Source organism: Colossoma macropomum, unplaced genomic scaffold (assembly GCF_904425465.1).
Source record: "Colossoma macropomum unplaced genomic scaffold, Colossoma_macropomum, whole genome shotgun sequence".
Classification (NCBI taxonomy): Eukaryota; Metazoa; Chordata; class Actinopteri; order Characiformes; family Serrasalmidae; genus Colossoma; species Colossoma macropomum.
This window is the reverse complement of record NW_023495386.1, coordinates 1,268,265-1,332,962: the sequence shown is the minus strand read 5'-3', so window position 1 is coordinate 1,332,962 and position 64,698 is coordinate 1,268,265. Positions and strand designations below refer to the sequence as shown.

Here is a 64,698-nt window from a genome sequence, read left to right as displayed (position 1 = left end):
CATTTTTTGAATCGATGTTCTTGTTGTTCAATAAAGTCCATTTTTATTATTTGGCCTTTTTTAAAACTCTGATTACTCAAATAATCACAAAAATATTGGTAAATTACTAGTTTAAGTTCTTAATATACACACTCACATTCATGCACATATACGCACACATACACAAATATACACCCCGCTGTCACCAGCTAGGTTTCCATCCACATACTTTTATGCCTGTTTTGACATTTGAATTAAAAAGCCTTGATGGAAATGGAAAATACATATATATATTGCCAAAACCTGCAGAAAAGTTTGTACACTCACGTCAAGTGAATAGAGAAATGCAATTACTTACAATGAAAATGTATTTACCAAATAAATAATGTATATGCAAATAAAATAAAGTAAGTTGACTGCTCACGAATTTCTGTTTTTGCAGAATCAGTATCAATACTGCAAAAGGAAAAATGCTATCATTCCATCTCCAAAGTGCACGTTTTTTGTTGTACATGCTCTCCTTACTCGTGCAGACTCACCCGTCTCGTGCACTCTGTCACAGCTGCCAACATTTCTGTTACTCTGGACTCCAAACAGCTCTAAGGGCCTGGGAAAATCCATCACCATGGAGACCAAGAACCAGGTAACTGACCATTCCCACGGCAACTCTGCTCCCTGATTGCCCTCTGAAACTATCCCACTATTCATATTGTCCATACACTAATGATGCCAGCAATACTGTTTACTAAGTACACATTCCACAGCCAAAATACTCAACCTTTTAGACACAAAAGCTTCACATTTTTCAGAGGACAGTGTTATGGACAGTGCCTTGAGAAAATATTCAACCCACTTTGAAAATTATAAATATTTTCAAAATGATAATTTACTGGAGAAGGACAAAACCTGTATAACGATTAAACTCATTTTGGACCATTTCTGTTGCTCCATTCATCATGAAATTTTCACATAATATAAAGGACAGCTTGCAAGTTATATACATTTTTTTAAACGACAAAAATAGGAATATAAGATTTTGTCCCACAGCAATGGCATTTTATTGTGAGAGCGTGCTGTAACACTGCATTTCATTATAAGTTACTCTTTGTCTCGAGATATTTTAACCCCTTAAAATCCCAGGCTTATTACATACTAAGGCTTATTATTTAGTAACTACAGAGACTTCAATGTAAACTGGTTGAACTATTCTTAGGTAATAGATGTGTAATAAAATGTTAGCCATTTGGCCATTTAAGAGGTTAAAGAAAATAAAATATGCTGTTTGCATAAGAATTCAAACCCCATACATTAATGCTTGAGTTACATATCTATATGTCTATGATAGTATAAAAGTACATTTAAGGTAGTATTAAAGTTCTAATTTACATCTTGGCTGTCAATAATTAGAACATTTGAATTTGTTGTTTAAAGATCCTGAGTAGAACTATTAACATTTTGTAGAAATTATATCGTAGGAATATAATTGTATCTTATCTTGCGGTTATAGTCTCACGCCAGGCTTTTTATTTTATTTTCTGTTTTAAAATGAATAAATATGCACATTGCCTCTGGGAAAGTGAATATTATGTATCTTTAAAACTTATTTAAGTTAAAAATTTACTTTGTATGTATACAGGACACCGATTTATCATATAACCCCTTAAATAGTGGAATAGCAAGAGTTATGCCCATGTCTTGTATTTGTTTGATTAATTTTGATTTTGCCATCAACACAGAGGGCATTTAACCACTGCACCTCTTTGCGCTGTTTTTTTTACCTGCTGTCATTCTTTTCCTGTGGTGCTTGACAGTACAGTGCTAACGTTAGTAGTTAGCTCATCTATGTGTCTGTAGTGTAGGAGTGAAGTAAACAAATCAAATCAAGTAAGACAAAGTAGTCCCTGAAGTACTTATTTTTTTAAGATTTATAACTACACCATGATCAATGTTATATCTAAAAAGTGGTGGTTTTGGAGAGTGATTAAAATGGCTATATTTGCATTATAAACAGCACAACCCCTGTTTCCTATACCCAGCAGTGTAAGAAGTCTGAGTTAGTGCAGTTCTCTTGAATGGAGCATTTTACATCAAATTATTCTGAGTCACTTTCATCTCAGTGAGTTTCTAAGAATTATTTAAGCTTTTCAAGCAGGGCATACACAGCATGAAGCATGGCCACTCTTCTGTTTACATTTAAAATCTGTCATCAGGGCAGTTACCAACCAGTTGTATTAGTCTAATCCTGCTGGATTCAATAATCAGTATGATACAGCTGGCTGTACTAAACTACTTTGCTGAACAGACAGGCAAGAATGCTAGTCAAAACCTTAATGCTAGTCTTGTTCATTTTGCCTAATGAGGTAGCAAACATTAGTTTTTTACATAACAAGGTAACACAGTCACCAATGGAGAGTACCTACCGACAGGTGTCCAAGGAGGGACACATCACAAAATGTGGCAGGATGTTGGGCACCAAAGGTTTATCAATGTCTGAAGGCAACAAAGGCTATTCATCTGTTCAATTAACAGAAGGGCTACTGTGACACAAGACACAGAAATTTTTGATAATGGTTATGAGCGGAATGTCCCACAACACACAGCACATTGCACTCTGCTGTGTTTGGGGCTGAGTAGCCACAGACAGGTGAGAGTGCCCATGCCCTGTCCACCATCGAAAGCACTTACAGTAGGCATGTAATTGCCAGAACTGGACTGTAGAGCAATGGAAGAAGGCTGCCTGGTCCACTGAGTCTCGTTTTCTTTTACATCGTATGGACGGCCTAGTACATGTGCACTGTTTACCTGGGGAAGTGATGGCACCAGGATGCCCTGGGGGAAGAAGACAAGCTGGTGGAGGGAGTGTGGCTAACAAAATAAAATTTAAAAAGTGGCACATGATAAGAAGAGCTTCATAAAACTTCAATAAACAGTTTAAAGTTGTTTTTATGCAATTTTCTATCTTAACTCTAACCTGTGAGAATACAAGAGTAGATGTATCCTATGATGCATGCTATGAATTTCCCGTGTCAGATTTGTATGGGACATAGCAGTGTATAGTACACACAGTACATAGCATTTAATATTAATGGATGCAACAACTGCTTTACATCTTTGTATATATGCAAATTTGCATATAACACTTATATTACACTTGACATTTGACATATTATACTTGACGTTACTGTACATCCCACTCCATGTGCATCCTATTTAACTGCACATAGTATTCATACAAACATGTGCATACGTGTATCCTTAATGACTTCATAATTCAGAGGATCCAGTGGCATTCAGAGAAAATCTATACAGGACAAAACATTGGAACACTACTGTTTACTTTAGAGTGGGATAGTGGTGACTTATAAAAACGCTGCTCTAGGACAGGCAATGTTTTTTTGTTATTGTGATCAATATACATGGTTGTGCAGTTTATTTCCACCTTTATTCCTCAAAGTGCTGCTCTTTAAGAAAATCATTTTGACCACAGAGATCATTTAATGTATCTTTATTAGTAACTGGTGCAATTTAACATAAAAAATTAACATTTGCATATTTCAGTAAATCAAACTATTAAAACTGGTCTAGACCAGGATATAAATAAAAAGTTTATTATTCAAAAAACTAAACTGGAATGAATTATATATATATATATATATATATATATATATATATATATATATATACATAATACATATACATACATATATATATATATATATATATATAATATATATATATATATATATATATATATATATATATATATATAATGATACAGAGCTCAGAAGGCCACTAGTGTGAAATCATCTAGTCTGAAATGAAAAGGAGGAACTGAAATGCGATTAGATGCGTCCTATTAAAGCAAAAACATGACTGGTAGATTAGCCAGAGAGCAAATGGATGACTGGCCAGTTTAATCACAAGCCAAACATGTGAGTAAGAGGAAGCTGTACTTCAAAATGACAAGGCACAAATAATGAATAGCAGTCATTAGTCAGTGATGGCAGGTTGTTTGTGAGTTTTACAGTACATGAGTGCGGTCAGTCTACGTGCTTTAATGTCATGCCTCGCACAAACACACACACGTTATACACGCTAACCTACACAACCATTAAATGACCTGTCCTTATGCCAAAAAGTGCTCCTTAAGATAGAAAGAAGACGGAGGGGGCTGTAGGAGGGGGAGGAATTAGAAGTCACAGTTTACTTACATTACTGGGCATAAACGCATTATGGCTTCTGTTTCTTTTTGTCTTTATGACTCACTAGAAATGTTTGATTAGAAGTGAAGATAAATTACAGAGGGAAGTCATATGACTTCTGAAAGCACTGAATAAATTTGATTTATATTTTCTATCATCTATGTAGATCTGTATTAGAAGATAACAGTTCTAAGACAATGCGCTTGTCCAGATTCTTAATAATAAACCAGTCCGTCACAGACTGGTGATTTCACTGCTCCAGCACTCCAACTAAACCCGGCAATTAACTTTAATCCAGTACTTCTGACCTGAAAAATCACCACATTCTGCAGGAATCTGGTTCCCCACCTCTGGATACATTAAAGAGCCTGGTGAAAATCCTGCAAATGATAAGTTGAAAACATATGTCCGGAGCTATAAATGGAAACAATTTTGAATTTTTTTCTGAAATTCTCCTGTCGGGATAGTTTGCACTATTGTTTTGATAACAGTAGCAGAAACATTCAAATGTTCATGCAAACCTTTTGCAGCATGCTAATCAACATGAGCCTTTGTCTTTCAACGTATTCTTAGGTTTTGGACACCAGTTAGTTTTTCACCCAAACACTGCAAAAGTAATACATTGGCTTATATATCAACTTTGGCTCAGAGGTGTACATCATTTCCACATAAAGAATACAGTTCGGTACAAAAGAGACCACCCTTCAATTATGTAATTCAATGGCTGTTTTCAGTCAAAACAGCCATTAAGTGCAAGTTATTTTTCAGGAGATCAGATGCAAGATAATCCAGCTGACTATTATTTTTTAAGTCAAAAACATGAGTTAAAGGATATAGAGAAAATGTGGCTCCTAACAATCGTGCAAGATCAAGTGAAAATCCACTCTTGCTTTAGATCTCAAATAATGCACAGGTGTTTCTGTCCATCCTTCTACTGTGAGAAAAGTCTTAAAGGATGTGCAACTGTCGGGAAGCCATTACTGAGAAAAGAAAATAGACAAAAATTTAATTTGCAAATTAAATAAAAAAATCTGCTAGTGTTCTCAGAACAATGGACTGGCTGCCCCAGAGTCTAGACCTCAGTATCATTCAGTGTATTTGTGATGACTTGGTTCACGAGAAGCAGAAAATACAACCAACTTCTAGGACTGAACTTTGAAAGTGTGGAAAAATATCCCTGCACATTTCTTTGAAAAACTAAAAGCAAGTCAACCGTTTTCTGTTTTTTTCTGAAACATAAATAACTTGTACTTAATGGCTGCCTTGCTGGGAAATTAAATAAAAGAAGTGGCCTCTGATTTTTGCATAGTACTGAATTACATCAGTACCTTATTTTACAGTTTTTGGCAAAAATTGTATGGATGAACACTACAGTTTAAAAAGTTTGGAATCAATCTTAATAATAAACCAGTTTTACTGCAGATACATGTATGAAATGGGTCTAATATTATGCTGGTATTCTATGGATGCACAGGTTTCAAATCATTTGAAGGAAAAAGGGTTAATTAGTATTATCAATATGATTCCAAACGAATTGTTAAGCTGTTGCGTGATATATTTCATTCCTGTGAAAATGATGCGCATGTTTAAATTCAATGCATTACTTTTTCAGTGTTTAAGCTCATCAGTCAGCTTATTGCAAGGGGGTCATGATTTAGTCCTAGAGGGCTGTGTGTTTTTCTCTGTTCTGACACAGATGACTCAGTGTTTTAGCTAACTACCCAGCTCTTCATGAGTTAACCTAAACTAAGCGGTGATGTGGCTCTGCAGGATTGGATTTGACCCTTCTGGGTTTTTTGTGCCCAGACCTTTAGCCCTGATCCAGTTAATGCACACTCATGCACATTAGCCCTGTCTGAAATGCCATAAATGCTTTTCTCCATTAATGTCTTAAGAAAACCACATAATCTACTCAACTTGAGTTCTAGAGCTGGCTGATATCCATGCTCCGCCCACACATATGACACATCTGATGCTAAACCCTGCTTGTTTTCTCTTTCTTATTTTTTCCACTACTTCCAGAACATTTTCCATGATTGATTTTGGATTTTTCAATACTTTTGTACTCTTTCTCACAGACATTTTGTTAACAAGACAATATATTTTAGACAGAATTATTTCAACTCAATATTCGTTTTCTAAAGTAATATCTTTCAAAATGTTAATGAAATGTGTGAGGTGTGCTGGATGGTGGCTTTCCAGGAGTAGCACTGGAGATCTCTGCTTTGAACATAAGTGTGTGCACTTCGTACCTAAGTAAATTTAAAGTGTTCCAGTCGGCTACTGTTACGCTGAACCCAAAGTATTGATTGATAAGTTATAAACAGGCATGGATCATCATGGGTTTTATGGGTGTATGCCCAGCAGCCTGAGCCACTAGGGGGCCCCATGAGAAATAATGAGAAAATCTAAACAGCTGTTCTGATTCACGGTAGGACCTTTATTAGTATCACATTGGGAAAAATGAACTTATTTGTCATTGTGTCTCTACTTAGCAACTGTTCTGCTTTTTCAATTACTTCAGTCGAGGTTTCAGGCTTTTTAGCATTGAATTAGAGTTTCTTTGAATGTACTTTGAATTTGAAGCTCCAGATTTTAAAAAGATGTGCCTGAGGGAGCTGTAAAAGTGAGACCTCTAACTTCAACAGAGTGGAGAATCCCCATTTCCAAAGCCAAATATAAAATGTCAGCCACCCGAGTTTAAAGAAAACAAAAGTTCCATCATCCTTGTTGTGATCTGCAAACTGTCATCAGAGGTAAGATATAAATGTAAGAAATATATTTTCCACACCCACTGTGGCAGTAGCTAGAATGCTTGACAGTTTGGATATTTAAGTTTGCTGATTTTTTCTGTCTTTATGTATATTTCAGCTTTCCATTTTTTTTCATCTTCATTTGGGTAAATGTTTTGCTTGTGAAGATCTAATGCATGCTTCATAGGGAAGTTTTGCACTGGTTGTTGGGTCTATGTTAACCTGTATTCTCATTAATGTGTGGGTAATCTTTCTGTTGTTTAGTCTTGATTGGAAAAAAAATATGCACTTATAGCGGTGACATGCTCAACACTGCAGTTAGTGTGCTGCCATTGTGGTGCTGAATAGGCCTCGTGTAACCTGCTGTGGCATCATAAAAAAAAATCACCACCCCAAAAAGGTAGCTAGGTAGGGGCCCACCAAATATTTGTGCCCAGGGCCTGCTAACTTGATGAACCAGGCCTGGTTATAACATAGCTGGAATGATGTAATTCTCAATATGTGAAAGCACTTTCCATGATACTTTAAAAAACAAAACAAAACAAATGATACACGTGTCCCAAGACTGCTTTTGAGCACTGTATGTATTTTCTATGCATGTGGAAGGACACAGTGTTAGGATAGAGCAGACGTAACACATTTGTAGACAGAGCATGGATAGATCAGTCAACTCTAACTGTAACTTCACTAACTGACTTTACCAAAATAAAGACAAACTAAGTGCAGATTAATGCTGTTGGAATATGGATAGCATTTGTTCTTGATTCAGGGACATACTGTTGTTTGAACAACTAATAATCACCAAAACAGTGAGAAAATTGTCAAATATTGTAAGTAACTTTTCTTTATATATGCAATTTTGAAAACATGCTGTTGTTTTGATCATTCCAAACTTTTAAATGCCAGTATATTAATAAATATTGCACCTGAAATATTTGTACCCTTTCTTGGGCAGAATTTCTTGTTTTTCGCTCATCTAACATTAAGTGGATTTTACCAAGACTCATTTTTTTCTCCTCTGTATGTCAGTACAAACTACAAGAGACGCACAAACAAATAATAATTAGTTATTGATTATTAATTATTAATGATTAACATTTTGGGGTTTAACCCCTTGAGCCCTAGGTTTATTATTCAGTTACTGAACTTGAGACTTATTATTGAGTGACTACACTGAAGAAGGCAATGCATTGAATTATCCTGTTTCAAATGTGTACATTATTTCCACATAGATAAAATTATGTTACGTTAACTAATATTGCCAAAAGTAAGTAAACTGAAAGACAAAATTGTGTTAGTATAATGTAGTTCATTTGTGCAGAAATAGTGCACACAATTGAATCAGGTAAGTTCAATACTTTTACTTTTTTTCAGTTAGATTATGTTGTAACTTATATTTGGTAACTACTATGAAACTAATATGTAGTTATAGGAGTGGGGAACTGAAATATAGGCCCACATACAGGCCCTTCTAAAGGTCTAAGGGGTTAATATTTGTGAACTGAGCAATGCTGCCCTAAAATAATCGGTTAAAAGTAACATTTCTAGGAAGACCTCTATATATACACCAATCTACAGCTCATTCTTTACAGTAATTAGTTTAATCATGGACAGATGTTATGCTGTAAACCTGCTGAGTACAAAAATACACTAACTAGTGTTAAAAGCCTAAAACTACAACCACACTCAGTGTCAACAACCTCTGTGCTGGACTGCAATGACTCTGTGAGGCATATGGATGGTTACCATGGAGAAGACAGTTCCATGGTGCTCTTACAAGAAGCAACATTCTTTAAGCTGGCAGTTTAGAAGCTGTGAAAGCCAATCACGGTAAGAGACACCGAGAAGATCTCCATGGTGATTGGCTGGGCTGAAGCCATGTGGTGATGTCATAGAATAGTTCCTGATTGGTCAGAGCAGCATTGGTGGCCTGGTTTGTTTGGTCCCGTACGTCTGTGTCACCCCTGTGTCCACACTCCGCCTTACAAGCGTACTCTGCGATGTCCAATAAAGTGCACTTGGTAATGATCAAGCTGTGATTTGGGACATGCTCTCTGTATCAGTCAGAAACTCTCTACTCGTTAAAGCAAAAACCAAAGCCAGAAATCAAATGCCTGATAACCAGGCTGCCACAAATCATAGAGAAACAAATACAGCAATAAATCCTGTAAACAAGAGAAACAGCCAATTCGGTTACCACAAAGAAAGCTCTCTACCGCAATGAAAAAATTACCCGGAACACAAACTAAGTGCAAAAAAAAAAGATCCAGAAGACATAATAACAATCTTAAAAATAAAGGTGCCATTAAGTGTTTTTTGCGTGATGCCATAGAAGAACCACCTTTGGTTTTCTAAAGAACATCTGAGTTAGGGGTGGACAATGTGCCGATAAATTATGTCACATCACGATATGTTTTTCTGAGTATATTGTCGATATTTTTAGTACTTAAAGAACACTGCATGTTTGATTACAAAGACTGCACACAATATTGTCGCTCCAAATGCTTATGGAAGTTGTAGTCAATTATTGAGCTGTTCTGACGGCGTGGCATGTGTAATATTGAACAGCATATCCCAACTGCCCAAACCATCTGCTCTGCACAGTTGAGTGAGCTGTGATGCAGATTAAGTTCTGAACTTTATGGCAATTGTAGTCTATTGAGCAAATGAAATAGTAAAGAGCACAACCACGTGTTAACAAGGATAAGCACAAAATGCCCAGAAGTTGTTCAGTTTAGAGCTGTGTTGTCATATATAAAGCTAGCAATTTAAGCTTTTACCATTTGCTTGCTGAAGAAAGTAAGTCTTCCCAAAGAAAGAAGTCTGTGAAATTGGAAGCTAAGGCACCCCCTGCTGTTCCTACTGCCTTTGCTATCTTTAAACTATATACTATCTTTAGCCTGTTTCTCAAGAATAAGCTGACAAAATTACAAATCATATATATTTAAATAATATTGAGCCTTACTTTTAGAACTATTTCACTTCATGTTTTAAGATTTGTGACTCTAAATCTAACATGCATAACCATGCATACCTGCTGCTGTGGGTTTCCTCTCACGCAGATGCAGAAAAAATGCGACTTAAGTACTAGTAGTGCCTTTGTTGGGAATGAGAATTAATCAGGAGAAAATTATGAAATTTTATTCACACTTAAAATGATATTGTTCCATTTAATTTTATGTCATTTTTTATGTCATTGCTTAAAAATGTTCATTTGTGCTACTACACTTGCAACTTTCATAGCACCAGTGATACATGTTCAAAAATTTATGTATAGCCCTGATTAGGCCTGAATAACTGGATTTAGAGCAGTGCAGTATGTAAAAGGTTGAACTGAAATCACTGTATTCATAGTGTTGGGCACCACTGGGGATTTTATTGTCTATTCCAATTGATCAAACCTTAGAAAACCTAAATATTGTCATCCACATCATGTATTATGAAAATTTCTGGAAGTATCATGATGTTTTGCTTTTGCCCGCCCTACTTTCAGTGGATGGTCTTTTCAAGAACCGTTTTTGTAAATGAGATGTGCGAGTGTGAAGAGCCTTTTCAAAATTTAAAAAAATCTTCACATAATGGAACAGTTCTAAGAGAATTGAAACTTTTACACAGTACGAAGTTTCTTTAAACCTTCAAAAAGGTTCTTCTTACTCACAAATCTCCAAAAGTGGTTCTTCTATGGCATTGCTCAAAGAACCCTTTGTGCAGTCTTTTTTATTCATTAAAGAGTGAAGTGCAAAGCAGAAGAGACGTTGTTACCATTAGCTGCTTTATAGGTGAACGTCATGCAGTCCATGCATATGAAAAAAGCTAGATGGTCGTAAATATAAAAATAAGTGTACAAAAATGGCATAGCATTTCATTTTGCCCCCCCCCCCGCCAACATACAACTTCTTGGTCTGCCCCTGTGCAGTGTCTACCACTAAAGACGAAAAAGATAAAACGCATGCATTCCATGCAGTGCTCCTTGCTTTGCAGCGGTAAAGCATGATGTTGATATATATTTATATATTTTCTGAAGAATATTATGTCTGTATATGTGAGCATATGCGTGTGTTTGTGAGTGCTGTACAGAGTCTGTAGTTTTTTTAAAAAGTGTTTGTTTGTTATCTTTGTGTGTGTATGTGTGTATTTGTGCGCGTATGCGTGCGTTTTTCAAGGTGGGGTGGTCCACGCTCCCTCAGTGGCAAATCCGTCTCCAGTAGAAGACAGTGGAACGGGTCCACTCGGAGTGAAAGGGTCAGTGTCCGTATCTGTCTCTCCCTCGGCCAGATAGCGGCGATCACGTCCCCAACTTGACCCTGCTGTGACTCCCGAACCTTTGCCCATGACCTCTTCTCTCTCGGCGGAGATGCTGAAGCCGCTGGGTGACCGTTCCAGCTCCTCATGGGTGACGGACAGCAACGACAGCGGAGTGCCTGCCCCCTGACCCACGCAAACGTGTTCTGATAGGTCCAGGTGGTCAGAAGGGGAATGGCTGGGCAGTGGACTGATCGGCAAGACGGTGGGCCTTGCCGGGTTCAAGTGAGAATGTGTATTGGACATTGTGTGTGAGAGTGTGTAGAAGGGTGTATAGTGTAGGGGTGGAGCGTAGCTGCAGTACACTCGGTCTCCGGCGACGCTGACGGTGACTGAAGGGTCATGGCGCTCCATGGTAACATGAGTGGGGCCTGTGAGATCATGCTGCATGTGCATATCCACCAGGAAGTCAAGCTTCTTCTCCATGTCCGTCACCTTTGACAAAAGCAAGATAACACAAAGAAAACAGGAACAGTAAGAGCTAGTGCTGGATGCTATATCATTTATATCAGTATACCAGTATTAGTGTAACAGAACAGTACTGATTTTTAGGCCTTGTCCACACTTATATGGATTTTTAAAAACATTTTCATCCACACTAACAGTATTTAAAAAAATCTCCCCAACCACATGAGAACACAAAAACGACTTAAAACACTCACATTAGCATGCAAGTAGAGGGCAATAATACACCATAAAATTTCATGTCACATACCTCAAGAAGAACATTTTGAGCATGTGTATTGCACAAAATATAGAGTGCACTAAAAAGCAGAGGCAGAGATTTACTTGGTGGTGTGTTACAAATGCAGTGGGCTTTGACTTGCAGCTGTCAGAACTCAGTAATTCAATATTTCACACAAATTCAAAGTTTGAATTACGCCAAAAAATAAAAGCTAAAATGCCACGATGTTATTTATGTTGCCATAGCTGCCCCACCGTCTCAGAAACATCCACACAGACAGAGGAGGTAATGAGGTGACAAGGTGATGCCTTATTTAAAAGAACTGAGCGCAGTACATTCTGACGCCTCCATATTAGAGTTTAAAAGTAACTGTTGTCAGTCCCCCTAAACTGCCGAGCACACAGAAACAACCCAGTCATTAGATATATTTGAGAGGGAGTTCTGCATATGAAAATAGCTACACGCTACATAACTACAGGCTACATTGTTATGCCTAAACGAAAAAAACAACTAATTTTGGGAGTGTAACGACAAACTTTCTTTTTTCCATCTTTATGTGTTTTTCTCAAGCTCTTGGATAACATTCATAGATTTTCCATCTCCACACCCAAAAACATCACAATGAAGAACCTCCTCTCCAAAATGTAGATTATTGCTTACTGCCCTCTTCATACCAGTCTGTCTTTACACAGTGTTATTATGTGACAACATGGAAAAGTCCTTTATAACCATGACCAGAGGGAGGTGCTGCATTGAAATGACTCAAAATAATCCCTACAATCACAAATAACTGCTATTTTTAATATGCATAGGATTAGCTTATTATAATCAAAATATACAGGAACAGGGACCCTGGGTGCCTGCCTACCTTTATCAAGTGCAAAGACCACCTCTGGTTCCAGGACCTTATCATTTACAAATTAATCCCTGCCTAATTATATGTGACTACTATGAATTATTTTAATAAATATTATTTTTAAATATATTTGTTATGTAATTTTTTATACTAATATAAAAGTTATGTTGTTATGTGTAAGGAACTGAAGCATGGAGCCATACCCTTGCCATGGCCCCTTGGGGTTTAAGGGGTTAACATTCCGACAGAAACCAGAAAAAGATCATCATGAATCACCTCTTCACAAAAATAAAACAGCTCCGTAAAAACTGCATTTATGTAAGAAGGGCTGAGCGTAAAAGGCTAAAAGGAGTGGGAGACTGAAGGTGTTAGTACCTGTCTCTCCACACGCACAAATCTACTCATCATGCTTTGGTCCTCGGCATCCGGCAGGCCTGTTTTAGCCAGATAAGCCTCATGTCTGAGAGAGAGAGAGAGAGAGAGAGAGGGAGAGAGAGAAAGAGAGAGAGAGAAAAAGGGGGTGGGGAGGATGGAGGGAGAGAAAGAGAGGCGGAGAGGCAGAGGGAAGGTAGAAAGGGAAGGAGAGAGAGAGAGAGAGAAAGAAAGAGAGAGACTTAAAACCCTCTGAAAGGCAGTAAGCCTGAGAGAGCAGGAGGAGCATCAGGGTTAATGTAGCGTGACAGCCATTTCAGGATTACAATCACAATCTAAAGCTGTTTTAGGATGACGCTTTTACTTAATTTAGACTCACATCAAGACTTATTAAGATCCGCACTTATGATTAGTTTTGTATTATGAGTAGAATTATTTTAGGTTTATTGAGCATGTAATTATTGTAGGATTATGGTAATGGGTTAACTATGGTAATGATTTGGCAAGATTTAGACGTTCGTGATTAATTCAGTGCTCTAGCAGAGCCTATGGACCGTGAACACCCCATATGTTGGGGGGATTTCTGAATTTGGTGAAATTTTCTTAAACGTGCTGCACGTACAAATAAACGAGTAACTGGTCTTTTAAGTAACACTTCATTAGTCATTAAGGCTACTTCAGCTAACTTTTACCAATACTAGCAAATGTATTCTTCATAGCAAATGACACCTATTGGAATAGGCATTTATAAACATTTATGTAGGGTTATGTCAGTTGTCATGACAAGCTTAGGTAGGTGTCATGTAGCCTAATGAACATATCATACAGTAAAGTGTTACTGCCAAATGTGCGTTATACTTCAGTGTTCACAAATAGTGCTGGTTGCTGTGTGTTATAAACTGGAATAGATCAAAATCCTGGATTTGTATGTGGACCCTAAGGATTAAACTGACAACCTGATATAAATATCTATACAAAGAACATGTATACCAGGTCCAAACAAGTCATTTATTGCAGCTATTTGTATATTTTCGGAGGTGAACATGTTAACAAGTTTTTCCTTTGTTGTTTTTCGTTGTCACTTTGTTCTAGGGTTGTTGATTTTATAAGTTCATGTTTTATGTGTGGCTATTCTCACCAGGTGGAGGAGAAATAATGTGTCACAATTTCATCTAGGTATCTTAACATAATTATTTCTTATGTTGAAATAATCCATCTAAACCTCTTATCCTTCTGGGTCACAGTGGGGTGCTGGAGCCTATCCCAGCTGTCATTGGGCAGAAGGCAGGATACACCCTGGACAGGTCGCCAGTCCGTCGCAGGGCAGACAGACAGACACATTCACACCTAGGGGCAATTTCGCACGTCCAATCAGCCTGGCTGCATGTTTTTGAACTGTGGGAGGAAACCCACGCAGACACGGGGAGAACATACAAACTCCACACAGAAACAACCCTGGTCACCCGGCCGGGAATCGAACCCAGGATCTTCTTGCTGTGAAGCAACAGCGCTACCCACTGCGCCACCGTGCCACCCCCATGTTGAAATAATGACTTACTAAAATTCAAGAAAGTAATTATTTTGGAATGAGTATTATTAGTTTAAAGGAAATCAGTAATTATTTGTAATTTGTGGAATGCTGCAGAAAAAGGGAAGTAGGAAAAAAACAAGGTGATTTTTTTCTCCTCTACCTGGCCAGAATAGGCTTCCTTACAAACATGGTCATATTTTCCCCCCATTTTTTTGTAAATTTCACAAAAATATGTTTTTATATATTTTTACAGCCAATGTGATTTTTTGCTATCAAAACAGACTGGCTTTAGGTACAACAGGAACTGATAAAAAGCTAAAAAAGTTATATTTTTTAATATTGGATACATTTATTACATGTAATGATCCTATATCTTGAAGCAGTAGATTTTGAGCATATACTGTTTAGGATTATGGAATATCTGTTCAAATTAGATTTGAGTTAGTTATCCAGTCTTATATAGCTTAGAATGTTCAGGAGCAGGCACAAGTAGTAATCGCTTGAGGTTTCTTTACAGTAAGTCTATGTTGGTTATTTAGAGGTTAGTAAACTTGGCTGTTAAGGTTTCTTTTCAGTCAGTGTATGTCGGTTAGTAAGAGATTCTCACTTGGGGGACTGCTGAGATGGATAGGGGAAAGGTGTTTTCTGGGTCTTCTTGTGTTTTGGAGTAAGCGGTGGTCCAGGAGCAAGAATCAAATCTATTCTGGAGAGACAGAAACATAAAGCACAGATTTATTTCTTTTAAATATCTAACACACTGTTCAGTAAGATACAGATGGATGGAAGACCCCATAAAAATGAGGTAATACCTGTGTGTTTGTGTGTGTTTTACCGTGTCTGGAGGTATTTGATTCTGCAGAGCATGTCCAGGTGTCCTGCAGAGTACTGCTCTATCACATCCTTCACATCATATGGCCTCAGAGTCTCCTTAAAATGCTTTTTATTCAGCAGGAACATCATAATCCTAAAACACACACACAAATCAACCTCAGACAACAACAGAAAAGACAAAGAAGTGAAAGCGGACCACTATTTTGTAGGTCAAGTTAAATGTAGAGAATTTGGCTGAACTTGCTGCAGCTGACTCAAAACATCTTAAGCGCAGGGGTGGATAGTAACTTGTTCCTTTTACTAAGTTATGTATTTAGAGGCAAATTCCACCAAAGTCATTCACAGTGTTTTCGACTGAAAAGGTACATTGTAGTTAGATATCTTTAAAATGGTGGTGATAGGAACCAGGGGTCATGGTGTCTACTATGCAAATATAGCCATTTCATTTATAGGGGTCTTCTGTCTTCAACCCACATTAGAAAATGTTGTGTGTAATTACACATTTCCACCAGAGCGGTCTCCAAACCTCTAAATCTTACATAGTGCAGCTTTTATTAAGTTATTTTTAAGTTTTTTTTTTTAGTTTTTGAAAGAAATGCAAGCAAATCTGTTTTAAAACATCACGTTTGTATGACCTTAAACATGATCTGAATGTATGCGTGTGACTGTTAATCTGCTGAGTGCTATTGCTCTCAGCTAGTAGTTAAAGGTTAATGACCTTGCCCCTTTAATAGAAACCCATTTCACTCGATGGATGAGGGGCTTTATAAGGGATATTTTAGGCAGACTGCACTTTCCTGTCATTAATCAGTGGGAGTATGTGAGAACTTAGGGGATTATTAGTGTGAGTGGTGTGTGTGTGTGTGTGTGTGTGTGTGTGTGTGTGTGAGAAAGAGAGAGAGAGTGTGATGGGGGAGAGAGAGGTGAGGAGTAATGGGGATGTGTGAATGTGTGGGTGTAGTTGGGGGCAGTAGTGTGTGAGAGAGAGAGAAAAGTGAGGACGTTGTGTAAATGTGAATGCGGCTGCATATGAGAGATGGTGAGGACATTGTGAGTGTGTGGATGATGTGTGAGCTGAATGATGTGTGTCCTAAATGGCTTGTCAGTACAATGATGTATAATAGTGGATGGAGGAGGTGCTATATTCATGGAGTTAAATCATGAGACAGAGTGTTCTTTATCACAGCAGAGGACGCACAGCTGGTCACCTGCATTACCTCTGCGGGGCTTGACCGTGTGAAAAAAAGGGCACTCAGCTCCAAATAAGACATAATGTCAGACAGGGCTGGGCCTGTCATTTCTGGGGACCAATTGACCCATCTGTGCTCCACTCACAAAGAGGTTCCTTTGTAGCAGCTGTTATATGGTTGCATAAGCTTTACAGAACACTGGCAAAAATCCCATTTCATCTAAGTTTAAAAGGGTACGCTACACTCATAAAGTAATGGTTCAGAATGACTATTTTTCATTCACCTCAGATATAGTCAACCAGCCAAGACACGTTTTTGTTTCAAGAGGCTAATGTTGTTAGCAAACACTAGAAGTCTCATTAAGCTTCATTAAGGTCATACAGACAGTGTAGTCTGTTAATCTTCCATTTCTTTAACTGAAGATACACGTTTAAAATTAGAAAAAACAGAAAGCACAAATGCAATCTAGAGCCCATGCATGACATGCATGAACGTGAGGGAGAGTCAGATTGGGCACACCACTTGTTGTCTGTATTTATGTAAAAAACATTGTGTGACTATTGCTTCTAGTGCAGTTTTAAACTAAAGAAGCAAAATTTGGACACCAAATGTCTTTGTCTGATTTTTCACTTTTTGCAGACTCTGGATGAAGATTCTGCAGTGGTTGGACGTATGCTTCTAGGAAGAAATTGTCATTGGTATAGAAACTTAACATTATGTGGAGATTCTTCATACTTATATACCTCATTTACAAAAAAAGCTCTTTAGAGAACCATTCACTGAAAGGTTCTTTAGGAAACCAAAAGTGGATCTTCTGTAGCATCTCTTCCTTTTTGGTTAGATTTGGCATCTTTATCATTGTCAGGTGGCTATTCACTGTTGGCAATATTAGCTTTTGCAGGCTTGACATTAAGCTTTTTTGAGGACTAGTCCAATGGATAAGTAAATCCTCAAGGCCAAAATCACTTGTTCACACAAAAACATTCGCAAATGACTGCTGTAATGCTAAGTTTATATAAATTTTACAATGAACAAGAGAGAGAGAGAGAGAGAGAGAGAGAGAAAGATTATATATATATATATATATATATATATATATATATATATATATATATATATATATATAGAGAGAGAGAGAGAGAGAGAGAGAAGGACAGAAAATAATTCAGTTTTGATTTTGAATCAGAGGTTTGCATATGTGGAAGTAAAGTAAAAAGGTTTGCTGGCTAGCTATGGTATCTTTGAAGAAATATGAAACAAAACTGTTTACAGAGCTAACTACCTGTGGCCACCAAGCATTTGTGTGATGACAAAGGCCGCTACTGATCCTAGTTCATCTAAGAGTGAAGAGCAGCACTGGGAGCATTCACCAGCAAACATGTGTTTGTTCACCTTTTCCTGTGCCTTTTTAAGTATGTTTTGAAGTTGCACATGTATGTTTGAGATTTACCGTACTGCTCTGATGACTAGTTTGAGAGTAGGAATCATTTCCTCCATCAGGATGTCAGGGGGGAAGCCCTTTTCCTCAGGTGTGGGGTCTGTCAGACCACCTGCATCTAAGAGGAACAACCACAAGATTACTGTCAATAACAGACATTGTGCAATCAGCAATAACAAATAAACATTAAATTTTTTGAATGTATGTTTACATTAAAGAAATACTGCAGATGCATCTATGCATCTATATTGTACTGATGATTGCCAGGGACAATAATTTTGACTTTTGTATGTGTTTAGAAAAGAACAGAAATATGATTTTTTTTTGTAAGTCACTCTGGATAAGAGCGTCTGCTAAATGCTGTAAATGTAAATGTAAATGAAATTTGACTATATAACAGAAATTCAAAACACTCTAACAATACAGATCTTAGGGTGAGTCAGACATGAGAGAATGTCTCACCAGTTTGTCTTATATAGTTTTATTCAGATTTCAAACACCAGACTCGAGTTAATGTTAACTTTGACACCACTAAAAGTGTGTGATCATTTAGGCCTGTGGTTTTATGATGCTAAATGGTGGTGTATAAGCTTCCATTACTCTTTAGCTACATCAACCAAAAGGGAAACCCCAGGCCTTTGTAGACCTTCAGAGAAGGCCTAATGATTTCTGGGAACTCATAAATACATGTCTAATTTTTAGTTAATTTTTATTCACACTGTAAAAAATGAGAGGTCAGCTCAACTTAAAATGATATAGTAACTGATTACATGGCTTTTCTTGAGTTCACACAACTTGAACTTATAGTTGAGTCAAAAATTCTCCCAGCTACTGTTTTTAGGTCTGTATCTCAGGTAGATAAACAAAACTGAATTTGTATATTTTTACTCAACCTCCCCACTAGCTGGCACTCCTTCTATCACAGAGTACCATCCGGCATATTTTCCTCTTGGGCTTCTGGATATGGACAGCTGTGGTATTCCTGGGATTCAAACTCCCAATCTTGGGATGAATCATTAGACAACTGCACCACATGAGACTACATCATGCCTTAAAGTTAAAACAACAAATATTTTCTCCAGTGTATTAAACATTTGTAGACACAAAATCTGACATGCTTCATGTGTCCCTGAGTGGTGTAGTGGACTAAGCCATCACTCCAACATAAGGTTGTGAGTTTGAGCCCCAGCAATAGCCATCCATAAGTACATACACAGGAGGAAAGCTGTCTAGCAGGACTGTGTGATGAAAAAAGTCCTGGCTAGTGGGGATGTTGAGGGGTAAAAAAAAACAGTTCACTTTATTTAACCAACAGAGACGCAGAACTAAAAAATTAAGAGAACTTTTGATTCAACTAAGAAGTTTGAGTTGTGTAAACTCTGGTGTTATCAAGTTGAGTCAACTCAAGAAAAGCCATGCAATCAGTTACTGCAGCATTTTGAGTTGAGCTGACCTCTCATTACAGTGCAATAAACTCATGCTAGTATGTAAATTCTGCAAGTATTACAGTACTACTCTTGCTACATTATTAAGGTCTGGATGAAAACAAAAGGGTTAATTTCTTGAACTGCTGGGTGGTGGGGCTGGGGGGATTGGCCAATCAGGATTTAAGAGAATTGTTTTTCTCCATGGTATCTAGGTAGAACTCTACCATTGGTTCAGACTCCAAATGCTGAAGAGAAATCCTAACATCACCATCAGTATAATAACAAAGTGACAAAGGAATCAACCAATCATGTTTTGATTTACAATAGCTGGGACCAATTTTGTGCTAAAAAAGGCCTTCTCAAAGTTTTAGATACACCACTGGTGGTCAGTATGAGCAGCAGCCAAATCAATGTGTTGTTTGAACTGGAAAACAGTGGTAGCTCTATGCCAGGGCTCTTTACTGACTTTTAGAAGCGTCAAATGGTTATTATCAATTAGCATTATTGTGGAGATGGGCTTTTTTCTCATGTTTAGACATGCATGGCTTGAATTGAAGGCCTAACTCTAATAGTCACAGTTCGCCACTAACATCAGTTACAGTCGTATGCAAAAGGTTGGACACCCCTGGTCAAAGTAAATGCTCTTCTACTATGAACAAACTTAAATATGTCATTTTTTTTGCAAACTTCAGTGCAGAATTTCTATTTATTTGCCAAGCTTAACATACTGGAAAAAAGAAGCATAAAATATAAAATGTGCCATATGTTTCACACACATTTTATGTTAAATTTTTTCCCAATATGTTATAGAACATTTAGTAAACAAGCAGTAGTTGTGTATTAAATGTGCAGAAGTGTAGAGGATGTGTACTTATTTTTATATAGAAAATCAACAAAGCATGTCATTTGACTAGGGAGCCCCAAACTTTTGCTTGAGATTGTGTGTCCTGTTACTGTCTTTCAAGTAAAACTAAAGATGCAAACTTCAGATGCTAAACACAGCTTAGTTTATCAACTATATTTGAGGATAACATTAGATTTATTTGTAGGCACGGCAGTATTAGCTAAAGTAACGTACAAGTCAATGGTAAAGCCTGGTGCAGTCATGTGTGTGTGTTCATACCTTCTGAACTCTGTCTCAGAGCGTAGGCCTTCATTCTGAACGCAGTCCTGAATCTCTCTCTGTTGGTGAAGCCGGCAGGTTTTGCCTCTTTAGACGGACTGTCGACCTCTGCCGGCCCACAGTTCCCTGCTCCACTCCCAGGGTTCCCTGCAGGCATCATGAAGCGCCCTCTCACCGAGGATGGGCGTGGAGTGGGCAGACGCACGCGGTCCAGCAGAGTCAGCTTCTGACTGAGACACATACAGAGAAACACACAGCAATGTTAAACTCTCTACCGCAGAGCACAAGGAGCATGCCACCACTCCAAAGGGAAGGAGACGTTAAAATGTTAAAAATGAAGAAGCATTACACAGTCAGTAGAGAAAATAATATGCAGACATGGCAGCCTTCGCTGCTGTGAGTCACTCTGTTAAGTCTGAAATATACATTCAAAAGTCAGAGCTCTTGGGTCAGATTAGCAGGGCTGGTAGGGTTACTTTAAAAATGTGTTTCAGTACAGATTACTGTCAAAAAATGTAATATGTAACTAATCCAAAGGACTACTATATCTTAAACTAACATAATCTGATTATTACAATGTCTTCAAACAAGGCAAACAGTTTTAACTAGGTGACATATAATTGCCAAGACTGTTCCAGCTAGAAGCATTATGTCCCAGAGTATAACGTTATAGTGAGGATGATGACTGGCAACTTGCTAACTAGCTTACAGTAGCTTCCATAATCATAGAGAAACAAAATGTAACACAATTAACAACCACTGCCCTCGCATTTAACTGCCTAGTTAACTCAAGTAGCAGCTGACAGCACACAAAAGGTGAACGATAATTAACTCTCCTGTTATCCTCAAATTTACTTTTTAATGATGAGGAAAGCAAGAGAGAAGCCAGCAGTCACTTGTGAAGAGTAGCAGGACGACCTGAAAGCAGCAGGAACAACAGTTATTTAGAGAACAGTAAGCACTGTACCGCAAGCATCTCCATTCCTACACCCCACGCAAAACTCCTCTACTAAAAAGCAACATTTGCACACAAGCATTTAAATAAACCAGAACCTTTTCAGAACAACGGCCTGACCAGATGAAACTAAAATAGAACCCTGTCGCAATAATTCAGCTCGTGATGTTTGGAAAAAAATGGGTTTTCCTAAGGAAACCATACCCACAACACCACACCCACAGTGAAGTATACAGGTGGGAGCATCATGATATGGGACATATTATTTGATCTCATCAACAAGAAAAGGTAAGAAAATTGATTTTTCAACAAGATAATGACCCCAAACATACAGCCAAAATAAATCAAGACTGGTGAAGATGCAGGCATCTTCTGACTCAGATCCCATTGAAATTTTAAAATGCTGAAACCTAGTAACACTGGGGGACTGAAAACTATTTAAGAGGAAAGCTGAAAACGGCTAATTACCCACTGACATTGCCAACAACAGTGTTGTGAAAAAGTATTTTTGACTTTTTTAATGCTATTAATGTGTGGTGTTTGAATACCTTTTTTACCTAACAACTTCATTTTTTAAACATATATCCATTTATGCTTATGAAGGCACAGTTTTTTGTTTATTTTTACCTGTACAAAGTCAAAAGACATTATAAATTTGAAGTGGATATATGCATAGAAAGCATATTAAATAATAAAAACAAAAGCATCTGAATACTTGTTTCTCCTCACTGTAAATTAGGGGAGTGCGCCTAATACTGAGCCTAATTATTCTTCCCCAGTACTAAAAAAGCACTGAGTGTTGTTTTTTGTCCTCCTAAAACACTGACAAAAATGCAGTACTTCTGTTTCTGAAGTCCAGGATTAGAGATTAGCAAGTGCAGTTCACCATGACTGTTTCATAGACCTTTTAAAAAGTCAACTTTATTCCTTCACACACACACATACACACACACACACACACACACACACACACACACTCTGCCTACAAGCGAAACCAGACCCTCTTCTCGTAAACAATACCCTAAAACAACACAGGGCATTCTGTAGTGGCCAATCCCTTAGGATGGACCCTCAGAGACACACACACACGCGCAGACACACACTCTCACACACACAGTGGACTGAGGCTCTCTCCTGAGTGCAGTGAAAAGCAGGAGATTGCGCTGGTGAGAGAAGCTTTAAGGAGACGGAGACAATCCGCTCAGACAGAACAGACAGAATTACAACTGATTACCATGCAGTTACAGACAACACTTTCCCACACACACACAAACATACACACACACACACACACACACACACACACAAATACACACACACACACACACACAACCACTTCTCACGGTACTTGGATCGTCTATAGACAAATGGTGGACTTTGATGCCCCTGTTTGTGAGTGTGTGGGTAGGGGTGTGTGTGGGGAGCTTATAGGCCATACAGTGAGTGAACTGGCACTGAAAGAAAAGAGAGAACAGACAGGAAAAGAACATCACCTGACTGTAACTCATTCACACAAATGAATGAATGAATGAATGAAAGACAGGACAAAAATGAGGACTTTGCAGTCCAGAGTAATACAGGACTAACCTACAATATCAGCACCAGAAAAATGCTCCTGACTTTTTAAAGTGCCTTTTACAAAAGCTAGAGTACTGTGCAAAGGTCTGAGACCACCATTCTTTTATTTAATGTCCATTAAGTACAGGTTATTCATTGAGATAAACAGTATGTAAAGCTTGCTTCACATCTGAACACATCTACAGGTGTTTCTGTCCATCCTTCCACTGTGAGAAGACACTCAACACTATGAGTCTGAAAGGATGTGTAGCTGTCAAAAAGCCGGTACGGAGAAAAGAACATAGAAGAAATTTGTCTAATCAAATAAAGAATCTGCTTGTGTTCTCAGAGCAATGGCCTGGCCACCCCAGAATCCAGACCTTTACCTGAGAAGCAGAAAATAAACCAACTTCTAAGACTGAACTTTGGAGGTGTGAAAAAACATCCCTGCAGATTTCTTTGAAAAATTGGAAGCAAGTCTCCCCAAAAAAGAATGAAAGCAATAAGAAAGGAAAAAAGTTGGACACACTTACTGAAACATTTGACATATTTAATTGTGATACGTGTTACTTAATGGCCAATGTATAAAAATACAAGTCATTTAGACTGTATATTGAATTGAAAATAGTACAAAGACAACATATCAAATGTGAAATTTTGTTTTTTGAAAAATATATGCCCATTTTGAATTTGATGCCAGCAACACATTTCAAGTTGGGACAGGGGCATGTTTACCACTGTGTTGCATCACCTCTTCTTTTAACAACACTCTGTAAGCATTTGGAATCTGAGCAGACCAATTGCTGTAGTTTTAAAACTGAAATATTTTCCCATTTGTGCTTGATATAGGATTTCAGCTGCTCAGCAGTTCAGTCTCCTTTTTCGTATTTTATGTTTCAGAATGTGCTGCAGGCAGGCCACTTTAACACCTGGACTCTTTAATTACAGAGCCTTGCTGTTGTAATGTGGTTTGATATTGTCTTGCTGAAATAAGCAAGGCCTTCCCTGAAAAAGACATTGTCTGGATGGCAGCATATGTTGCTCCAAAACATGTATGTACCATTCAGCATTAATGGTGCCTTCACAGATGTGCAAGTCACCCATGCCATGTGCACTAATGCACCCTCATACCATCACAGATGCTAGCCTTTGAACTGTGTACAATTTCTCATTTTCAACATTTGATATGTTGTCTTTGTACTATTTGAAAGTGAATACACAGTTTAAATGATTTGCACATCATCGTGTTCAGTTTTTATTTACATTTTGCACAGCGTCTCAACTTTTTTGGAAACAGGGTTGGACATTTATAACACTATATACAGTATATATATAACTCATAAAAGTAATACATGTGACTGCACATTCTGACAAAAACAAATGTTTATGTGTGTGTGTGTGTTCTAGTTTCTCTGTTCGTGGGTAGTGATAATGTCAAACTACAAGTTCTCAGACTTCCCAGACTGCATGTGTGTGTGTGTGTGTGTGTGTCTGTGAGCAAAAGAGAACAGTAACTTGATCTTTGAGTGAACATGGATTACAGGGTGAGGCAATTCAGCCATGCAGAACTCAACACACTCTCTCTCTACTACTCTTTCTCTCTCTGCTTCTCTCTCTCCCTCTCTCTGTCTCTCAGTCTCTTTGTCTCTCTCTCTCTCTTTACTCTCTGTCTGTCTTTTACTCCTTCTACCACCCTCTCTGTATCTTTACCTCCCTCCCTATTCTCTGTATCATCCTCTGTATTTGTCCCTTTTGGTTTCTCTTCTCCTCTCTTTCTATCTTCTTCTGTCTCTCTATACATCCTTTCTCTCTCTCCTTATTTATCTCTCTCTACGTCTTTTTCTCTCTTCCCTTTGTCCCCATTTCTCTTTTCCTCCTCATCTCTCCCCTTTTCTTCCCCTCACTATTCTACTGTCTCTTCTCTCTCCCTCCCTCCCTTTCTCTACCTCTTTTCTCTTTCTCCTCTTCTGTCTCTCCCCCTTTTTTCTCTTTTCTCTCCCTCTTCTATTGTGTCTCTTCTCTCTTTCTCTTTTTTCTCCTTTTTCTTCCTCCAACTACCTCCCTCTTCCCCTACCTCTTCTCTCTTTTTCTCTCTCCTCCTCTCTCATTTCTCTTTCACTCCTATTTTCTGTCTCTCCCTTTTGCAACCTCTTTTCTCTGTCTCTCTCATCCCATTTCTCTTTCTCCCGTCTCTTCTTTCTCATCTCTCCATCTGTCTGTCTCTCTCCCTCTCTCTTTTCTCTCACGTTCTCTGTATTTTTCCCCTTTTTCCCTCTATATTTCTATCTCTCCCTCTACTTCTTTCTCTCCCCCTCTCTTTTCTATTTGATTCTTTCCCTTTCTTTCACTGTTTCTCACCCAATTGCACTCTTTCTCACTATTTGCCTCTATATCTGTCTTTCCCTCTCTACCACCTCTCTCTATCTCTCTCTCTCTCTCTCTCTCTCTCTCTCTCTCTCTCTCTCTCTCTCCGCTTGGCCACTCAATCTACTGCTCTTAATATATGGAGTGTGGGGTCAGTGTTCATGTCAAGGACGTCTGCAGAATGAAATCTCCTTCATAGTCATTTCTCGCTGGACCCTGTTAGTGATGCTAGCCCCCTCATATCATCTTTCATACTCCTTATACTATCACTGACATCTCACAGCGATCCATTACCAACACACACACACATACACACACACACACACACCCTCGCTCACCCTCTCTGACTCTCTGACTCTCTCCACTGACACCATCGTTTTTCAGTGGTCCATAACTCTGTCTCTTTCCTAATGGTTTCGGTAATTTCTCATACAGAACCACTGTCTGCATGTCAGAATGACTCTGCTCATTACACACACACACCCACACACACAACCACACACACTCACATCAGTGCTGCTTATTACGCCTGCAGTGGTAGAATAATGGCAGCAGTTATTGGGAGTTATTTAAAGAAACACATTACACAGAGCCATTAATCTCATGCTTAATTTCAGCTCTAAAGAGAAAGAGAGAGAGAGAGAGAGAGAAGCTTACCTAGCAATTGCTTCCAGATTTTCCTTCCTACAGGTGAAAGAATGCTCAGAATTATAAAGCAAATAGGTTACATTCACAATTCAACATATACACATACACAAACATTCACTCGCATCGCCAGGGCCAGTTAAGTATAAAAAGTACTGTATAAAAAGTGCTGTATAAAAAGTAATGACAACACTTTCTTTTACAGTCCCTTACATTCTAGGTATTAACCAGGTAAACACTTCATAGTACTAGGTAATTATTGCGAATATAGTGAGTTGCATTGCATTCATGAAACTACCCTGCTAGCTGTTAACTGTTCACTGGCACAATATCCAAAATATTGTGCAAAATGGGGAAGTACCACAACTAAATCACACTGAAAATCTAGCAAATAAGCTGATAAAGAACATAGTAAATAAATCCATAATCAGCAGCAATTGGGGGTTGAACGGTGGTGCAGTGGGTAATGCTGTCGTCTGGGTTCAACTCCCTGGCCGGGCAACCAGGGTTCTTGTCTATGTGGAGTTTGCATGTTCTCCCTGTGTCTGCGTGGGTTTCCCCCAGGTGCTCTGGTTTCCTTCCACAGTCCAAAGACATGCTGTCAGGCGAATTGGAGATTTTACACTGGCTCTAGGTGTGAATCTGTATGTCTGTGTGTCTGATGGGTGATGGACTGGTGGCCTGTCCAGGGTGTTCCTTGCCTTCCACCCAATGAGTGCTGGGATAGGCTCCAGCACCCCCCATGACCCAAGAGGATAAGCAGCTTAGAAAATATGCAATAAAGCAAGAGAGTAAATCAGAAAACTCTCTATATAAATGGTGAGGGGCCAGTAAAACCATAGTGAGAATCACTGCTTTCTTTAACAGCCCAGATTTGGTTTCATTTCTAGGTAATAGACAAGAACATACCATACACATGCTATATAAATAAGACTCTTGTGCCATCAAGTGTCTTTGAACCACCTTATTAACCCATATAACTGCATGCTACTTAGTAATTATTCTCATTTACCTTCCAATTTTAACGTGACATTACTGACATTACAGTAAAATTTAATGTGAGTTTGTCTGTACTTACCACCTTGTTACTCCAAATAATTATCCAATAATGAGATATTTTACTATGTCCTTCATCAGCGTAAAATCTAGAACCTGTCATTCCAGTGTAATTAAGATATGGTCTGGTTACTATCATTTTACCCAAAATAATTACACAGCACTTTGGAGTTTGTACCTCACCCTTACCTATAACTGGCCAGAAGGTTTAGCACATTAAAGGCTCAGACTTACTTTTTTTAACCCATATTCAAAAAATACAGTTGTATGGTTAATCTGGCCAAGCGCATAGCACATGTATTAATATACGGACAAAGTACATCATGCTAAACGTACACACACATGCACACACACACAGTACCTCATTCTAAACTCCTGGCAGATCTGCAGATGGAACTTCGCATGCAAAATGAACTATAACACAAATAAGTGAATTTGGCGTAAATCACAACAACGACTAATGAAAATTAACAAAAATGAAAGGAATGATTCTTTACATACATACTTTCAAAATATAAAGTGAAACACAAACAGAACTGCGATACATGATTAAAAACAGTGCTGGGTGATATTGATCAAATTTAATATTATAATATTTCCCACGGTATCAGATGATATTGAGGTTAGCATTGAAACTCATGTCTGCTGAGTTCTGATACTTATAAATCTGGTATAGCTTGTTCTGACTGGACTGTTTTTTGTTCTGTTGTGCTTCTATAAAAATGACACAATATTGTAAATCGCTCATTTGTTACATGAGTGTTACAAATATACACAGAAAGCACATTTCCAGAAAGGTAAAACATGCTATTCATTGATTTTTATTTATTTTACACTGTCCACCCTTCATTTATCTAATTTCCAGTCAAAATAGCCATTAGGTAACCTTATGCACCATTCAGCATCAGAAAAAAAGCATAAAAAACATCTATTTAACATATTACACGTATTTAACATTTTAAAATTACGCAGCTAACATATTGTATTGTTCAGTGTACAAAAGAGAATTAAAAAAAAAAACTTGGCTATTTTATGGACAGTATATGAATATAATACATTATATAGATAAAATATTGTATGGATATCACAAATTATAAGAATATAGTGTTAATTATCTATCAAATACATCTCTTAAAATATAGCTAAAAACTAAAAAACAATATTACTGTGTTAGTATCACCGAATACCAGTATAGATAACATATCAACCAGCACTAATTGCAAATGAGCAAGAAACTAAGGGAAAATTGGAAAAATGCATGTATGTTTGTAACGTGTGTGGGGTGTAGAGATAACACACCTGAAGCATGGCAGAGATATCACTGTTTCGTAGAATCTCCATGTTGCAATAAGGTCTTCTCTCATAGGATTTGTGGCATAATATCGCCATGCCGCCTGGTACAAAACAGCAGTGTCAACAGTGCATGTACAGATAAGCTCCATAAATCTGAACCTCTTCTGAGAAGAGTTATAACTCCTTGTCTTATGATTGTTATTTAATCTAAGGATATTAGTATAGGTTTCGGTGGCTATTTCTTACTGATCCCTGTATGGTGGATGACAGGTTCACAGGGTCTGTGGTGAGATGTGATGTGATGTGACTGGCCAATAGATTGTGAGGTGTATGATTGGCTGAGATAATAACAGTGTAGAGAATGATTGGTTGAGAGTTTACCTGTATGAGTCCGGCTGCAGGGTGTCTGCGTTTCTCAAAGTGTTTCTGCCTGTGCTGTTCCTGAACTTTAAGAGCCAAACCAGAACCCAGGATCCCCTACAGACACAACCAATCAAACACAGAGCCATCCGAAATCAGGATCAGCTATCAGTCAAACACAGAGAGGCCTGCACTCAACATGCCCGACAGACACAAACAAACACAGAGCTAAACCTAAAATATCTTATAGACACAACCAATCAAAGACGGCACAAGCCTTTTTCGGCAGTTTCAGATGCGTATCGGACACGTTCTGCCCATGTGTTATGTACAAAACTGGTGCACCAGCCTAAATGTGCAGTTTTTAAATGCACTTCTCTAATTGAATCTTTTCAAAACTAGACATACATTTGTGTTACAATCTTAAATGCATGTGTTGTGCCAGCAGTCATAGCGACTAGATGGAGGCACAAGCCATGAAAACATGCTGAAAGAATATTTAACATCAAAATAACATAACGTAACATAACATACTAACATTTCAACTCTCAGGAGTAGATACACATAAACTCAGGTCCATAAATTGAGTAATGAATATGTGCTCAAAGTGCAGACTTTCAGCTTTAGTTTGAAGGCATTTACATCCAAATTGGGTGAATGGTGTAGGAATTACATAGCCCTCTATTTTTAGGGCCTCAAAAGTAATTAGACAAATTAACAATCATGAATTAAATTGTCATTTTTAATACTTGATTGCAAATCCTTTGCAGTTAATGACTGCCTGAAGTCCAGAATCCATTGACATCACTAGACGCTGGCTTTCTTCCCTGGTGATGTTCTGCTAGGCCTTTACTGCAGCTTTCTTCAGTTCCTGCTTGTATTTGAAGTGTTTTACCTTGTTTTTTGTTTTACCTAAAAAGGTCTTGGGTTGCTTTCACAGTATGCTTTGGGTCATTGTCGATCTACACTGTGAAATGCTGTCTGATGAGTTTTGAAGCATTTGGTTGAAGCTAAGTAGATAATATAGCTCAATACACTATTCTTACTATTCATCTGCTGCTTTTTGTCAGCAGTCACATCAACAGTAAATAGCACTACCTCCACCATGCTTGACACATGAGGTGGTAGGCTTTTGATCAATCAAAGGTCTGTGTTTAAGCTAAACCTAGTGTGGGAGAGTGAAAGTAGCTTGACACTAGGTAGAAAGGAAGAAGGAAGAATAGGAGTACTCACAGCCGGTAGAGCGAAGAATGAAACACCGATCAAAGCAAAGGTTCCAGCAAGCAGACGTCCTGCCCATGTCTTTGGTGTCTTATCACCATATCCAATGGTTGTCAAAGTTATCTAACACAGGGATTGCACAGTATTGAATCATATGAGCATAACCCTCCTGTCTCTATCTTTCTTTTATATACCACCAGCTGGATACATTGGCTTTAAAAGCCACATTTCTCTTGCAGGAACTCTAAAACATCCAGTTAATATGTTGGTAAGAATTTACTTGAATCCCAGATTCGTCATGTATGAATGCATTAGTCAGCGGAAGTGTTCATGTGTGCATATTTGTGTTAATGTTTGTAATGTGTGGTAATGTTGAGTGTTTTCGAGTGTGTTACTGTCCTAGTAAGCATATGTGTTTATAAAGTTTGTGTTTTCTCTCACCAGCCCCCACCACAGTGCATCTGCATAGGTGTCAAAGTCCTGCGCAGGTGTGGGAGTGGGGGTGAGGTCTTCCTCGACTGACCCGTCTGTCATTACAACATCCTTCTCCACAAGATAAACCAGGAACGAGGCCAAGATCAGAGAGAGAAAACCTATGTACCAGGCAGTGATCAGCTCCTACATAAACAAAAACAAAATCACATTGACACACAACCAGTAGTTTTCATGCTGTACACCCACATACAGTGTCTTGTAAGTAAGTATGCAATATGAATGTGTTTTTGGTGTAGATACAGTAGCTTTTGTGTACTTGAGTGTGTGCCTAAAAGAAAGAAAAATCAAAAAAGAGAGCTCCTCACCACAGTGACACTAACATGGTGGTGCCATGTTAATGTGTGTTGCGCTGGCACAAGTTTATATTACACAACAGTATTACTGTGTCCACTTACTGTCTGCTCTATTAGACACACCTACCTTGTTGGTCCTTGTATATGTAAAGTTAAAGACTATAGCTCAGTGATCACAAATCCACCTCCTCGAGATCTACTGTCCTGCAGAGTTTAGTTCCAGCCTTCATCTAATATGTTACACCCATCAGTAAAGCATCTGATCCAGCCAATCAAGGACCTCTGAAGAAGTTATTTGGTATATGTGTGTGTATACCTTGCTGTGGGCACATATTGCGGACCCCAGCAGTTTCCAGGTGCCTCCTCGGCGGTCCATACGCAGCATGCGCAGGATCTGCAGAAAGCGCAGACTCCGGAGAGACGTGGCCAACACATTTCCTTGATTGCCCAATGCCACTACCGGCACTGACGCTATCAGCACAAAGATATCTGCACAAACATAATGTACACTTTATTCAACAAGAAGACAGAGTGCATGTGTGTGTGTTTTGTTATACACAGGCACTAAATTGTGATCTTGCTTAATTAGGCCTGAATGATTAATCATTTTTATATCAAAATCACAATGTGAAGTTTTTTATTATATGTGCTTTATTGAGTCTAGGAGCAGCACAGCATCGCCAGCAAAGCAGCACCACCTGGTGAAGTCAGTCCAGGAATTTGAATGTGCAACCTCTCCTACCACTAGGCTACCAACCTTTTAATTTTATTTCTATTCTACATTACTTAACCTGGTCTTAACAAGCTTTAATTTGGGAAATACCTAATAGTGCAGAACTTGTGAACTGCCAGTCTGGCACACTACATTCAACATTTAAGATTCAAGTCTGAAAAAAATTAATGCTAGTCTTCTTGGAGATTAAAAAAAAGGCCTTGAGCTTAATTTATGTAAAATAATCACATTTAAATTGCAATTGCAATATGGGTCTGAAAAATTGCAATACATATGATGACATATAAAATGCCAGAGCCTTTGCATTGTCTACCTTGTCTTTCATGTTAGCTGTTAGCATCACATTTATCAAGCTTCACTACCTCGTTTTGCCTGCGTCACAGTGTTCAAACTAAACTTTGTAAAAAGGGCTGGAATGATGGCTAATAAAAGATGTTACGTCAAAAAACTACAACATGTAATACATTTCAAAGAGTTACAGTACACATTTAACGAAATGTGTTTAAATATTAAGTCTGTATGTAGACTGTAGGATATTTTTTGTCACAGAACTGGCAGCTGTTACTATATACCAGTCTGTAGGTATAGTAAAAAAATACATATAACAACAAAAAAAAAACATTTTTGTTTAATGCTACTCCCTAAAAGTTTTTTAGACATGTACCTTAGAGGCATTGAGCCAGATTCATAAAATGCACCACCATATTTACTGTGAAGTTTAAGATCAAATAACGAGGTAGTAACGTTTGCACAATGTGAGGCGTGGCTGCACTTTTATTTGATTTACATAAGGCAGTAGCAATTCATAACAAGACATAATCTCACAACAGCGCCTGAGCCATTGTATCATAGTAGTAAGTTTAGTTTAGTTTAGTTTACAGTCCAAATAAGTGAAGAGCAATTTGACATGTTGAGTTTCTAATTGCATGTTCAAATGGATTTTATTGCAAGCAGCTTTAACTTTTAATCCTACTTTTCCATTTGTAATTGATTTGACAAAAAGAATTCAATTTATACATGTGGCAATGACATTTTTAGTATTGGAAATTCATTTCTAACCAGTGAAAACTAGTCAAATGTAATAATTAGTAGTGTAATTTTAATTGTCACATGTGTAAACTGAATTCCTGACATCAAGAATATTAGGAAATAAAAGCTAAAATGGCTTGCCATAATAATTAGAATTTCAGCAATTTTTATTGAGTTAAAAAAAATGACCACACGTTAAAAGAAATTAAAAAATTTCTAGTATGAACAACATTTGACCGGAGCTTCACTTAATGCAGATGTTTAATATGTCTGACCTCATTTATGTGGATTTTAACTGGCTCTTGACTCTCACACCGGTGAAAATACCGCAGCATTAAAAAACAGAGGTGCACTAGTCATCACCATGTGACTTTATAAATATGTCTTATTTACCGTGCTGCACATTTTGCATGGCTAATGCTGACTTTACCACTGAAGAATTCAGCTCAATGCGTTTTCTTCCAGAAAACAGTATATTGAATATGTTATTAGCTTATTTTGCTACAGTATTATTGGAGTCAGTACAACACCATGTGAATACCAGCTCTATCAGGATCAATCTATTAAACTCAATAAACAAACTGACTAAAACATCACCGATTAAAAATGACCTTCTTAATAAGTCAGCAAAGATGAGTTGGCAATTTGCATGATGATACTGCAGGTTTTAAATTTTCCTACTGGCCTTTCTTAACTAAGAAACTGTGTGTGATCGATACACAACTCAATCAAAGACATTCAGAGTGATTTAAGGAGAAATATCTCAAGAATTCTCAATAAACTTAGAAAGTCAGAATTGTTCACAATGGTGGTGATAGAAGCCAGATGTCTGCAGATTTCTCTACAAAGCATTTCACATCAAACTACTCTGAATGCCTTTGTTTTCATCTCAAGGTCATTTTGAATTTCCCATTAAGCCCATTTTTATTGTTTGGCCTTTATATAAATGGCTTACTTGATTAAGCATCAAGAAAAAAGTAGATTACTGAATTATCCATATAATCAATAGTGACAGCTCTAAAGTATACTAATACATGAAGTGTGTGTATGTGTGTTTATGCGAGACAGACACTTGCCCAGTATACACAGTGGTTTGCGGGCGAATTTGAGCCGCCCTCTCCAGCCCTTGTATCTACAACAGCATCCTGCTGCCCAGACCCTTAGCACAAACTCCGCTCCGAAAATAAAGATAGTGAATGTTTCCTACAGGATGAGAGGCAGAGAGAAAAATACGGTTAATAATATCAGCTTACACATTCCTCTGTATTTATCTCTGTTTATGTCTGTTCCTCAGCATACACAAGAGGACTCATTTAAAGCTAACAAACTTCCACTGCTGAATCACCACTTAGCAGTGACTCATCGTTCTGTTTAATTCCAGCACATATCCAGCCTAGCTCCGAGTGCTCTCATTGTTGCTGAACACATGCAGTACATACATATACACATAGCCAAACGTATAAGGAACTATATTTGATACTTTCTGATGTGCTAGTATTTCCTTAGCTTTTAGTATAACATCTTTAGTATTACGAAGCCTTTTTTTTATTTTGCTTGCACCACAGTGTTTAGCTAAATATTACTATGCCAAAGAACTATAACCACTAACACCAACAGATGTAAGCCTCATCAAATCACGTAGGGTGAGGCCTTATGTTAACTACACATTTATGTTTGCATGAAAAATTACAAATTTTGTTGGTTTTTGAAGCGAAACGTAAAAGTAAACACAACCTTGGCAGAAAACTGTTATAAAAATATCATTGTTTTGCAGATGTTAATCCACAGTTACTTTATATTTAAAAATATAAAATAACTAATTAAAAAGTAAAATAGTCATTGTGGCATGTGTAAAAAGTTTAGACACCTTCTAGACTGTGAACTTAATTAAATTGTTAGGCATTAATTGACTTGTTAGAACTGTTTGGGCAGGTTAAGAATTGTCATTAGGAATTGTCAGCTGAAGACAATTCCAGAGTGCAATAGATTTTCTGACCCTATAGTCTTTGTGTTATATATATATATATATATATATATATATATATATATATATATATATAGCTTGCAATTTCCACTGTCCAAATTGCAGTTAAGGGGAACTGTGCAACTGTGGAAGTCAAGGCAAAAAGTGGAATACCAAGACCTCAAACAGAACTCCTTGTATCCTGGCCAGCAAGACAAAGCAAAACCCCCATATGACAGCAAAGACCTGCAATAGTTTTGCTGTCACAGGAGTGGTGGTGTATCGTTCTACTCTGCAGTGCTGCTTGCACAAACATGATTTGCATGGAAAAGTAGTCAGCAGGAAATCACAAACCTCATCACAAAAGTCAACATGCAGAGTATGCAAAACAAGATCTAGATAAGCCAAAAGCATGGAAACAAGAGCTGTAGATGGACCTCTTTGGCTGCAATCACAAAAATAAAAAAAAGAAGGAACATTTGATAAAAAGAACATCTTGCCAACTGTTAAACAGGGGAGTGTAACAATTGAATCTATTTTGCTTTTGCTTTATGCATTGGTGTGGTAGCCAGTGGCACAGGAGACACTGCATGGGTAGATGGAAGAATAAATGCCACAAAACATTATAAAATTCTGGAAGCAAGTGTGATTACTGAACATTTATGAGTAGATATTAAACATGGGGTGCACACAAGACAGCCCAAGAATATTGCAGCACTAGAAGCGTTCTGTAAGGCAGAGTGGGTAAAAATTTCTGAAAGAAGAATAGGAAGACTCCACTAGAATAAAAATACTTCTGGCCACAAAAAGCATTTGCAAGCTGTGATATCTGCCACAGGCGAAAGTACTTACTTAGTAGGGTGCCCAAAAACCTTTGCACATGCTGCAATTATTATTTTATTTGTGTCCTATTTTTTTAGTTAATCAAATAGAAAATGACAACAGCATTGCAGAAAAAATTGTGAGGTTGTGTTTATTTCATTTCACTTAAAAACTCAACAAAATATGTATTTTGTCAGGGGTGCCCAAACTTTTGCATACAACTGTAGCTAAATATGTTAAATCTTGTCCTTATTTTCTGCCTACTTTCTTTTCTCAGTAACAGCTTCTTGACAGCTACACATCCTTTCAGACTCATAGTGTTGAGTTGTCTTCTCACAGTGGAAGAATGGACAGAAACAGCTGTGGATTTTTTCAGATGTGATGGATTTTCTCCTTTTTCTCAATGATGAAAGCTTTAAGTACTGTTTATCTGATGGGGACAGTTTTAGTGTTCTACCAGGTCTTGCACAGTTTTAGGAGTCCCATTATCTCTATAGTTTTTAAAAGTAAAATAGTATTAGCCATTTTAGATGTACATGAGAAAGAAATGTACAAGGCAGCTGAGGTGAGTTTGGGTGGATGTTAGTGTCTGTTTGAAGGGGAACATAAAGTCAGTGAGAGCTTTGGGAACAGCTTTTGTTGGGAGGACACAGCTGGTTGATTTTAACATTGGAAAGAGGGAAGAGTTAAAGTGGTAATAGATGCATAAAAGTTATTTGTGGATAAATTAAATACAGATTTGATATTATACTTAATGTTGGATGTAATTTTTGTAATTTTACTATAGATATATATTTCCTGCTTTTTCCCCAATGCTGTGTAACATATATGAAAATGTATAACTTGTACTTTAGGGACGTTTTGACTGGAAATTAAATAAATGAATGGGTGGTCTCTGAAGTATATTAAATTAAATGACAATTTTGGATCACTTCTATCGGTCCATTCTTCATAATATGTTTACACTCACAAATACAAGCACACACATACAGTTATCATTTGTTTTTGAGAAATAAACACTCACCAGAACCACCAGCCAGTGACCTGAGTCAGCCTCGTACTCTTTAAATGTGGTCAGAATAGCCAGAATCAGACAGCCCAGAACTATCAGAAACCTAGAGAGAGAGAAATAGAGAGACACTCAGTGAACTGTTAATGATTTTAGTATCCCAGCTGGTGGCTAAGTGGTTGCTTGTGGTTGCTATGATATCCCACCTGGTTAACAGAGTGTTGCTAATGGACTTATATCATTATGTAAAAAGCTGGTAGCACAAATATTTGCCCCTCATTCATTCCTATGGAGAAAAAAATTGCTATATATAATGATTGTATGAAAACTGCACTTTGCAATGTGCAATTACCTATAAATAGTGAGAAATAAATCTAAGCATGACAGAAATATTATTGTTAACTGGCCAAAGTTCATAGGGAAAACTAGATTAGACTAGATTTCTTGTATTCCTTATGCATTTTTTTTTTAAATTGTAAAAAAAAACAAACCTACTTTATACAAATATATCAAATGAGTTGACACATGGTGTAAGACACTCTTTTAGCAACAGAGTACCAGCACTCAGGACGCATGGGTTCATTACTTATTATTACTGTTAATTCATACTTTTTACTGCAGGCATAATCATTGTCAAAGTAAATGCATCCATTCATTTACATTTTGACTGAGGCTAACAGTGCCAGTACGGACGAAAGATACGTGTCCATACATATAGACCACATTAAAAATCTGATTTTTTTTTTCATTTAAACCTGGAAATAAACAACAAAAAGTTTCAGAATCTTGAAAAATTCAGAACAAAGAAAAGTTATGACAATTAAAATGAAAAATAAATATTTTAAATTCTGCACTATTTCTAGGTCACTACTCAAACTGAAGTAAATTTGTGAAATTGACCATGTTAAGGCTTTTGTATAAAAAGGTCAGAATTTTTTAGTCTTGTTCCTTCCATGGGTTTACTAATCAGAGGCTTTTGCATAAACTTATGGAGTCTATGCCAGCTCAAATGCACACTGCTATTAAAGTAAAAGGAGGACGCACCAAATACTAAGAAATTCTGAAATTCATGCAAACATTTAAACATTCTCTTTTTCACTCAAATTGCTGTGCTGAAAATAGAAGACTTTTATACCCCACTTTTTATGATGTTTTAAAATATGGGTGTCAAAAATATTTAACTGTGCCATTTTTGGTATGCCATGCACACGTATGTCAGTATGTTGGAATATATGCACATATGTAGATGAAATATATGTAATATATTATGTAATAGTAATTTTTTAATATTTACATATATGTAAAACATATATAGTTGTATATTACAAACTTGACACATATTTTGAAAAACAAAACCTGATAATTTTGCAGGAGAAGGAAAACAACCTTCTTAACTTGTAATGGAGGTTAATGTAACAATATTTTTTTGACCATTTGTGTCGGTCCATTTATTATGAAAAAATAATACAATGCAAATTAAGTAAAAAAGTAAAAAATGACAAAAATGGAGATACAAGGCTTTTGCGTGACGGTGACAATATGGAAATATTTTTCCTTTGCGTATGGATGACCATGTTCACGTGCAGACAATACCAGATTTGACCAGCTGGAGGAGCTGTTCTGTAAGCGGCAATGCTGTAAAGGCATCATAGAGTGAAGGGGGGCAAAAAGCAGCTGCAGTTTTTTTTTAAGCAGTATGCTGAACCCCTGTCGCATTCCCTTTCCTTTACACTCCTCAGTCAGGCAGGTAAACAGCCACACACAGTAGTGCTGTCTCAGCCCGATATCATTAAATACAGCAAATCTCTGCATGTGTGTGTGCAGATGTGTGTCTGTTTGATTCTTGATTGCTTGCGTCTTATTCACCTGGCTCACCAGTACAGACTTAAGAAAAATCAGCAGAACACAAACACTCACACAGAACAAAAAATAGAACCCATAGCGCCCTGTTGATTCCTTCTTTATCCGTTTTTCAGGTGACCTGTTGACACTGTTACCATGGTTACTGTGGATTCAGGGTTTCATTTGCTAGTTGCCATGGTTTTTACCATAATATTTTAACATTCTGTGTGTATGTGTGTGTGTGTATGTGAGAGAGAGAGAGAGAGAGAGAGAGAGAGAGAGAGAGAGAGAAAGAGAGAGCTATAGCACCTGAGGGGTTTTCACTAACAACCAATTTGCACCAGAGGTCCAATAAAGAAATGCAGAGTGTGTGAATCAGATAATAATCTCCCTTAGCCACCTACACACAAACACCACACACACACAGACTCTCTCTCACACACACACAGAAACACCCCGCAGGGACCCTGTCTTCACAAGGTCAAGAGAAGGGCTTTACAGCATATAGCACAGGTTACATTAAATGAATGATTTTGCCAGAAATCAAGTTCACACTATTTCCTACTTAACCCAGATGTAGACAGTCAGCATGTTTGGAGCCCAAATTTTGATTCTTTAGTTTAGCACTGGAGCTATGAGGCGTACACTGCTAACAAAGATTAAAAATCAATAGACACCCAAATCTTTTCTGTAAAAAACATGCCCAAAACACTGTATAAACTACTATGAGCTATAATAATGAACAAAAGATCGCCGTGTAGTCGAACACACCGACGTGAACACGGGCAAGTCTGTAGCTGTTTTCATTTATTAAGTATGCAGGACTCTGAAAACTGGATTGGTTCTGTGTGCTTGACAGTTTGGGGTGATTTGGGAGTTTCATGTTTATAATTGAATCTGAGTGCAGTACATGGCAGAGACGTCATGTACTGTGCTCAATTCTTGTAAATATTAGAAATACCTCAGGGACTCTAAGATATATGACTTGATGCTTATCAAAATATATCCCAATTCCACAACTCAAATCGGGTGAATATCTAGAAAATATTCTGCCCTATCAGGATTGTGTGACATATCCAGAGACAGTGGTGTAAGCGTGGCTACATAAACAACCCATAAACAAGTGGGTTTTTAAAAAACCTTTGTAAGGTTTTATTTTCCAGCAAAAATTGGATTTTGAATCTGTTTGAAACATCGAATTACAGAGATCTGGTGGCCTGCAGCCCAAAGCCTACAGTATTTATTAGAAAAGCTCTGCTTTAGATTCATGCTGTGCTCTGTATTTTGTACAGTGTGCATGCACACAATGTTCTTCTGGAGGTGTAGGATATCTCATTTTTTGGACAGATCACATTTTATGGGGTATTATCTCCCCCTACTGGGCTTGCATGCTCATGCAGGTGTTTTCATGTTGTTTTGTGTAGATGTAGAGATTTTTGAAAATGCTGCTGGTGTGGAAAAGCATGTTTTTTGAAAATGGGAAAAAAAACTGCATTTTGAAAATATCCAGATTTGTGTGGACAAGGCCTTAGTCAACAGGTGTCCCCAGCAGAGTCCGCCTCCCTGTTATGTGCACTCGCATCACACGGACACATGAACACCAGGTCACGTCCATGATTTCTGATGTGTCTATTTATACACATATATCTCAAGTTCAGAAATTCAAGATTAACACCTATTTATATAAAGAAACAAACAAATTTGTCACAACACCTGTTGTCTAAAGTGGTTGCCCCCAGCATTCAGCTACATGGTGAAGTTTTGTTCATTGTATAGTTCACAGTAATGCATTCTGTGTCCTAAACTACAAGTCTGCATGACATTGATGAAAGGCTGGATGAAGGGCTGAGTGGGTGAGAGAAGTCTTGGGCATGTATTTATGCGAAAGATTTTCCAGTGACTATTGTCTCCTACTGTTTGATAGCCTCCATCTCTTAGCTGATGTTCTATACCTGGGATAAGTGGAAAATTGTGTAATTTTTTGCTAAACAGTTCCTCTAACACCACACACACACACACACACACACACACACACAGAGGTTACAAACTTGCTACTGTAGAAAACAATCCTGTTTGTAGAATCTGCCCAATTGTAAGAAAATGACCTCAGCTGAGGAGATATACTGATCAGTAGGCAAGAGTGGCATCTCTGCCACAGAAAGCCTGGTCGGGAATAATAAACTGTAGGAGCAGCAGCCGACTCGTCAATGAAATTACACACAAACCTGATCCAAGCACAAACACACTCCATCAATGAAATTCACAAATTAACGAAACATGGTGCAGGAGTTAGTGGACGTGGAGACAGGAATATGAGTGATATGATAATGACATTGGATCTCACAAAACCTTGTTATACAGCATCACATTACAAATCCAAAGTTCACTGCACGAAAAGATGCACAACGATCTTTCATCGGGGCAAACTTGTCAAAACCTCTAATCCATGAATGAACTTAAGTGATAGCATAGCAAGTGCATAAAAGGGCAGGCAAGGAAAGCATAAGTGTTTTTTAGCTGCACTTGTAATTAGCCATGTTCTCTCTTGACTCATTCTGGCTTGAAGGAGCAGTTTTTGTCCTTTCCAGACTGAATGATGTTGAAATCCTCTGGCTGGTGGGGGCCCAAACGTTCAATCTCTAATTTCTGCTCTAATGGCTGGTACCAAATTTACCTTTCATTACATATTCGACTTGACTCATGGTTTTGCCTTGCTATTATGAGCGGCTACCACAACTGATGAGGAACAATGGCTAGCTGCATAGTAACACCCATACGTAAACAATGTTACTAAACGCATGGGCGTATGTAAATGTATTATGTTTTATTGGCTGCTCTCAACATGGGGCCAACGTGATCGGGCTCCAGAGCTGGTTATTGAAAGCGCGTTGAGCGTTTTTAACTGTTCACTTGGTTAGACGAACACTGAAAGGCCGATTTGGAATGTATCGGACAGCTCTACCATTGTCATATGTAATAAACGTGCAACAATGTTAGTTATGAAGAATTATTGATGATGCCGTGCACTGCTCCACAGTGACACCTAGTGGGCAAGGCCGCACTGGCCCCTAATGTAGAGACACCACTGGTAGGCAAATAGAAAAAGAAAAACATCACTGGCTATAGTTAGCACAAATATGCAGATACAGAACTGAGCAATATGATGATACTTACTGTTATCATGATTACATCACTATATGACACTGTATGCTTTCCTTGAGCATATACGTTCTATTTATACTGTCTGTATCAGACACATACTGTGTTCTAGTGGCCTAACTATTTTCTAGTGGAAAATCTGTTAAATAGAAATAAAAGAAAAAGAATTTTGTTAATTGATACATTTTAGTTGAAAAGGAAGAAAACACTGAAACCTCACAAAGACATGTCTGTTTTCCAGTTCCATCATTGTGCAGAGGTCAATCAATGTACTCGTGAAAAAAACGGCTGCCTCAGGAGACGCATATGCAATAGCCAGAGCCATCCGCCTACTGGAAATGAACATTTACATATTTTCTTGCTTCATTTTTATTCCAAGGAATGTTCTTTAAGGTTCTTTCTGACCGGCCAGCCTGAGCAGTGGCTCCTAAAAAGCAGTTCTATTGTTTAATGCTTTACAACAGACATGAGCACAAAAGTCCTGTACAGAAATTCTGGATGAATGATTTCCAGTTGCTCACAATGTTTCTTACTATCTTTTTTCCTTTGAATGTACCTTAAGGAGAGGATACGGCCGCTGCAGTGCAACACCCAACTGCACAAAGCACCTAATCACATTAATTAGCAGTGGGAGCTAATGTGTATTTAGTAAATGAATGCAACACCCGGCCCAGTAGTTAGTGATCACGCTTGAGACAGTGTGTTAACGCTCGACCCTATTACATTTCCATCTGAGCACAATTAGCAGAACACAACAAAGGGCAGGCCTGTGTGATTACTGCAGTTATTTTACTGCATCCAAAGCAACTCAGAGGAAAAAAAAACAAACCTTGGCATTCAAAGTCATTCCAAAAACAATATACTATTAATATCACTTGCATTTAGTTTAATGTTTCATCAAATTATAGTGGAAAATGTGTATACGTAAGGAATTGATTACTGCTTCTTTAAAAAAATAGTTTCCACTACATGTAGTCAATCATCCAAGATCTGTTAGGAATCCAAATTTTGCTCCTTTAGTTTAAAACTGGAGCTGTAGTGTTTGTGGCTAACAAACACTGGAAGTCAATAGAGACCCAGATACCCAGAAATAAAACCTAGATGTAGCTAAACACTGTAAGCAGTGTTTTTAGACTAAGTTCTGGATTCATAAATTAATTAATCTCAGGAGTGCGAGTAGGGGTGGGCAATATGGCAAAAATATAATGTCACAATACTTCCAGACATTTTCATAATACCCCAATAGTATTATTATCTTCTGTTTGATCTGTTGGAACAGACAGAAAACCCCAATAGTAACAGAGTTATAAAAAAAAATATTATAAAAATGATTGTAGCATGGGCATAGAAAACGTGGAAAACATTGCGCATACAGGCAAATGCTCTTTTATTTTGAACAGGCAATTCAACAGGCAGGAAGATTTGCCAAGCCCAGTGCTAACTTAACACAAAACCCAGGGAGAGGTAAGGCAGAAGAACATGACATCTGTGGAGAGTGGACACTTCAGCACACTGTAAACCCACCCTCTTGGTCACAATTTCTCCAAACAACACAACCACACTGAAAACATCAACAGCAACAAAAATAACAGCTGCACCAGTACGTTTTTAACCTGGGAGCGTGACACCTCCCAAGAGCCGCTTTGCATGGCCACACATCCTAAGCTCCTCATGGCAGCACCGTCTTTAGCATACTCCACAATATGAAGCAGTGATTTGTATTTAGTGCTTTATTTACTAATTATGCACTTTTTTAAATCATTTAAATATTCACATTTTAAGCACATAACAGGCAATTGACATTTTTTACTTGGCATGTCCCAGTTTTTAAAAGACTTGAACCTAAAGTCCGTCTTTTATTATTTTAACATTAGCCTGTTAGCCAGTTCACTTTCTGTTGACCTGCTTAGCCTTCTACTGAGGGCAGAATATATCCAGTTATGATAAGAATATAATTTGTCAACCAGTCAAAGCGAGACTGTTGGGAGCAAACAGCGATGTTCAACTGGCAATTTATGATCTGGTTGCATTTTATGGACAGATTTCAACACAAACAACTGCTTTTTAAAGATGTTACTATGAAGCCACATTCTCATGTCTGCTGAAGCTCTGTGCTATTGATGCTTGTAGCATTGCTGTTCTTGCTATACATTGTCACTCAGCTGTAGTGACAACCGCAAACTGCACATTGTTCCAGAACGCCTCAGACACATTTAATGGGTCAAAACGATAACTCGAAAAGTAAGAACACATTTTTTGACTTTGCTAAAACAGTAATAAATGACACTTCAGTTTCCTAACCATGTATTTCACTCACAATCTCAAAACACATTGGTGACATTAAAAAATTAGGTGGATAGTCACGAGAAATGTCCTAACATCTTTTTGAACCACCGCTAACGCAACAGCGTTGGACAATTCAACACGCTTGGAGTAGAAATACTAATTCTACCCTAAGCATGTAGAATCAGCTGACAGACACCCGTGTTAGCCAGCATCATGCTGTGTGATTGGAGAGAGAGAGAAAGCCATAAAACCAGAGACATTATCCAGGAGAAGGCAGGTCACTGATTGGAAAATGAATGGTTAATGTGTGTTGTCCTGGTACAAGTGGATCAGACACAGCAGTGCTGCTGGATATATATGTTTATATGATATTAGAAACACAAAAGTGGCAAAATGTCTGTTTAAACCTCATTAATTCTTAGTTCACGACATGCTTCTACTCTGTCACTGACCTGATACACAGAGGAAGACACATACACACACACACACACACACACACACACACACGCACACACCACGCACTCATCCATCATATAATGTACTGCATGTCATCACCGTCATAACGAAGACAAATGAGGGACCGGTTGAACAGGAATAATGAATGTCTCTCTCTCTCCCTTTCTCCCTCTCTCATGCTCTCTCAGTCTTTCTACCTTGCCTCTGTCTTGCTTTCTTTCTCTTCTTTGCCACCACCTCTCTCTCTCTCTCTCTTAATCTCTCACCTATCTTTCTCTCGATCTCTCTTCCTTGCTGTTTCTCTCTCTCTCTCTCTCTCTCTCTCTCTCTCTCTATCTATCTATCTATCTAGCAATCTCCATCTCTCTCTCTCCCTCTGTCTTTCCCTCTTTGGGTTTACTGGAATTTTACATGCCTACTTTGTCATCATTGTAACCGCCATTATCATTATGCTAATCATTAGCATCATCATCATTATCTGCCTGTGTGTGTGTGCGCTAATATATGAACACAATGCTGAAAGGAACTGTGTGTGTGTGTGTGTGTGTGTGTGTGGTGGCTCTGCTCTAGCTTACTGTATGAAGCGCTGACATGCAGGCTGACACACATCCACAGGGGGTGAACAGGTGGGTTTAGTGAAAGTAGTTACAGGAAAGTCTATTCATTTGGTAGCAATGGAGCCAAGCAGTTATTTCCACTCGTATGAGGTCAGACTGTTACCTGCTTGAATAAGGAGAAACCTATAAACCTAAAGCTGGATCTTGCTATTAGCAGTCGATGAGGGATGCGGGTGAACCCCCAGCACCCCCAGCTATGTTGTATTTTTAGCTCTTTTTTCTTTTTGACTTTTACCCAATTCATGGCCAGTCATGACCAGTTCCACCTACTAGTTAGGTCTCCTCCCATCACACGATGCTAATAAGCTGGGAGAGTGAAGACTAGCATGTGCGTCCTCTGAGACATGTGAATCCAGACACTGCATCTTTTTTTTTAACTGCTAACACAAGGTCATTGGACAAACAAAATAAAAAATCTACAAATCTTTGGCTTTGTTAGATTGTGTTCTTTACATATCAAAATTAATATGACAACAGCATTGAGACATGGCATTATTAAAGAAATAGTTAATTGAAAAGTTTTACACAGTTTTACACTTATTCTAGATGTAGTCTATCAATCAAAACATTGGAAACAATTTTAGCTTCTTTAAATGAGCACTGGAGCTACAAGGCTAACATTGCTAACAAACACTAGAAGTTAATAGTCACCCAAAGGTTTTTCATAAATACACCCTCAAAACTTCGCTTAACCCACTCAAACCCATCCAGATCTTCATCAAGGTTGCACAGACTTGCCATGTTTTGGTGAAAAAAAATACATTTTTGTGCATTATTTAAGCAAAATGCTCCAACTATTTATGCTACTTTTACAGATTAAACAGTGATTTCGAATCTGTTTTTTGAAATGTCAATGTGGCTATTAGTTTTAAATTTATAGCTTTCTCCTCATTCAAAGAGAGGTGTCTGGTGTTGCATGAGTGGAAACTGCCAAATTGTGTTGCCAAGATAGTCTTATAGTGAAAAGATTTCCCTTAAAGGACTTTGTAAAAGGCTAAACTAAAGAAGCCAATTATGGACATAAACACATCTTGGCTGATCAAATACACTTGAGGTAAGTGTAAAATTTTACACCAAACCATTTCTTTTAAGAAGAAGTAGATCATAAGGTAAGAATAAGCATTTTTGTTGTAACATTAAAGGGTCACTATGCGATAAAATATACAAAATCTTTTGATTTTTTTTTTTTAATTATATAGTATAAAGTGTAGTGTATAGTATAAAGTTGCACCTGAAAGAAGCTTTACAGAGTCAGGAGACGAAGTCAAGCCTCAAATGTAAAATTAACGTTATACTGATTAAGACACGTCCTTGACCAAGTTTTTACTGAGTTTTCTTAGATCAACCTTTCAATGCACTCCCAATCACCAGAATCATCCACACAGGGAACGGGTACCACAGCACAACCAACGTAACACAATGTTCTTCTTCACCTTGCGCGCAATTACACATTTCCACCATAGAGGTCTCTAAATCCCCAAGATGTACATAGTGTAGTCAAGGAAAATAAAGCTTTTCAAAGACCGCCCACTGCGCATATACATATAAACATAGTTTCCAGAAAATGTGTATGTGTTTAGCCTCTGGCTGGAAGGGCGTGTTTGTAAGATTGATACTGAGGCCATCGGCTATAATGAGAGCATCAATATGGGCCGTCTACGCTCGCTGTGACTCACACACACACACAGGCTTTAATTAAAGGTTGCAGGCCTACTGCAACACTGCAAAATCCACATACACACACACAAAAGAGGCAAGCCATTTCCTTCATGTACATCACCAACTGCCCTGAAGTACTTAAAGAAAGAGAAAGAGAGAGAGAGAGAGAGAGAGAGAGAGAGAGAGAGAGATAGTAAGGTGGAGGGGTGATGCCATTAGAGATTATTAGAGAGGTGATGAAGACTAAAAGCACCTGTGTGTTTCAGCTGATTTCCAGGAATTGCAGCTTACAGCTATGTGTGTGTGTATGTGGGTGTGGGTGTGTCTATACAGTAATGCTTTGTGTGTATGTGTGTGTATATTCTAAGAGCCTATAAAGGAGGAAATGGGAGTTTTTCCTTATTTCCACTGTGGTACTCATCTATAGATATTTATAACAGTTACAAACCTCAGTTTCTAAAACATTGGGACACTATGTGAAATGTAAATAAAAACAGTAAGCACTGAAATTAAGTACAAAGTACTTAGATATGTAATGTTTTACCTTTGTCAACCGTTTTTTTTTTAAATATACGCTCATTCTGCAACTGATGCCTGCAACACGTTCCAAAAAAGGGAACAGACACAGTTTAAGACTAGGCACATTGTGAAATGTTCATAAAAATCTTAAACAGGTAATATGATAATGCTCGAGTAGAATAGGAGTATGCAGGAAAGGTCTAGTCCTTTATGAGCAAGGATGGGTCGAGGCTCACCCCTTGGCCAAAAGCCAAGGCCCTTGGGCAAGGCCGAAAACCACAAATAAATGTCTGTGACCTTTGATCCCTCGCACAGCAATAAATCTCAGCATGCTTCTATAATGAATATCATCACAATGGGAACACTCTGACAAACCGTTGTCAAATGACATTGTGTTCTCCTGGCCAAAAAAGAAAAGGGTCATCCAGACTGTTACCAGCATAAAGTTTAAAAGCCAAGGAGCAGCCCAGAATTGTCTCCCACTGAAAACGTGTGCTGCATTAGGCCCTGGACTGTTGTGCGCTCCTGTGCTAACTTGTTTTGGAGTGTGTTGCAGGCATCAAACATGGAATGTGCATGTATTTAGCCAAAAAAAGTTCATAAGATAAAACATTAAGTATTGTTTTATTGCTTTCAATTTAATGCAAATCATACAGATTTTACTAATCACTGCTTTCTGTTTTTATTCACATTTCATTTACTGTCCTAACATTTTTGGAATTGAGGTTTGTACAAACACCAATTACTTTTTCAGTAAAACAAAGCATTTGTTATTTAATCTTAATATTCCTGAAGAATTCACTTTTGATTGTTAGCTTGCAAACTCTAAGCTTAGCAAAGAGCTGTATGTTAATATATGCTATGCCAAGGCGCTAAAAATATCAGCCCACTAATAGCTCTAGTAAGTCAGATATGAATTAATCAGTATAAAACGTACAGATCAATCCTGTTATTTTGAGAAAATGTTCATGGTCAGATAATATCAGGTGGGGTAAAGAAGATTTAACATTTAACAATATGTACGAAGAAGAGTACTCCAGCAGTTTTCCACCTAATTTCTGTCTGCTGCATCTCTAGCGTATGATTGATTGCAACAGACAGTAGTTTGGCTAATAATTTGTCAAAACTGTACTGTACTTGGTAAAAAGACAGGAACCCCATTAACCCAAAATACACCTATAATGGAAGCAAATGAGAAGGTGATTCAGCAGTTGCTTGCTGGCTTCTATTATAAGAGTCAATACATTTTCTACTTTTTTGAAGAGGAATGTGGCAAAATTTTTATCTGTAGTGTTCAGTAGTATAATACAGATGCATTAGATAGAGAAGCCTGGAGATTTCCTTTAAGCAGAGTAAAAGGGACATAAGGTTTGGAAAAAAGCTTGAATTATCATGGTATAAGAGGAGGAAGAAACAGCAAGAAAGAAAACTCCATGCATAAGCATAGCCACACACTCTAAAACAACCAGGCAGCACGTTTTATTAGCAATGGACACTAAAGAGCATAAGGGTAGCAGAAAAAATATTCTTAGTTAGCATAAGAAAACTTCCATTTCTGCTGTTTTATTCTGAAACACCTGAGAGAGAAAAAGAGAGGGGGAGAGAGAGAGCTTATGAAAATGAATAGAGAAATAACAATCATGATGTGTTCAGCTCTTTCCAGTTAGTGAGTAATGAGAGTACACTGACATACACACACACACACTCAAACACACACACACACACACACACACACACACACACACACACACACACACACATGCACGCCGCCTCTCTAGAGTAAAGTGCTCTATGAAATGGAAACCACCAAAACCACACCCGTTTTACTAAGAACACCCCCTTTTGCTCTCTCTCTCCTTTCTTTTTTACTCTCGCTTTTTCATTTTCTCTATTTTTGTCTCATTCTCTCCCTCCCTCTCTCTTTTCTCTCCAATTCATGTCTTTGACAACATATCTCTCTATGCATATCTCTCTTTTTTTTTCTTCTTTCTCACTCTCTCTTTTTCTTTTTTGTCTCTCTCTCCCTTTCTTGCTCCTGTTTTTCTTTTTTATCTATCCTTTCTCTTCGATTCACTTCTTTGACAACATATCTTTCTGTGTATTTCTCTCTTTCTTTCTCTTTCTTTTTGGTCTCTTTCTCTCTTTTTCTCTCTCCTTTCTCTCTCTCTATTTCTCTCTTTTTCTCTCTCCTGTCTCTCATCTTTCTCTCTCTCTCTCTCTCAGCGCTCTGTTCTATTCAGTGTGAAGTCTTCCATGACAGTCCAAACCAAAGACATTTAATGCACACATTGTGTCCTGCTACAGTTTCTATGGTAACACTCAAAAACAAGGTTGCTCTTATCATTCACATGCATGCACATGCGCACACACACACACATACACACACACAAACACACAAACACACCTACACACATGCAGGAATATTGTGTTATTCTCTGTGAATGTGTATGTATGTGTGTATGTATGTGTGTATGTATGTTAAAGTGAATGTCAATTTCGAGTGAGCTGGTTGACTAAAGGTGTTTATTAGCAGTCTATGCTCCTCTCTCACACACACACACACAGACACACACACATACACACATCGTCATCATACTCACAGTGCAATAGTTTAATTTGATGAGGAAGTGAAAAGAGTAGTGAAGGCAAAATACAAAATGAACGATGCTTGATGATATCTGATTCACATCGGTGTTGGCGCATAATTGCCAAAAAACAATTTATGAGCATCAGACAGATGTCTAGATTTGGCTGATACTGATACTCCACTGAAATGTCTGCATTTTATTCATTTTATTTGTAACCCATAAGAAATAAATGTTATATTTATCTGTAATGCTAATCCAGGTAGATGTAATGTATTTGTACAAAAAAAGTTCATGTACTGGAATCGGCATCAACAGATATATACATGGAAAATATCAAATATATATGGAAAATATGTCAACTACAAAATGTAGGCAAAAATCTGCAAACATACACACATAAATCGGGACAAATTTCATGAGAAAAAATGTCACTCTAGGTGTACTGGAAGTCCTACATACTGACTGTGAGTCATAGTCTAACCAGGTTTCCATGCTCTTTAGTGAAGAAGTTACTGTAAAACTTCTACATACATGTTAATGTCTGTTATAAGCTTCAAACATCTGCATACGTCATCTAGTACAGCCAAAAATGTTCCTGTGAATTACTATTAGCTTAGTCAGTTTCAACATTTGATATGTTGTCTTTGTTCTATTTTCAGTTAAATAGAGTACAGTTTATGTGACTTGCACATCATTGCATTTTATTTTTATTTATTTTATTTTGCACAGCGTCCCAACTTTTTTGGAAACGGGGTTGTGTATATACTGGCCAATGACAGCAGGGGTAGGCTCCAGCACCCTCCCGCAACCCAGAAGGATAAGCAGTTTCGAAGTGTGTGTATATCTATACATATATATATAAATAAAACCTCGTGTTTGTGTGTGTGGAGTATATATAGTTGCTAAATTCATAAATATATTTACGTATATAACATGGAGTGCTATTTAATACACAAGGTACATTTCATGCATTCCATACGTGCACACACACACACAGGCACTCATCCCTCTGTGTAGGTTGAACGTATTTGCTCAGTTTTAGCTGTGATCTAATTTGGTCCGGTTGCTGAGCAACAGAAGACTCTATGGTGCATATCCCTGTATCATGATTCTGAAGGAAAATACACACACGCACACACTTCAGCAGCACACTGCCAGCAGAGCAGAGACATCAGAAACAAAATCAGAAACATCTCAGTTATGTGTGTTGTGTGTTTGTGTATGTGTGTGTGCATACATTCTCTTTTCTGTATGTGTGTGTTTTTCTGTAGAGACTAGAGCCCTCCTCCACTTCACATAGATATGTTACCGTGGCAACATGTCACATGACCCTGCCTCAGAAGGCAGTGAAACTAACTACAGTAAAAGAGAGAGGTCAAAGGCCTAATGCCCTGGTGCATGTGTGTGAGAGTGCAAATGAGTGTGCTTGTGTGTGTGCATGTTTGCTCAAGCGCAATATTATTATAAGAGGCTTTGAGAGTTGAGCTAATGAACTATATCCAATTGCTGAGCAAAAGGAAGTCTTGTAGAGCCTTATGAGATTTACATATATACACACTCTGCTTGGGACTCACACACTGTGCCCTCCCAGGCCTTTTACAACAACAACTCAATGCTATTAAACAATCTGTGAACAGGGCCTCCGGAATCACAAGGGCGAGCAGGCATGTGACCCACCACTCTTGAAAGTACTGGGGAAATGACCCACCACTTTCTGACTGAGTTCATAATGCTTACCTCAAAAAGCAATCAAACTACATGCAGCGCTGACCAACAGACATGAACAGAGAGACAGTCAAACTCATTAGTATAACCAATTACAATCTCCATTTCACCTAGGGGTGGGATATTTCCCTAACAAAGCTCTTGTAAATATGTGTTCAGTGAGAGGAGCTGCAGCTCACTGGTTCACAGTTAGAATTTACTAAATGTCTATTTGAATTTCTCACTGTTGCTATACTAAGGTCGTTGTCACACCTACTGTCCACATAATCTGCCTGTTTAAACATTTTACAGCAGATGAGCAATAAAATACTAGCTAAATTTTTTAATTTTGGTACCTGGATCTCAGAGTGTATTTTCAGCCAAGCATCAAGTTAGTAGACCAATCATAAAGATATCAAGAAACGTTTATTATTATTAACCTCTGTGAGCAGAGAACAGCGCAGGACAACGTTCCTATATCCAATATTCCTATAATGTTCTTCTATCAGCCAATAAGGAAAGCTAACTGTAAATCGCCAGCAAACTAGCAAACTGGCCAAATTAGATGTGTGGCATAAAATAACCAAAAAGGCAATAAATATAAACAAGTCATGGTTATTATGATGCTTCTAGCTCTTTCTTAACTAGATGAGAAATTACCTAGAATTAGAACTGTAAGCTCCATTGGTTCCCATTTGGGCCAGTTCTTGTTTTTGAATGTTCAGTGGAAAAACACCCTGTCTATCTATCTATCTATCTATCTATCTATCTATCTATCTAAAGTTATAAGGAGTGTTTCAACATGGGCTGTTTTTAAATGAGGAACATCAAAGGGCAGCCAATCAGAACGGATTCCATTTACATATATCTTAAAGACAACAGGGTTGTAAAATAGTCACGTGAATTATGATACTTAAAACCACACAAACATCATCAGTGAACCATAAAAAATATGATACAAGAAAAATGTCATATTGGACCTTAAAATATCTTTACTTTACATGCATATCTGTAAAAATAATATCAGTGGAACACAAAAGACCAATCTGTGGAATCAGGCAGCTGATGCCGTGACTATGCGTATAACTTTGTGTGTGCGTATTGTTTGGCCTCGGGGCATACAGGCATAAGCTTAATGGATTTCCTCTCACGTTAACCTCCGTCTTCCCAGGAAGGTCACACACACACACAAACACACAGGGCCTATGAAGGGTAAGGAATCACCATTTTGCCTGGGAATGCTGGGTAATGAAATTCATCCAAGAGACAGTGGGGAGATTCCCAAAGCTCATTAAACACAAGCACACACGCACATATACATAAACGCCTGTGCCAAATGTCTGTGTGTGGTGACTTGGCATGTTTACACTAATGATCAGAGCCAAAAAAGCAGATTTCCTGCAAATGCATCACCTGTTGTTGGCTGCAGATTTATGCTAGCTCTCCTTCTGAATTTGACTCACACAGCAGTGCATATAAAAAGTAATTTAACTAATATTTAAGCAACAGAACAATGAATGATGTGGTATTACGAATAACATGATGGCTGCGGTTTGTGCCACAGATCATCACAGCCATGATGTTATTTGTGATAACACAATCTAGAGTGTACTATTCCTTAAGTATATGGCATTAAAAGTTTTTAGTTCTGCAAAATAAAAAAATAAAGCAAAGAAGACACAAATATTGTACTAAACATGCTATAATATTGGCAATTCCTTCCTTCCAAAAAAAAAATGTAGTAACCTTTTGCGTTACAGACAGAGACATTGCCTACCCAGACTTGACTTGGACTCGCCACAGCTCCATGAAACTGTCACAATATTAAATTCAACTTGGCTTTTTCAATATTAAACTGAATGTTTTGTTCCACTGCCAGTCTTTAAAGAATTTGACTGTCCGTCTTGTTTGCTGAATGGTGTTCTGCCTGTTTCCAGTTTTAGTTGTTCTGCCTCCTTACAAAAAATCACAGAATTCATGTGTGAAGTGTGTAAAAGCACATCATGAGAATACTATGTGATCACATGTGGTGTCATGCCCTCAAAGAGGATGTGATCACACATTATTTTACGTTTTTTATATGTATGAGAAAAATAATGAGGTGTGAAATCACATATTTCCTCACATATGAAATTAATAATGAAGTTTGCTTAGGCACAATGATAGGTTTGGAATTTGATGTAGTCTTTCAGAATCTGATCAAATGGGAAGCAGGTTAAATATTACCTTATAAAAGATATCTGAGTCTGTTTTCTGATTTTATATGTGCCAAAGTAAAAACAAAGGCCTCTTTTCCACTGTAGAGCCAAATCATTCCCAGTTTATTGTCTGCAATTGTAACAGCAGAGCAGATGAAATAGAACCTGTAGTGCTGTGGTGTTTGGATCTATAGGCTACTAAATAGTACTACTCTTGTTTCATTGTTTAACCCTTTTGTTTTGGATGGAAACAAAAGGGTTAAATTCTTAAGACATCCAGCAGAAAATTCCCCAATCAGGATTTTTTTCTCTACAGTATCTAGGTAGATAGAGCTGAGCAAGCTCTCCTATTGGTTAGGACTTCAAGAGCTGAAAAGTCCTCACATGTCAGATGAACCACCAGCGTAATAACAAAGTGAGAGAGAAATCAACAAATTTGATTTCCAATATGCGAGAGCAATCTCTTGAGGAAAAATCCCACTTTAGGCCTTCTGGGAGTCCCAGATATGTCACTGACTGTGAAAGTCTAAGCAGTAGGTTGTTAGAAATGGAAAACAGCTGTATGCCAGGCTTCTCTACTGAAAGAGTCACTGTGAATCTGCTGCAAAGTTAAAAATATGCTAATATATCTGTCACAAATTTAAGTAAAACATGGAATGTCTTTTGGAAGCGTAGAATGTCTATGTTTATTGTAGAACTGCCTTTTTCAAATTTTCTGTCCCACCTTAAACAACAAAGAAATTGCATTTTGGTGCCAGCAAATTTTCCGTTCCATGTTAAATCCTGCAGCAGATGCAGTGTATCTGCTGCACCATTGAAGGTGGGACAGAAAATTCAAATAAGAAACTAGCGCTCCCAAGTGGCGCAACCGTCTAAGCGTTGGCCCTATCATCAGGAGATCGCGAGTTCGATCCCTGGTGATGCTACAGCCATCCATAGCTGGGAGTCCGAGAGAGCACAATTGGCCTTGCTCTCTCTGGGTGGGTGGGATGGCTGCCCTTCTCCCCCCCCATCACTTAACACGATGCTAGTCAGCGCAGGAGTCTGTTAGCTGACATAACAGATCTGGCAGTTGGCGCTTTCCTCCCAGTGCATTCGGCTGTCCAGTGACTTGCGTGAGCGGCAGTTCGAAAAGAAGCGGTGGTTGGCTTCACAGGTCTTGGAGGAAGCATTGATAGCATCGTGTGATTGGGGGAGTCCTAACTAGCGGGTGGAATTGGAGACGACTAAATTGGGGAGAAAATCGGGTAAAAATAAAAAAAAAAATAAGAAGAAGAAGCTAGCTTCACGCTGACAGACTACTAGAATCCTATAAGGATGCTAGCAAAAGTTAGTGCTATTGTTGAGCTTGTTTTTTAACAATTGATTGTTTTGACATTTATGGGCCAAACTGAAGGCCTAGCTCTAACAGGCACAGTTCACCACTGCTTTTTTTCTGATGCTCTGATGCTAAAAAAACATCTACCTTGTACTTAATGTCTCTTTTGACTAAACATAATGTAGGGTGGTCTTTGACTGCTGCACAGTACTGTGTATAACAACATAAATTTGTCTTTCAATATACTTAGGTTTTTTATGGTTGTGTTAATGATTTGTAGTTTATTCATTTGGAACTGATGAACACAATTAAATCAGGTAAATTCAGCGCATTACTTGTTTCAGTGCCAAACACACACCTACACATTTATACATTTACACGTGTGCATTAGAGGTGGTTAAATGTTAATAAATAAAGAATAGTGCTGTTGAGCTGAGGCATCTTTCTCCACTGAGCTTCAACAGTGCTGCAGGCTGAAGGGTCTGACAGAGGTGTCGCCTTCAGCTAAACTCACACAGCTTTGGTTTATTAATGAGGAGAGTGTGTTTTGGCGTGTGTGTGTGTGTGTGTGTGTGTGTGTGTGAAGGAAGGATGAGTCTGATTCAGACTGTTACACAAACGCTGCAGTTTGTTGCCTGATTATCTTCACCAACCTGACTCACTTTGTCTTTTACTCGCCTGACCTATAATTGAATCTGAACTATAACATACTCTTATAATAGGATCCTAACCTATGTGGTTAAATAAAGGCGCTGAATGAATGAATAAAAGGCTCTTTTGTCAGATGAACTCTTAGCTCTCTTAACAATCAACTCCTGCAAATGTTCTTATGTCATTCTGCTTATGTCATTCTCAACTCATTGCTCATTGGCTTTTCTGTTGGTCACTATCAGCACTTTCCACCCATCTCTCTATAGCATGTTTGTTTTCATTAACCACCAAAGATTTAACAGGCCCATATACTACATTTGTCATGTATTTTAATTTTTCTCCTTCCCATTTATGACATTTATATGTGTTTTAAGTACCAAAACAGTCATCATTCCTTTTTCATGACCACTATCAACCTCTCTTTTTTCCTTATAATTGAACTGTGTTTGTTACAATGCCTTTGAGAATGAGATATGTAAATTATTTAAATGAGCTCTGTTCTGATTGGCTGTCCTGTATTGTGCCTCATCCAAAATGCAGTCCAGCTTGAAACACTCTTTATAACTTCAGCATAAACGGGTGGGGCTAAGCTGTTGTAAGCTGAGTAGTTGGCTATATGTAAACAATTGGGCTTTTCATGACATTAGAAAAACAATAAATACAAAACAGGTCAGTTTTTAAATGGACAGGACAGCGAGGAATGTAGACAAAATCTGAATGTTTGTAAACATAATGATTTGCTATACTTCTAAGTGGATAACTTCCATCCAGTCAGCATGGAAGCAGCTCAATTTACAATAAATTCAAATGTAAGAAACAAAACAATAACATGTTTATGTGGCAATAACATTGTGTTGTGTTTGAGTCTGTAATGTCAAACGTACCCAAATGTGTTATGGATCTTACTTAAACTTGTCCTGTTCCCCAGCTTTCCAAAGCAGATAGAGCTAGAGGTGGTCATCTCAGCATATCATGAAAGTTGTAAGTATTTAAAGAACATTGACTGACTGCATGTTTCATCACAAGGTGAACACAATTAGTCCTGTTTAATTGTATTTAGAGCAATAGAGTATGTTAAACATTTAACAAAAATCACTGTAATCATAGCTTTTCACAGTATTAGTATCTCATTCAATGACAAACTGTAGTGCAGAGATGAATTTTAGTCAAAATACAGAAATTTAGAGTGCATTATAAATTTCAAATGGTTTGTATTTGGTTTGTTTGCAAGTGAAAGGTCATACTGTTATACAATAAATAGCATGTAGGTTTTCTCATGTAATTGAACTATTGTTAGGATGGTGGCAAATTTGTTGTCATTTTTCAGCTTAACTAGTTTAGATTAGTTACAACAACATAGTCCTTGTGGTTGGTAGTGCAGCATTTTAAACTTAAGGTTATCTAGCAAATCTAAACTCCAACCTTAATTCAGTGAATAGGATTTTTGCCAATGTTCTGTAAAGCCTGTTTAGCCTTACAACTGTTGCTATAAATGTGAGCAGATATAGTTATCTATACATATACATATACACACAGTGGCAAGAAACAATAAGGGAACCCATTGGAATTACCATCCAAGTTAAGGAAAGAAAGAACAAACACAATCTATTTAAACTGATAAAACAAAATGTATTGTTCATGTCCATATTGAATACATCATTCAAACATTGTAAGTGTGTGAACTGTGACCCCCAGGGAAAAGCTAACTGGAGTCTGATCAATGAAATGAGATCGGAGGTGTGAGTGAGAGCTACTTTGACTGATAAAAACCATTAAATCATTTTTGATTTGCTATTCACAAGAAGCATCTGGGGAAGTGAACCATGCCTTGCAAAAAAAGAAATCTCAAAAGACCTACAATCAATAATTGTTCATCTGCATTAGACAGGTTTACACATTGATCTAAAAATGTGTTTAGGTAATCATCAGTCAGTTAATAGATATATATAAATGGAGACAATTTAGTATTGTGTCTACTCTCCCTTGTACTGGGTGCTCAGCAAAGATCACTCCAAAGGCACAATGCAGAATGATCAATGAAGCAAAAAAGACCCATAGAGTAACAGCTAAAGGCTTGAGTGAATCAGCGGAACTTAACATCTCTGCTCATGAGTTTACCACATGAAAAACGAAAAAAGCAAGACACCACCAAGGAAGCTGAAAAAACATCATTGCACAAGCATTCCAAAATGCTACTGGAAAAAATGTTTTATGGACTGATGAAGTTAAGGTTGAATCATTCAGGAAGAACACACAACACTCTGTACCAACATGAAAACATCATCAGACAGTGAAGTATGGTGGAGGGAGCATGATTTGGGGCTACATGACTGCCTTTATGCCTGGACCGATGTCATGACCAAAGTAAAAAATAATTTCCAGGTTTATCAAGGTATCCTACAAGATTATTTCAGGGTGGTTGTCCACCAGCTGAACCTCAGTAGAAGCTGCGTGATGCAGCAGGACAATGACCCTAAACATCAAAGTAAATCTACCACAGGATGTCATCAAAATAACAAAATCTGCCTTTTGGAGTGTCCTAGTCCAGTGTCACAACCTAATGCTTTAGCCACAGGCTAATATGTCAGCTCCTGTAACACACTAGCCACAAGCTAACATGTAAGTCATCATGCAACAGTGCAATTCAATACAATGCGCTATGATACAATTTAATACAATATGATACATTCTATTGTTACATCCCATATATACTGTGCAAACCTATTTATTTATTTTATAAAGAAAACACTAACAGTAGAAGAAATATATATCAACTACAATGCATCATGATTTTATGTCTGTCAGTGTGTTAGCTTGACCATTTGCAAACCTCTCCTAGAGGATGTCCAGTAATTACAGTTACCATCCAGCACCTAGTTTATCTAATCAATCCTGAAATGAAAATGAAAAATTCTGCAGAACATAAGAATATTTTTTATTAACGTCTACCTGCATTTGTCCAGACCTTAACCCAACAGAGATGCTGGGAAATGGCCTCTAGAGATCCATCCACACTAGATATCTGAAGAATATGGTACTATTCTAAGACTGTTTTATAAACAGCCATCCACACTGGCTGCAAAGACAGTTGCGACAGGACTCAAACTTAATTAATGGACATCACAGCAGTATTTTGCCATGTTTCTTTCCATGGACGGAATGAATCAGCCTCTTTCTGCTTTGTTTGATTCCAACTGTCCAAGTGAAACTGTCCTCCCATTGAGGGGCTCATCATTAGATTGTAGGGCTGCACAGTCTACCAAAGTTGTTCTCTTTAATTCATCAGACTCTGTGATTAATGAAGAAAGGCTGATTGTTTTGCACTCCATTCAGTACTGCATCCACTACAGCAAAAACAAACATTCCAGGCTATAAATAGGTCTCTAAATCAGGCATGCCTAATCATACACAGTACGCTATATTAGGAATTCTAGTCATAAACTACAGTAAGGAATCACAGAAATATCCATTGTGAACTGAGTGCAGTGGCCAGTCTCAGATAGCGAGCACTCTGGCAAATTAGTTGAGTTCATTAAGTCTGAAACATTACAGATGTTACTGTTACGTACTGTATCAGTGTGCCACACACTCCACCAGCATGTATATTAAAGATATAGATCAGTGAAAAATCTAATTTATACAATTTCCAGATTCAGGGGTCGAATTGAAGGAGGGCTCAGGTGGTCCTGGACCTTTCATAAAGGTAAAGGGGCCATCCGTAACAGAGACAAAATTGAACTTAGAGGTATTGGGGTGGTGTTCCCTGTTATTTGCTTGAATAAATGCTTTTCTGTTTTCGTCATATTCAAGATTACCACCTCCGGATAAACTGTAAACTCGCCCAGTCTGCATTCGTAACATAACTGCACATTCAACATTCTAAAAGAACAATATTTAAAATAAAAGTTGAGTTAACCACAAGGTAACACACTAGCCACAAGCTAACATGCTAGTCATGATACAACGATCTGCAACATAACTGTACAATCTAGTGGACCAAGCCGTGTCGCTCCAGTTTAAAACTGAAAAAGTTTAAGAAGTGTTTAGATTTGTTATTTCAAACAGATATTTGATGATTTATTTATTGTGTTTATTGTGGAATGTTTAGGCTATTGTGCTAAACAGTCTGTATTTCCTTCATTTTACTGCATTTGTTGCAATATTATATAGTATCTGTAATAATAAAACAGGTAGATTTAGTCCCAGTTTCTGCATTCATTCATATAAATGTTTATGGACTGGCATTGCTAATGGCAGATATGTACACGAAAAATATTGGATATCAGCATCGGCCCACAATTCCCATATCAATGTGTCCTCAATCTAGCATTCCAAAGTTTTACACGACTAGCTGTTTGCATTTCAGTAACAGTAACACTAATACTTTCCCTAAACACACACACACACCTACACACAATACCCAACATTTCATTATCAATAATTCACATTAATACGGAGAGAAGTAACCTCAGCTAAGACTGGTTAAAAGCCTCATTGCATTCCTGGAGACCACACATGCACACATACACACACACACACACACACACACGCACACACACACACACTGGTTAAAAGCCTCACTGCATCCCTGGAAAGTACAATGGGTATACACACACACATGCGCACACACTAGCATACTGGTTAAAAGCCTTATTGTAATCCTAGAGACCACACACACACACACATACACACACAAACATATACACTCGTTAAAAGCCATGGGTATCTTATGCAGCAGATTCTGAACCACATCCTCAATCTCTCAAAGCTGTGAACAGCAAATGGGGTGTGTGTGTGTGTGTGTGTGTGCGTACGCGTGTGTGCGTGTGTGTTCCTCTAAGTAAGTATAAGCATGTGTGGAACATCCTGTATATGGAAGACAGTAAGGAAATATGTGCAAATACAGTGGTGTATAGAACTCAGAGACCACCCTTTGTCTATTGATTTTCTAGTCAAAACAGCCATTAAATACATGTTATTTACTCTCTAGCCTCAGAAAAGAAGCAGGAAAGATACATTTAACAGAAAATTACACAAAAGCTAAATACAACAACCAAATATAATGTCAAATCTATCTGTATTTAATTTCAGTCTTTACTTTCGTCCTTCACTACTGCCACTTAAGATCTTCCATCATTCCAATAAAACTGAGTTACAGCTGTGTCCTCCAAACAAAAGCTGCTCTTCAAGCTCTCACTGATTATGTTGCCCTTCAAAGTGACACTGACATTCACAAAAGCAACTACCTAAATTCAGTTTAGCTGCTTTGTACATTTCTTTCTCAAATGCATCTAAATTAGCTGAAAGACATATTTCTGAAGAGATTAGATATGAGATCAACTACTTCCATAAAACCTTAGGTCGAAAAATGACTGAAAAATGAACATACCGAGAAAACGGGACTCTTAACAACCATGCAAGCCCTGGTAGACCACCAACACTGTCACAGTCAGACAGAGCAGGACTGGAAACTAAATTCAGGCTAGGACTTTTCTGTTTAGACCAGCCCACTACTCCCACAGTGGCCCACTGGAAATAGTCCTAGTCCTCCTGATAGCCAGACCATCCATGCCATCAGATAAACAGCACTTAAAACATTCATCTCTGAAAGGCAGAAGAAAATCAAGCTCCACTCTTCCTTCAGACGGCGCAACACTATGAGTCTGAAAGGATGTGTAGCTGTAAAGAAGCTGTTACGTAGAAAAGAAGACTATTTGCAAATCAAACAAAGAAGTTGATGGTACTCTCAGAACAAAGAAATGACCAACCCAGAGTCCGGACCTCAATATCACTGAAAGTTTTTGGGATTACTTGGATTGTGAGAAGCAGAAAATGCAACCAACTTCTAATCTACTAATTGTTGGAGGTGCGGAAAAATATGCCTGCAGATTTCTTTAAATAACTGACAGCCTGGTGAAAATAATGGAAGCTGTACTGAATACATACATACTGTATTCAGTTGTTGAAGCCTCTGTGTAATTTTCTGTTAAATGCATGTTTTCTGTTTTTTCCTGACAGTGATTCATACTTTATGGCTGATTTGATTGGAAATTAAATAAAGGGTGGTGTCTGACTTTTTCACAGTAGCTGTGTACCATAACATTTTGAGAAAACTGTTAGATGAGATGAATGTGTGGAAGTGTGTTTGTATATGTATGTGTATGTGTGTGCATGTGAGTGAGAGAGAGAGAGAGAGAGAGAGAGAGAGACAGACAGAGAAAGATGCAGTACTTAAACTTGTTTTTGGCTCAGGGGAAAGTTATCCATCTGCTCTCTGATCCTCTGTAATGAAGCTCTTCCAATTAAGCAACACAAACATGCCCTTATGCCCCCCAGTGTGTATATGTGTGCATGTGTGTGTGTGTGTGTTTACTAAAATGAGGGTCACTTACATAATTGTTTTTTTCTATGCTGTTAGCTCTTTATATCACATTAACACCCACAAATTCAGACCCACAGGCATCTCTGAGCATTTAAAATCTAATTTACATACTTTCTCCAAACTGTCAGTGAGCTTTACTACAATTAGAGTTCAATATATCAGAACCATGGATAGCTCTGCTGCATCGCAAGGTCTTATTTCAGCACCATGGACAGCTGCATCAGTATGAGCCATCACAGCAGCACCTTCAGCTGCTTTTAAAGGGTCCATATCCTGGATACCTGAATACGTCTCATCAAGCATGAACTCAAAAGTCTGCCCCAACTCTATACAGTCTATGTATGGAAACTAAGCTCGAAAATCAGTCTATATTGAATTCACTGTTTTTGGGATGTCAGGAAAACCAGTGTATTTACATATGTCCACCCATTTAGCCTACAGCAGTTTAACCCCACCCATTCACAGTGAAATTATAAGGGGTTTGACAAGGACTGCATCGATGTGGCACAAAATAGGTCAGCCAAAAGCAGTCTTAGAGGCACAGTAGCAACAGCCTATTTAATTCTAAGAGATAAATAGAGAATGGTAAATGATCAAATGTAAAAAAAGAATTATATGATTGTTTTTGGTGCATTAATCCAAAGAAGCATAGTACATGAACCTTAAGTGAAAACATACATGAACAATGTAGGATGTGGGTCCTTTATAATTCAGTCTTTTGATGGAGAATCTAGAATGACATTTGAACAGCAGGCTGTAATGCTCATATTGAACTGTTTTCCATTCTGGTCTTCAACACTGAACAATGTTTTATCTTATGCTCAATTTTTCTGTCAGTCTAACCAGGTCAGCCAGTGCAGTGGTCTCTCCCTTGTCTCCAACAGTGCCACCAGTCTGGGACAGTAAAGGACAGCTCACACTTCCTCTGATGTTGGCATAGTCTGAGAGCACAGACAAGCTTTGAAAGACAAGCTTCCTGAAACCAGCAAAGCTTTACAACATCTTTAAAGAACAAAGTGTTACCCAGCTTCTGGAGATGTACCACCCTGCAGAGCCTGATAATATAAGGCACACCATCGTCAGTCGCTTCTGCTTTTGACACACACACACACATACACACCCCAACCGGCCAGTTCATTAAAACCACCTCATTGTTACTACACTCATTGTCGATTTTATCAGCTCTATTTACCATCTAGGCGTTCTACCATTACAGAATGTAGTCCATCTGTTTCTCTGCATTTTTAGCCCCCTTTCACTCTGTTCTTCAATGGTCAGGACCACAGGACCATCATAGGTAAATAGACCCAATGAGTGTAGATAATGTATATAATATATAAATATAATATATATATATATGTATAAGTAATCAACAACACTAGCAGTATTAAAAGCAATTAAAAGCAACAAAAGCAAAGGGACTTAGCCCAATGATGAAGTCCATTGAGTTAACTCCAAACTTTCTCCTACAGATCTACCACCATGCAGTGTAGTCCCAACCATAAAACCAATACATTGTGACTATGCATTCAGATGCTTCTCAACTGAAGACAAGAAGTTGGTCAGAGAATTCCTTCTGTAGTGATTAGTATCTTTCCTGGTTCTGCTCTTTTGCTATTAAAGTAAAAGTGCACGAAGACAGTTCTCAGTGTTTCTCAACTGGTACTCTTTAAAGAGTGTAAGAATGGCTATGGAAGTGCATGCATGGCAAAGAGCTCTCTCTCTCTCTCTCTCCCTCTCTCTCTCTCTTACATTTTCTCTGAGTGCTCAGAAGGGCTCTGTGTGTGTGCTCGAGCGCGCGCGTATGAAGTGTGTGTGAATCCGAGAGCACTTACACAAACGCGTGGTAGAGCAGCGCCCATCCTCGCGGTCTCTCGAGCGCGTCGTAGATGAGGTTCTGGATGCGCCGCTTGCGCGCGTTGTTCCTCTTGACGGGGCGCGTGTAGCCCAGCGGGGTTTTGGCGAGCAGCCCGATGTTCTGCGAGCCGCGCTTGAAGTCCGCCACCCTGCCGGCGCCCGCGCCCGCGCCCGCCAGCAGCAGCGCGCCGTCCCGCTCGTGGCCCGCGCACGCCTCCAGCTCGCCAGCCAGCGTGCTCCTCCGCCTCTTGCCGCTGCCGCTGTCGCGCGCCGCCTCCTCCTCCTCAGCGCCGCCGCCGCCGATGCCGCCGCCATTCCTGGCCCTGATGAGCCCCATGTTCAGTGGCGCGTGTGCAGCTGCGGGATGAAGCGCATGCCATGATCCGGGCGGGAGCGCGCGAGCCCCTCCGGCGGGTCATTTAAGGAGAGAGGCGCGAGGCGGTTCCGCTGTTGGAGAGAAAACAACACCCCGTTCGTTAAGCGCACGCGCGCACACACACATGTACACATACACACACACAGACAGACATACACACACACGACGCGAAATCTCTCGGTAGGCAGCGCGCGCGGAAACGTAAATGCAACAAAGGGGTCGCGCGCGTCCGAGCAACAACTGCGCTGCCTCGAGCCGAGTAACCCCGTGAAACGGATATACAATACAGTACAAGCTTTAGTGCGAGCACACATACATACACACACACACGCACGCACACACACAGTCATGTACACACCGAGGACGAAACGCGGCCGCTCCCTGTGCTGCATCACTCTCGGATCAGAGCTTCCAATCCGCGCGCTGCTGTTACCTGCCGCTCGTGCTGAAATAGACAGCGTGACGCGCCACGGGGCGGAGGAGAAAGGAGGGGGAGGGGGAGCAGAGGAGCGAGCAAGGGAGGGAGGTGGAGGATGGGGGCTCAGACAGAGGCGCGAGACGCGGGGTGGTCACGTGACGCGCTCCTGCTGCTGGCGGAGCTC

At 38.4% G+C, this 64,698-nt stretch overlaps 1 protein-coding gene across 1 annotated transcript; it reads right to left on the bottom strand.

Moving 5' to 3' along the window:
* Positions 1-11,070: 11,070 nt before the first annotated feature.
* On the bottom strand, positions 11,071-64,057 carry kcnq3 (potassium voltage-gated channel, KQT-like subfamily, member 3). Its single transcript, XM_036562430.1, has 15 exons — positions 63,699-64,057; positions 36,500-36,590; positions 33,767-33,893; positions 31,245-31,417; positions 30,582-30,758; positions 30,153-30,263; positions 28,941-29,036; positions 28,566-28,660; positions 26,223-26,249; positions 20,690-20,919; positions 18,152-18,257; positions 15,513-15,644; positions 15,288-15,383; positions 13,153-13,237; positions 11,071-11,671 (listed from the first exon to the last, which is right to left on the bottom strand). The coding sequence occupies exons 1-15, from the start codon at positions 64,055-64,057 to the stop codon at positions 11,093-11,095; spliced, it is 2,484 nt and encodes an 827-aa protein (XP_036418323.1). The 3' UTR covers positions 11,071-11,092.
* Positions 64,058-64,698: the final 641 nt, after the last annotated feature.

Coding starts and splice junctions, on each gene's coding strand:
- kcnq3 (XM_036562430.1), bottom strand. CDS start 64,057: ATGGGGCTCATCAGGGCCAGGAATGGCGGCGGCATCGGCGGCGGCGGC. Junction 36,591..63,698: donor CTGCTCTACCACGCGTTTGT/GTAAGTGCTCTC, acceptor CTCTCTCTCTAG/GTTTCTGATAGTTCTGGGCT. Junction 20,920..26,222: donor AATCTGGAAGCAATTGCTAG/GTAAGCTTCTCT, acceptor TATGTGTCTCAG/TCAGAAGCTGACTCTGCTGG.